This window comes from Astatotilapia calliptera, chromosome 9, assembly GCF_900246225.1.
Source record: "Astatotilapia calliptera chromosome 9, fAstCal1.2, whole genome shotgun sequence".
NCBI lineage: Eukaryota > Metazoa > Chordata > Actinopteri > Cichliformes > Cichlidae > Astatotilapia > Astatotilapia calliptera.
Window position 1 is genome coordinate 935,970 of NC_039310.1, and position 60,948 is coordinate 996,917.

General features: G+C 43.1%; 3 protein-coding genes across 3 annotated transcripts; 1 reads left to right on the forward strand and 2 right to left on the reverse strand.

Moving 5' to 3' along the window:
* Positions 1–14,294: 14,294 nt before the first annotated feature.
* Positions 14,295–15,330, reverse strand: LOC113029840 (gastrula zinc finger protein XlCGF8.2DB-like; the record flags this gene model as incomplete). The annotated part of the gene is made up of 2 exons (XM_026180871.1): positions 14,576–15,330; positions 14,295–14,407 (listed from the first exon to the last, which is right to left on the reverse strand). Coding segments are annotated over exons 1-2 (861 nt in total), but the record flags the coding sequence as incomplete, so codon positions are not given.
* An 18,095-nt stretch (positions 15,331–33,425) lies between these two features.
* On the reverse strand, positions 33,426–35,958 carry LOC113029841 (uncharacterized). Its single transcript, XM_026180872.1, has 2 exons — positions 35,489–35,958; positions 33,426–35,121 (listed from the first exon to the last, which is right to left on the reverse strand). The coding sequence occupies exon 2, from the start codon at positions 34,773–34,775 to the stop codon at positions 33,426–33,428; it is 1,350 nt and encodes a 449-aa protein (XP_026036657.1). The 5' UTR covers positions 34,776–35,121; positions 35,489–35,958.
* A 22,077-nt stretch (positions 35,959–58,035) lies between these two features.
* LOC113028705 (gastrula zinc finger protein XlCGF26.1-like) lies at positions 58,036–60,481 on the forward strand. Its single transcript, XM_026179088.1, is given in 4 exon segments — positions 58,036–58,439; positions 58,860–59,869; positions 59,871–59,895; positions 60,259–60,481. Coding segments are annotated over 4 exon segments (1,482 nt in total). The 5' UTR covers positions 58,036–58,079; the 3' UTR covers positions 60,346–60,481.
* Positions 60,482–60,948: the final 467 nt, after the last annotated feature.

Sequence of the window (60,948 nt, forward strand, 5' to 3'; positions counted from 1 at the left end):
ATGGCAGACAAGAGAAGTGCAGATTTGGGTAGGAAATTTATAGTTTAGTGATATGTTGTTGTAAGGGGGTTATGTTTTATGCTGAATTGAAGTATGTTACAGAGCATAAGGGGGGGATTTTTGTGTGCAAATTGTGTGGTTTTAATGAGACTTTTGGTGTATTGAGGAGGTGAAATTATGTGGTGGCAAGACTTGTGTGTTTAAGGTTGTTGTGGTGATGGGTTGATTCTGTCAGTTAGGTTGTTGTTGTTGTTATTTTTGTTTTTAATAGAGGGAGTTTTAGGAAACATGGACATGTCTGGGAGGGGCCCATTATTTTGTAACAGTGCACTTAAGGAAAACCTGTCAGGTGATTTTGTTTTGTTTTTATGAGCTAACAATCAGCTCTATTTTTCATTTCTGTTTTAAGCAGGCCTGCAACAGTGAATAACGGCGCTGAAAATTCTCGGGAAGAGCAAATATAAGGCGGCTTTCCAGATTACAATTGGCTGAGGAGAAAGCTACCTGTGGGGACTATTCAGGTCGTAAGTCCCTGTAAAAAGGATTTTATGCGAGTCAATCCAGTCCAAAAGCATAAAGAAATATTTTCCTATGGAAAATAAAAAATGACTGAGCTCATTTTGCTGAAGGTGGAGTATCTGATCGTGCGGGAAGCTCCACTATCAGCAAATACATGGTGTGACTGCATGTGAGTGAATGTGTGACTGAATGTGAGTGAGGATGAATTAATGTGGACAAACAATTTGTTTTTACCAGAGAAAATTTCTGTTTTGTTTTGTTGACTGGGGTTGGATTATGGGATTATAGTATATTGTTGGGAGAATGCCAAATGCTAAAGGGGAAATATTTTTTGATGTAACTCAGTTATCATTAATTGAAGAAACACATGACCGATAACTGTTCTGTTTTAAGTTTATTTTTATGACATAGATTGGATCATGAGTGGGGAAAACTGAGCATTTTAAGTTTTGTATAGTATCTTGACACATGAAATGTATCAAGATAAAGGGGGGTTTAGGGTTTAATAATTTAATTGTTTAATAATTTAGGATCATTTTAGGACCTTTTGGGTTTTTGATCATTTGGATATGGTAAAACTGAAACTGTTATTTTTAAGTTAAGGTTAAAGGATTAAAAGTGAACTTGTCACGGTTTGCGAGGCAAGCCGTGTGGAGTTGTAGAAAAGGACCCAAAAGGCGGCAGCTCTGGTGCAGGTGAATATTTATTTACAACGGTGGGCACAAAACAGCACTGGTGGAAAAACAACCTAAACTGGGTAAGCTAATAACACAAACCAGAAACGAGGATGCAGGGAGGTCCGGGGAAATACACACAGAGAACACAGGGAGATTACACACAGGTGGGGAACACAGGTGACACTGATAAACATAACGAGACAGGGCAGGAGTGAACACAACATTACGCATACTGACGAGAGACTGTCAAAGTAAAACAGGAAGTACACAGAGGTTCAGACAGGAGGAGAGAGAGCAAGGGGAGAACACAGACATAACAGGCTGGGGGAAACATGGAATAAACACAAAGAGAGACGAGAGCTCATAAATACACAGAGGGGCACAAGGGGGTAAGAGTCACAAAGGGAAAAAACACTTAGGGAACACCACAATAGGACACCTGAGAAAACCTGGCCTAAATAAGGAGCGAAAATACAAGGAACCAAGAATACTGGGCCAACATGGCCCAGGACCATGACAGAACTGAATCCTGTTTAGAAGATACAATGCCGGTTTTTCAAAGCTGTGAATAAATCTTAGAGGGAAAATTAGTGAGGGTTGAAGGAGTAGAACAGGTTTGATTTTTTGATCTTTAGAAGAAGTGGTTATAATGTAGGCGTACACATACAGATATTACATAGGTTTATTTTTAGGATAAAGGGGGAGCTTCTACGTAGAAATGATTTTTATACATATTGCATTTTGTGCTTTTAAAGGAGTTGTGGCTCAAATTTGTCTCTGGAGGGTCACGAGCCTTTGGCTAGCGCTATGATTAGCCAATCTACTGTGAGGATAATATGAGTTCATGAAGGATTGCACACGCTTACAGACACAGAGTTAAGAAACACACATGACAGTATTGATTCCAGGCAAAAGGCCTTAAATTCATTTAGCTTTTAACTGAACTTAAAGAAGGACCAAAGAGGAAGGAAAGCATATATTTTGGTTAAGTCTGATAAACTAGAATTAGGAGGTATTGTTACATTAAAGGGAGCAAATGAAATAAAAAAGGCTATACCAAAAACAGGTGATAACATAGGAAATGTGAGGTTTTAAAATGAAGTTAGTGTTAACACATAGGAGTTGTTTCAAGGCAGCATTTAGCTATGATGAAATGTATACAGGAGTAATTGCTTATATGCTTAAACTTAATTGATTAAAGTGGTTGTTTTCTTTTGGAGTAGAGGAACTTGCAGCAGCGACAATTTGTGCACAGGATGTTGATGATCAGATAAGGGAAAGTAGAGCGAGCAACTGGACGTGAAAGCAGGGCTTAAAGAGTTTAAAGTGATGAGGAACGTTGAAGAATATACATAAATACAAGTCAATAAGTTAAGAGCATAATTAGGATCATGCTTTTGATTAAAGAGTCCCAAAAAGGATAAGTTAGGGAGATGCAAGAAAAGGTGTTTTGTTTCCTTTGCAGAAGATCTCGGCGACCACAGGAGGGGCGAGGATCCTGGAGATCTCGAGGCCTGCTGAACCACAATGTATTGCGACCTCTGGTGTTCCAGAGGTCGTGAGAGGGAGTGTGGAGCAGGGAAATTATTTTACTGCTATTGTTAAATAATTGTCATCATTACCATTGCATTAATAATATAATCTGGAGTTTATATTGCATTCAGGGGTTAAACAGTGTCTCTTTCAGAAAGACTGAGTTGCAGGCTGACAGGAAGTTGTATGCAGAAGTGAAAGCAGATAGTTATTTTGAGCCGCAGGCTAAGACGAGGCTTTAACAATGTAACAGATAGCTTTAAGAAGGCCTTAAGCAGTTATGACTATTTTATACACAATGCATATCTGTGCTTATTAAAGAGTTGGAGCTCGGTCAATTAATTGGGGGTCGGAAGCTTTGTTCGGCGCGATGTTCGGACAATCTATTGTGCAAGTGACTTGGAGCCATAGAAGGAATTGCAATACATGCTTACAAAACACTTATATATCAGATCATTTTATATTAAGGTTTTAGTAGAGGTTCTTGGTTAAAACATTTATTTAGTAGAAGACATACACATAGTCTCAGTGAGCTTCTGGTCTGGTAAAAGGTCAGAAGTGCAACAGGTGAATTGAGAAAGAGCATTTGAGGACGAGACACAGACAGTAGGTGAAGAGGTGACACAAAGAGCATGTGAGGTCGTGACACACACACATAGAGTTAAATTTATTCAGAGGAACCGTTTCTTGGTGTCTCGGCAAGAAAGAGGAACAATTCATTTTAAGATAAGAACGGAAAGTACCAAGCCATGAAAATAGAAGATGGTTTTCTGGGTGAAAAGTCATGATGATGTTGATCTGATCCATGTATAAAATGTACCGGTGACGCATGAAGGGGCGTCAGTAAATAAACCCTGATGCTATAAAATATCTGTACATGCTTTGATTAAGTCGAGGACTACTGGCTGTCTGCGTACAGAGTGTCTTCCCACGCGTGTATTCATTAAAATCATTGTTTGACCAAAGATCCTCTGGACCATGGGTGGTGTGTACTCTCCTTCCTCAACTTTGAATCTTAACAGAGTGTAGAGTAGTTTATGTTTATGGTGTGGGAAATGAGTTAAAAAGCAGAGTGGCTTTGGGGACGAAGGTGGCTCTCCTCCTCTCAGTCCTGCAGGAAATGCAGCGGAGGCGTCGCCCAGAGGGGAGCCACTGAAATGCTGGGTGAAGAATGTGAGACATCAACAATTATGTTATGATAAATTACGTAATAACTACAACAGAAGACTGACCTTTGTGGGGATGCTTGGAGCTTGGGTCCATTAGTATTTTCTTTTACATGCTTCCTTTAGCTGCATTATTCAGTCTTTTAGTGACCTGTCTTATCATTTCTATGCTGATGACATTCAGCTGTATATGTCCTTTAAGCCTAATCAACTGGATACGCTGTCCATCCTAGTCCAGTGCTCAACCCAGGTTTCTGATTGGCTTTCTAACAATTACATTGTTTTAAACATGAACAAGACAGAGACCATGATCATAGCATCTCCTGATCTATATTCTAAAATCATTCAGGTTCTTGGCCCTTTCTGTTTTTCTGCTGAGCCAAATATTTGAAATCTTGGAGTAATATTTGACTCTTCTTTGGGCCTTGACTCACACGTAAAGTCTCTGTCTCGTTCCTGTTTCTTTCATTTAAGGAATATTTCTAAACTGCGACATATGGTCTCCTTAGCTGAACTGGAAAAAATTGGCCATGCATTTGTGTCATTGCGTTTAGACTATTGTAATTCCCTGTTTACCAGCTTGGATAAATCATCTCTGTACAAAATGCAGCAGCCAGACTACTAACTCGCTCTTGCAAGCGAGTTCACATCACTCGTATTTTATGTTCTTTACATTGGCTCCCAATAGATTTTAGAATTCCCTTTAAAATTATTGTTTTAACGTACAGAGCAGTACATGGCCAGGCACCAGATTATTTATCCAAGCTTCTCACAAAATACACTGCTGCTCGTTGTCTCCGCTCACAGGCTCAGAGTTTGTTGGTTGCTCCCCGAACACGACTGAAGATGAAAGGGGGCGGAGCCTTTCAGTCTGTGGCACCAACGCTGTGGAACAGTCTACCTCCACAACTACGTTTGGTTGACTCTGTGGAATCCTTTGAAAAGCAGTTAAAAACTTTACTGTTTAAACAAGCTTTCTGTTGACCAATGCTTTTTACATTCTTAATTTACATTTAACCTGTCACGGTTTGCGGGGCAAGCCGTGTGGAGATGTAGAAAAGGACCCAAAAGGCGGCAGCTCTGGTGCAGGTGAGTGTTTATTGACAGGGGTGTAAGTACAAACAGCGGTGGCGACAAAACATGAAACCGGAAACCTAAACTGGGTAAACTAATAAGACAAACCAGAATGAGGATGCAGGGAGGTCCGGAGAAATACATACGGGGAGACGCAGGGAGACCGAGGGGAAACAACACAGACGAACCAGCAATTACCATGACAGAAGACACAACTTAAATACACTCAGAGAACACAGGGAGATTACACACAGGTGGGGAACACAGGTGACACTGATAAACATAACGAGACAGGGCAGGAGTGAACACAACATGACGCATACTGACGAGAGACTGTCAAAGTAAAACAGGAAGTACACAGAGGTTCAGACAGGAGGAGAGAGAGCACGGGGAGAACACAGACATAACAGGCTGGGGGAAACATGGAATAAACACAAAGAGAGACGAGAGCTCATAAATACACAGAGGGGCACAAAGGGGGTAAGAGTCACAAAGGGAAAACACTTAGGGAACACCACAACAGGACACCTCAGAAAACATGGCCTAAATAAGGAGCGAAAATACAAGGAAACAAGAATACTGGGCCAACATGGCCCAGGACCATGACAGTACCCCCCCCCCCCCCCCCCCTCAAAGGCTGGCTCCAGACAGCCCAACAAGAAAAACAGCCAGAAAAAACAGAAAACAACCCGACCAGGGTGGGCGGCAGGGGTCCAGGACGGAGGGCTCGAGGCAAAACAAAACAGGAGCACCAGAAGGCCAAAAGACAAAAAGGAAAAACAAAACACGAGACCCAACCCAAGAAAACCAATGAAACGAAACACACCACAGCCCAAGAAAAACGGAGTCCAAAACAGAAAGGTCCAGGGGGCCGGCAGCACAGGAGTCCAAAACAGAAGAGTTCAGGGGGCCAACCGTGCGGACGGCAACGGCGGCGACGTGGATACAGTTCGTGAGGCCGGCCGTGCGGACGGCAACGGCGGCCACTCAGGCGAAGGCGGTCCGGGGGCCGGCCGTGCGGAAGGCAACGGCGGCCACTCAGGCGATGGCGGTCCGGGGACCGGCCGTGCGGAAGGCAACGGCGGCCACTCAGGCGATGGCGGTCCGGGGGCCGACCGTGCGGAAGGCAGCGGCGGCGACGAAGGAGACCACGGAGCAGTTCAGGGGACCGACCCCGACGGCGGTGACGTCCAGCAGGTGGCCCAGAAAATGGCCGGCGATATCGAGGTGCAGAACGAGGCTTGGGCGGCGGCTTAACAGCCGCAGGACCAGGCGTAGCAGAAGCAGAGGCCGGACCAGGCGTAGCAGAAGCAGAGGCCGGACCAGGCGTAGCAGAAGCAGAGGCCGGACCAGACGAGGATGAAGACTCTGATGAGGCCGGACCAGACGAGGATGAAGACTCTGATGAAGCTGGACCAGGCGACGACGAGGCGGCCGCAGGTGGCGGCTGGACAGGCTCCTCGGACCCTCCAGCGGAGACAGGCGGCTGAACGGGCCCCTCGGACCCTCCAGCGGAGACAGGCGGCTGAACGGGCCCCTCGGACCCTCCAGCCGACGAGGCATGAGGCTGGTGTGGTTCTCCGGAACCACCAGCTGACGAGGAAGGCTGCTGGACGGGCTCCTCGGGCCCCCCAGCTGAAACAGGAGACAAAGGCCGGAGCGGTCCCTTGGACCCTTCAGCGGAAACAGGAAACAAAGACCGGAGCGGTCCGTCGGACCCTCCAGCAGAGACACGAGACGAAGGCTGGAGCGGTCCCTCGGATCCTCCAGCGGAGACACGAGACGAAGGCTGGACGGGCCCCTTGGACCCTCCAGCAGAAGCCATCACAAAGCCAGCAGGCATGGAGTCCACTGGCAGACATGAAGGAAATGGGTGCTGTGCTGAGCACTGGCCCTGCTCACTTGAGGGAAGATGAACAACTTTAATAATTGACCAACGCGTTTCGGCTTGTGGCCTTCATCAGGGTCATAGTAAAACATTGTAAAAATTGCTTAAATAAAAGACAGGAAACAGAAAAAACTTCAAATTAACCAGTCAAAACTTCATAGATAGGTCAGCTGACATATAATAGGTAGGTATTGGTTAATTGGCTCACGCCCAAGTAAATACCAGACTAGATCATTACTGATGAGGAGGAGGGGGGTCACATAACCCCCATATGTCTGAAAATAACACATGCATGAAATGCATAAGGAGGATGCTATAAATATACACACGGGTTTAAAAAAAAAAGGGGGGGGTCTTTAATGGTAAAAGCACGTTTGAATTAGAAAACAAGACTACAGGAAGGAATAAAATCTCCAACTACATACTAAACGAAAAAATGTTTGGCTGCCCAGACAAAACCCTCTTGGGGTCCAGATTTGGACCAGAGTCAGGGGATTGGGGATCCCTGTAGTAGGGTCTACCTTACCATGTAAAGTACTTGAAGGAGACTGTTGTTATGATTGAAATAAAACCCAACTGAAAAACTAAACACACTAACACTTTGTCACAAATTCAGCAGAGAGAAGTCCCTCGCTGTGCACACAGAGCCGAGAAAAGAGACGCTCATGTCTGTTCATTTCTGCTCTGTTTGATGAAAACTGTGTTACTGAGGAACAATGAGAGGACTCGCCTCTGAACACTCAGCGTGAGGAGTTGACACTGCAATAACAATCACACATCAACATACAGAAGATTGTTTCAGTGTTAGGTTTAGTGAAATTTGAGGTTAATGGTGTGCCTCAGACTTTGTAATTCCTGTGTGTATGACTTATTTAAACATTCTCCTAAATGCAAAACAACGTTTACCTTTTAAGACTAAATAAATCTGAAAGCTTTTCCATCCTAAAAGAGTACAGCAATGTGTAGTTTATGATGTTCTAAAAGTTTCAGCAGCTTTTTGAATTTGTCACATGTGTGGAAAGGTATGAGTGAGTCTTTGTATCGTACTGTGAGTGATGCTCGTCAGCACACAAACCCAGAGTTTCTCTACAGGAACACAGAGAGAGTTATTCCCTGTACTGTAAGGACACATTCAGCATTGTGCAGTAAATCCAGATCACCGAGTTAAACGATTACATGGATGTGAGTGTGATCATCAGAGCAGCACTGATCAGTGTCAGGTTATAATGACCAAGATGTACACAAACACTAAGTTTGATATTAAAATGTGTGAAGTGTAAATTCAGCCAAAGCCTTTAACTGGGCTGTGAAAAAATACAAAATAACAGTATTTAATGCTGAGGTGGTGTCAGCTGTATAATATAATTCTGCATCCATCCTAGTAAGAAGGAAAGGAACCACTGTATGTGTTTGTTCTTCACATGCCGTTAACTGAGAATGAAGTCATTTGGATGAGTTTTTCTTGTATTTTGTTCATCTCACATCTCTTATTCGCTTCCATATGAGGGGTTAGTGATGCCCAAATTTGTCGATGGGGTGTTTGTCGATGGGGTGAAGCAGGGCAGGCAATGAGCGGCTGGCATCTGACAATGTTAGTACCACATGATGTGCATATAAAGTTATGATGGGTTTCACAGTTACTAATTGCAACGGCTAGTGGCTCCATAGCTAAAGCAAAGTGCAGGGGGGACCGCAGACCCAAATGTAAATGGAGTCGTTTTCCATATGAGTGTAGCAATAGCTCTGGCCTTGGATGTGAAAGGGGAAGTCTTGCAGACTTTATGAAAAATTCCACGACACCTTCATGATGGAAAATGGCTGAAAATAAAAATGGCTTTCATTTTAGCCAGCTTCTCATTTTACAAACAGTCTCCACTGAAATGCAGCCAGATGCTGCTCCTTTTCTCTCATTCTTCAATTGTTCTCGAAACTCTTTTTCTCTCTCTATTGATCTGTGTACCTGGTTTGTACCACTTCACTCGCTGTGTTTAGAGCATCTCCTCCCTTTCTCCTTTCAATTAATCATATGAAGCTAGGTTGTCTTAGTATGTGATTTGCTGCATGGTGAGCCGTCAAACTGAAGTCTAAAGTCTGCCTGCATGAATTTTCAGCAGAACTGAGAGAGATTATTTGGCTCCCCCCGACAGAAGCCTGTTCATCTCATTCGAACTCTGCTCATTACATTGTGTTAGCATGTTAGTAATTTTACTGGATGGAAAAGCAGCTCTGAGTGATTATTTAGATTTGAATCACAGTTTTTTTAGTGATAGTATTTGAGAATTATATTACTCTTGTCGTATCATTAATTTAGTATTATTATTAGAGATGGCACAATACCACTTTTTATGTCCGATACCGATAACCATATCATAAATGATGATAAATTTGGAAATCTGCTGATACCGATATAAATCCAATATAGCGTATTTTATAATGAATAAACATTTTTTTATATCTTGCTGCATTTTGTACAAGTTGCTACTCAAAGTTTTAAAAAAAACAAGCAAAACTAACTATTCTGTTATACCTTTATGCAAAAAATACACTACACCCAAAATATTTCATAGTTCAGCAATACTGATCAATCTATTAAACTTAAACCTGCACCATCCTCCGTATTCTGTTTTTTTATTCAGTTTTTAGTGGCTATATTAAGCAACCTAACTAATAGGGTTGCAAATACCCAGGAAAAAAAAGGGGAACCATCCTCCCCACCCTCAACCTCATAATGCTTAACTGACGTAATTGTCTTTAATTTAATGCACATGTAAAAAAAAAAAAATTATGCACAGAAATCAGTACTTTTTCTACAATAATTACATAGATTCAACATCTTTCTTCAACAGAATTGTAGACTACATAGATGGTATCTTTCCAAAGGAAAAAGTACTATAGCTTACTAGGGTATATTAGACTTAATAGTTACTATATACAGTAATGGACTTCTATACATTGTACATCAGATAAAAACTTTGGTTGTAAGATCCAGATATGTATTTAATAAAAGCTACACATGAGAATAAGAAAGAAAAGTATGTCTTTGTACCGCCTTTTCCCTGTTCATGCCCTATCGGCCCCCCTGGCTACACTTTGCTAGATCTGCCCCTGCACAGTTACCAGCCATCAGAAAAGCTGATCAGCTGATCATTGATCAGCTCCATGATTGACACGTAGTGCTCCGACGTGCTAAGGTTTTGAGCTCGGTTTCGCCGTGTCGCAAGTTTTGTGAGGTGCTTTTGTGATATTTAATGGATCGGATTACATTTTTTATTTCTCTCCGATATCCGATCTAGTAATTTAGGTCAGTATCTCTCTAATTATTATAATACTTTTGTTACTATTATAGTTTTTGTAGCACATTAAACTGAGCTAAGTGTTATAATGTAAGCAATAAAAGATAACTGGACGTTGGCAAAGATGCTCTTTATTTCAGGCGATGTTCAGGATTAAAATGGTGGTGGGAAAGACTTTCATTGTGACCTTTGTGGAAAAACTTTCAGTCATCAAAAGACCCTAAAAATACATCAACATAGACACACTGCAGACAAAATGAACTACTGCAAAGAATGTGAGAAAGGCTTCCCCAGACCAAAGGACTTAAAACAGCATGAACTCATTCACAGTGGGGTTAAAAAGCATGTCTGTGATCAGTGTGGGTCATCCTTCACCACTGCAAGTCAGCTCAAAAGACACAAACATGTCCACACAGGAGAGAAACCATACAGGTTTAGACACTGTGACAAAAGCTTCTCACAAACAAGACCAAACGACACATCTGTCTCCTCCCCGTCTGAGCTCGCCACAATATGTTTGGCTATACCCTCTATTTTTGGTAATTCCACGCATTAAGAGGCCCTAATGCCCGTGTCTCAATCTCGCGTCTCATAATGAAGTGAAGAAATATTTTTAAAAATAATTTGAAGGCAATAAGAGAGTGTTACAAGCATAGTGCTAAAGAATGTAGCCTCATGGGCAGTGTAGTCCGTGCTGCAGGGAGAATGGACTGCCATACCCGTGATGTGTCTGTGAGCGAGGAGGGAGAAAAAGGAGAAAAGTACGAGTTGTCATAGAGCAGAAACAGGAGCTGGAAGCATGTAAATACAATAATAATCACTGCAGCCAAAAGCCCAGTTGTAAGTACGTTATTAAGACTCGACTGTACGCTGTGTTCGTGTTTTCCTCTGAAACAATAAGTTCCGTTGGAGCAGCCTTTCAATGCCTCTCTCTGTCTCTGGATAGCAAACTTGACCCAGACAACAAAGTTCTGTAATCTGTAGTGGAATACATTTTAAAAGTAACCTTCCCAACACTGTTAATAGACCTCTCTGCATTGAATCATACTTGTTATTAATCTCTGTCTGTCTTTTCTCCTGTCTTCCTTCTCTCACCCCAACCGGTTGTGCCAGATGGCCGCCACTTCCTGGTTATTTGAGAGTTCTGCTTTCCTGTTAAAAGGGAGATTTTCCTGCCGTTTTCATCAGATTCCACCACACTGCATTTTTGCAGGAAATGCAACTTTTTATATTTTTTATTTAACATTTAATTAACAATATATATATTTGGATTTAAACTAGAACAAGACTTGGTATTATTTAAATGGTATGCTTATGTCTCTGACATTACCCCCAAAAAACTGGACTCATGTCTTAAAAGTTGGTCTGCTAAAGGATTGCCTATATTTGATAGCTTGATTAAAGATGGAAATTTTATTAGTGTTGATACATTGAAACAAAAATACAATCTGGAAAGACAGGATTTATGACGATATTTGTTAATAAGACACTATATAAAGAGGACAATTAGAGTGGTGTCGGACACTAATGTAGATTTGATAGCAATGCTCAAAAAGGCATATAGTGGTGACGTCAACAAAAAACACATTTCCTGTTTGTATACGTTCTTTACAAATAAGATGGGAGAAGGAGGGAGGTGTGTGCATAACACAGGATGAACTGAAATGCACTAGCTCACAAAGATGGAGGGAATTTGGATGGAAATTTTGATTAGGTTCTTTATCACCTCTTACCAAAAGACTCATTATGATGGGAACCCCCATATGCTGGAGAAAATATGGACACAGACGAGTACATCTCTGACATTTGCAGGCAGAATTTTAAACCTTGGGTGAAACGTGCTCAATGCAGTTCTTAAGCATGCATGCAAATGTTCATTAGTCAGCTGTGAGCGAGTTTTCCCCATTCATCTTTAAATGCCAGATTTTCACTTCAGGAAGCACACAGCCCTACTCCACTGACGACTTGCTGTTGGCCAACACCCTCAATGACTTTTACTGCTGGTTTGATGAGACATCGAGCAGCTTTCACACCTCAAACGAGACACTTTGGTCACTCATCCTCCCACCTTCCCCACTCCCCCCACAACAGAGCCATCAACGCTATCAAAGACTTCACCCACAGGAGCCCCCTTCTCACTTCACACCTATGAGGATTTCACACCACCTTCTCCCACTACAACCCTTCATATTCATGAAGCAGAAGTGAGGACGCAGTTTAACCCTTTAGACCTACTAAATAACCAATTTAATTCAATTCAATTGTAAGGTCTTTATATCAAGCTCTGCTGTGTTCAAGCTATTAATTACTGCGCGCAGGAGAGCCAAAACACACATCAAACATTAAAGTTCAGTTATCCCAGCTTTAACCTTGGGATGCCTCAGCTTCTCCTTTATATCCCCCACACTCAACTCTCTGCATCAGGAAGCTCCTGGCACTGGTCACCCTGGGAGTTTCGTCCTTCTACGCCCCAACAGTTAGCAGATAACATAGTGAAGCATCGCCAAGCAGTTTTCACAAGGTCAAGCTGACACAAAATTTGACTCTGACTTTAAACACTGGTCACTTCAGGTGTTGCTCTGATATACAGGAAATGACATCACGGCTCAAACTCTTTGTCAGTAAACCATTTCTTTATTTAACATGTAAAATTTTGGTTTAACTGTTGCAAGATTTCATTACACAAACAAGCTGAAAAAAAACTGCAGAACACCTGGATCAATGCATTCAATAAAAATATAACAGGAAACAGATTTCTTAATCAAACTGCTGGAACAAAGCTAACCACTCAACACAAACACTACATTAGAACAGTTTAGAAAGCTTAAAATGTAACGAGAGGCACATTTTCATTCATAGGTGTCTAATCAGATCTTTACAGAAGACTCCACCTGAACTCTGTGAAGCATGATCTCAAGGGTTTAAGTCTGACCCTGAAACCAGAAGAGGATCTTTCTGTCTCTTCAGATTCACTGTGATCCAGAGATGGGAGTGATTTCAGTCCTGCATCACGCTGATGTTTGCACAGAGGAGATAATTTAGTAAATGTTTTTGAACATTGGTAACAGTAAAACAGTTCCTTCATAATCATTATGCAAATTTTTACTCTGTGAATGGTACTCATGGCCATTGACCAGTGGTTGTTGATCAATGGTCATAAGAATTTGCATATTAATGATGAAGAAACTGACCTCACAGCCCATTGGTTCATTCATTGGGCTGGTTTCAGTCGTTATGCAAATGTACTGTTTACAAGATTAACTTAAAAGCGGGAATCAAGATGTAACAGTTTATTTGTAACATGGAATCGTTTGTGAGTGGAGTATGAACTGAGATTACTCAAACTCTTTCACAGATGAAGTTATCTTTCATGTGTCTGCGTTCATGCTTAGTATGATCACATGATTGCGAAAAGGTTTTGTCACAGTGTCTGCACTTGTATGGTTTCTCTCATGTGTGGACTCGTTTATGCTTTTCAAGCTGACGTGCACTGATGAAGGATGACCTACACTGATCGCAGACATGCTTTTTAACGCAACTGTGAGTGAGTTCATATTGTTTGAAGTGCTTTGAAGTGGTGAAGCCTGTCCTGCATTCTTTACAGTAGTTCATTTCGTCTCCAGTGTGTCTACGTTGATGTATTTTCAGAGTCCTTCAATGACTTCATGTTTTTCCACAAAGGTCACAACAAAAGTCTTTCCCATAGCGATGACAGGGTTGAGAACTTGATCCATCTGTGTTGCTCTGCTTCTAAACAAAGACACAAAGACAGTGTAAGTCAGTCCGTCAACATTTTTATCCTGAACGTCGCCTGAAATAAAGAGCATCTCTGCCAAAGTCCAACTACATTTTATTGATTACATTATCACACTCAGCTCAATTTAATGTGCTATAAAAACGATAAGAGTAAAAACATTAAATTAATACTAGTTTAATGCTACAATAACAGTAATACAATTCGCAAACACTATCCCTAAAAACCTGTGATCAGAGTCTGACTAATCATTCAGAGCTGCCTTTCCATGCAGTAGAATTGCTAACATGCTAACACAATTTGATGAGCAGAGTTGTTTCAAACAGTCGGGCTGACAAGATAAACATAAAAATACATACCTCACAGTAACTGCACTTGTAGAGTCTTTCTGGTGTGGATCTGTTGGTGTCGTCTCAGAGAATGTGGAGATTTAAAAGTCTTCTCACACAGGTCACATTTATAAGGGCTCTCCTCAGAGTGGGTAAACATGTGACATCGTAACTCTGTGTTTGTAGCAAAGTGTTTGCCACACTGATCACAACTGTACACATCATGTCTGGTGTGAATGCGTAGGTGTGTATTTCGCCTCCCTATCCGGCTGAAAGTTTTTCCACAAATGTCACAGCTGTATGCCTTAATTCCAGAGTGGGTAACTAGATGACTCTGTAAGCTGCTACTGTGAGTAAAAGCTCTGCCACACTGATCACAGCTGTACGCTTTAACTCCACTGTGGATCAGTTGGTGTGTTTTTAAGTTTCCAGAGTGGGTAAAACACTTTCCACACTCGTCACAGCTGAATGGTTTCTCTCCACTGTGGATGAGTTGGTGTATTTTTAAGCTTCCAGACTTGCTAAAAGACTTTCCACACTCGTCACAGCTGAATGGTCTCTCTCCAGTGTGGATCAGTTGGTGTGCTTTTAAGTTTCCAGAGTGGGTAAAAGACTTTCCACACTCATCACAGCTGAACGGTCTCTCTCCAGTGTAGATCAGTTGGTGTGCTTTTAAGCTTCCAGAGTGGGTAAAAGACTTTCCACACTCATCACAGCTGAATGGTCTCTCTCCAGTGTGGATCAGTTGGTGTGTTTTTAAGCTTCCAGAGTGGGTAAAAGACTTTCCACACTCATCACAGCTGAACGGTCTCTCTCCAGTGTGGATCAGTTGGTGTGCTTTTAAGTTTCCAGAGTGGGTAAAAGACTTTCCACACTCATCACAGCTGAATGGTCTCTCTCCAGTGTGGATCAGTTGGTGTGCTTTTAAGTTTCCAGAGTGGGTAAAAGACTTTCCACACTCATCACAGCTGTACGCTTTAAGTCCACTGTGGATGAGATGGTGTCTTTTTAGGGCTTTCTTCGAGGAAAAAGACTTTCCACACTCGTCACAGCTGAACGGTCTCTCTCTGGTGTGAATGACCTGATGCATTTTTAGGGAAGCTTTCACAGTAAAATCTTTCCCAAACTCGTCACAGTATTTTTTTCTTCCACTTCTTTCTTCAACGAATTTGTCGGGCTCCTGAGAGCGCTGACTTCTCGATCCACGTTGGTCCTGCAGTGACAGAGATACAAACAGAGGCAGTGAGTTGTGGGAAATACATTATTCTAACCGGCCTTTTATTAGTGGTATTTTGTGACCTTTTATTAAATAAGTAGTTATACTTATTTTCATACACACATTGCAAATGTGCTCATGAGAGTTGGCATTCAGTCTTTTGAGGGTCAATGCAAACACACTTACAGACACAGATAAATAATAGACTTGTTTCTAGGGCAAAGGTGAGAGACATTTGGCCTCCAAAGTGCCTGTACGCCTGCTCAGAGAGATTAGCACAGGATATATATATATATATATATATATATATATATATATATATATAGTGATCAGTGAGATGCTTGGCTACAAGTTGAACAGCCACAAGGGGTAGTACCCTCCATGGAGAAGGAGGCTAGAGGGTAAGATCAAAGTAGCACGGAGCGAGTTTAGCCAACTAACGGAGTTGCAGAAAGGTGCAACAAAGAAGGTGCATAAGAAATACAGCAAGCTGTCCATACCTGAGGCCTTGGAAACTGCCAAGCAAAGACTCACAGCCTTGGCCAGCCGCTTGAGGAGGTACACCAGAGAGATAGAGGGCAGGAGAATAAACCAGCTGTTCTCCACAGAACCAGCAAAGGTGTACTCTCAGTGGCAAGGGAACAATAATAATAAGAGAACAGCACCCCAAAGGCTAGAGACGGAGCAATACTGGAAGAGCATATGGGAGAAGGACGCAACCCATAACGGCAATGCTCAGTGGCTATTGGATCTGAGGGCAGACCACAGCGACCTCCCTGAACAGGGTCCAGTAACCATCACAGTGGCAGATATCCAAGAAAGGGTCCCCAGTATGAAGAGTTGGACAGCACCAGGGCCCGACATGGTTCACGCCTACTGGCTGAAGAAGCTGACTGCACTCCACGAGCGTCTGGCAGCACAAATGAACCAGCTGCTAGTTAACGAGAGACACTCGGAATGGCTAACCGAAGGTCGGACGGTCCTGATCCCCAAGGACCCCAAGAAGGGACTGGTCCCCTCCAACTACCGACCAATAACCTGCCTCAGTACTACATGGAAGCTCCTGTCAGGCATTATATCGGCTAAGGTGAACAGGCACATGGGTCAATACATGAGTGGGACACAGAAAGGAATTGGCAAGAATACCAGAGGCGCAAAACACCAGCTACTGGTAGACAGAACAGTCAGCCGAGACTGCAAGACCAGACTGACCAACCTGTGCACTGCCTGGATTGATTACAATCAATCAATCAATCAATCAATCAATCAATCAATCAATCAATCAATCAATCAATCAATCAATCAATCAATCTTTATTTATAAAGCACTTTTCATACAAAAAATGTAGCACAAAGTGCTTTACATAGTTAAAAGCAGCCCACCCCACCCTCCAACTCACTCCCCACACTCTCATTAACATAAATGATGTGAATACACACATATCTCCCCCACCCCCACCCCCCCACCCACCCACACACACACACACACACATGCACACTTAAAGAGTAAAAATTGGGCTGGGTTCACATGAGCCAAGTGAGGAAACACTATAACAGGGAGCCGTCTGCACCGGGAGCCGGTCACAGACCGCAGCCTCCAGGCTGGGCACACAGCAGGAGGGAGGCAAAGGAGGCCCCCAGCCAGGCTGAGAGGACCCCCAGCGACCCAGCAGCCACGGTCGATCACAGCCCCGGTGCAGAGAGCCCCCTCCGAGGAAACACTGGAGATATGCCACAATAGGCTATATACAGGGTAAAATGATAAAATAAATAAGAACGGGATACAATATAAATATACATATAAATAGAGTAAGAAGATTAAAAAATGAATAAGAATAAAATCAATAAATATTAGGTAAAGCCTAAATTAATAATAAAATAACAGGATAGAATAAATAAGCATAAAATAAATAAACGCTAAGTAAAAGCTAAATGAAAACGGTGGGTCTTGAGCCTGTTCTTAAAAACATGTACGTTCTCTGCGGCCCTGAGCTCCTCCGGCAGGCTGTTCCACAGACGAGGACCATACCACTGAAAAGCTGCCTCTCCGTGAGTATGTGTCCTGACTTTAGGGACAATCAAAAGGCCAATACCAGAGGACCTCAGGGTCCGCGAGGGTTCATATGGTAAAAGCAGATCTGAGAGATAAGAAGGCCCAAGACCATTAAGACATTTAAAAACCAATAAAAGAACTTTAAAATTGATCCTGAAACACACGGGGAGCCAATGCAGCGATTCTAAAACCGGTGTAATGTGGGCCCGCCCTCTGGTCTTCGTCAGCACGCGACCTGCCGAGTTGTAAAGTTGAAATATTCTTCTTAGGAAGACCAGAGAGCAAGAAGGCCTATGACTCAATGCCCCACAGCTGGATACTGGAATGCCTAGAATTGTACAAGATCAATGGGACCCTAAGAGCCTTCATCAGGAACTCAATGGGGATGTGGCGTACAACACTAGAGGCCAACTCCAAGCCCATAGCACAAGTCACCATCAGGTGCGGGATCTACCAAGGAGATGCTCTGTCCCCACTGCTGTTCTGCATAGGCCTGAACCCCCTCAGTGAGATCATTAACAAGACTGGCTACGGATACCGACTACGGAACGGAGCAGTTGTCAGCCACCTCCTGTACATGGATGACATCAAGCTGTATGCCAAGAGTGAACGAGACATCGATTCACTGATCCACACTACCAGGCTATACAGAAATGACATTGGAATGTCGTTCGGACTGGGGAAGTGTAGTCGGATGGTAACAAAGAGAGGGAAGGTAGTCAGAACTGAGGGGATTGAACTACCAGAAGGCAACATTGCAGACATAGAGGACAGTTACAAGTACCTGGGGATCCCTCAGGCGAATGGGAACCATGAAGAGGCCGCTAGAAAAGCTGCAACCACCAAGTACCTGCAGAGGGTCAGGCAAGTCCTGAGGAGTCAGCTGAATGGTAAGAACAAGATCCGGGCCATCAACACGTACGCCCTGCCCGTGATCAGGTACCCTGCTGGGGTAATAGGCTGGCCAAAGGAGGAGATAGAAGCCACTGACATAAAGACAAGAAAGCTCCTTACCATGCATGGAGGGTTTCACCCCAAGTCCAGCACCCTGAGGCTGTACGCTAAGCGGAAGGAAGGGGGCCGGGGACTGGTGAGTGTCAGCACCACAGTCCAGGATGAGACAACGAACATCCAAGAATACATTGGGAAGATGGCCCCAACTGACCGAGTGCTCAGTGAATACCTCAGGCAGCAGAAACCCAAGAAAGAGGAGGGAGACGAGGAACCATCATGGAAGGACAGGCCCCTGCACGGTATGTACCACCGGCAGATAGAGGAGGTGGCTGATATCCAGAAATCCTACCAAAATCCTACCATAGTGGTGGTAGACAAACAGAAGAAGACGGCCGTAGTGATCGATGTAGCGGTTCCCAATGACAGCAATATCAGGAAGAAGGAACACGAGAAGCTGGAGAAATACCAAGGGCTCAGAGAAGAGCTCGAGAGGATGTGGAGGGTGAAGGTAACGGTGGTCCCCGTGGTAATCGGAGCATTAGGTGCGGTGACTCCCAAGCTAGGCGAGTGGCTCCAGCAGATCCCGGGAATAACATCGGAGATCTCTGTCCAGAAGAGCGCAGTCCTGGGAACAGCTAAGATACTGCGCAGGACCCTCAAGCTCCCAGGCCTCTGGTAGAGGACCTGAGCTTGAAGGATAAACCGCCCGCAGGGGCGTGCTGGGTGTTTTTTCTTTTATACATACATATATATATACACATATATATACATATACACATACATATACATATATATACATACACATATATACAAACACACACACACACAGCTTCAAACGACGTGTCGTCTATTAAATTAGTCGTTGACGATTTTGATTGTTGACGTAATCGAGACTAGTTGACTAATCGTGGCAGCCCTAAGATATATATATCAATATTTTTCAATACACGTGTCCATATTTATGTCTCCAGATTGTTTGTATAGTGAGCGTTTAAGACTGTACTCTTGGTACAGTTTTTATTTTTGCTGCTTTTGTCTTACACTGTCAAATAAACACAGATTTGCAGCGCTTGTATGTGTATGCAAAAGCAAATGTGCCAGGCCTCAAAGACAATGGATGCTTTGCACAACAAAAGCAGGATGTGAATCGAGCATATGACCTGTACAAATCTCAGCAGGGGTGATTACAGTTTTTTCTGATTGCTTAAACCCTAACTGTGATTCCTGTAGCACAATCTCTAAAACTATTCAGACTTATAGCAAAACCACTCACTGAGTTTGCAAAACTAAAAGCACAAAAACTGCTTTGCACTCAGTTTGCAATTTTGTAACACACACTTTGCAAAACTGTAGGCACAATTCACTGCACAACACTCAATTACCAAATTTCCAACACACTCCTAGCAAAAGTATACACATGTATGGCTATCATTAACACTAATTTGCCAACTGTCTGGCACACTTTCACATGTGAAAACTTTTTTAGATAATTAGTTCACTTTGCAATCAGCCTAAGCACTATAATACAGGTAAGCTGTGTGTGCGGAGTACAATGGAGGGAGCAGAAAGAGTGAGAAGTAGAGGAGGCCGAGGAAGAGGACGTGGAGGTGAAGAAGTAGGATGAAGAGGACGACAAGGACAAGGAGGAGCGGAGAGGAAGGGTAGGAAGAGTAAGAAATAGAATTGCTGATAACATCAGAGCTACAATAGTGGACCATGTAATCAACCGTGGAATGACCCTGAGGGTCGGTTAGTACAGTCACTTTGCACAAAGATTTGTAGCACTGCCATATGCCAATGAGAAACACACCAATACCATTGATGTAAAAATACTGAAATTGTTACTTTACAGAATTGCTAGATGACCAGATGCTGGGGGCAGAGGAAGCATGTTCACTGCAGACCAAGTAACCCATATAGTCATTATGGCGATTGCAAATAATCCTATACTTGGAAATAAACACTTGTGTTTGTTTTGATGTGTTTGAATAAACACCAGTACTTGAAGTTTGGATCCCTCTATGCTTATGGATCTATGACAGAAGTATGAGCTCAAACTGACATAGCCTACCTTGTGCAAGCAAAAGCCAGATGTGTTTTGTATTCATACCATCAGTGTGCAGTTGGCGCATTGTGTGCTTAGTAGATGATGGCTTGTGTGTACTGTTTGATACGGAAACACCATTTTTACGAAGGTGTGAAGAGTTAATCTAGCTGTGTTTGCTTTTGCAAGAGAACTACAATGTTTTGATTACTGGGTGACAGGTTTTCTTATTTGTGTGAAGAGTTTTGCAAAATTAGCCAATAGTTACAAAAAATGTGCTTAAGCATACAGAAAAAACTGTAACACCTCGGGACTTTCACCAGAAAATAAAAAAGTCAGTAATTCTAGTAGGTGTTGGGTTCAGGGGATTTCTGCAAATTTGCGCAGGGTTAGTAAATCTAGTGTTGAAGTTAGCTCGGTGCTTACCTTTAGATGAGCCCACAAACCGAGAGAAACTCCGTGATGAAGCTGGAACTCTTTCCAAACACAGGAAACAGATCAGGGAGCAGAGACCCACGTGGTTCACGCTGATCTCAGCTACGATCCAGGAGACAAGGATGGGCGGATCGATGCAGATATCGATCCAGACGTTGGTAGTGGTTTTTGATCGATACGTTAGTTTGTTTCTCTCCTGTAGATTCACTTCTTTACTCGCTGTGGATGAAAAAACAGCTCTGTCTGTGTGAACACCTCTTCTTATGCGGCAGACGCACTTTGCTCCGCCCCCTTCTTCCTGCCCTGCTGGGATTTGTTACTGTGCCGTCACATGACTCAGATGTGCTCAGAAGACGCATTTGGACTGCAGAGAGTGAGAAAGAGGAGCAACATGTGGAGATATTTTATGACTGTAATTTAAAATGCTGGAGAACAGATGGAAGGCGTGTCAAGCCACAGGGGACCACAACAAGCTGTAGAGTTCAGCTTATTTTTTCACACCTCAGTTAAATGCTTTGACTGAAGTCTCACTGCACACACTCAAACTTAGTGTTTGTGTACACCTTGGTGATTATAACCTGACACTGATCAGTGCTGCTCTGACGATCACACTCACATCCATGTAATCATTTAACTGGGCTGATCTGGATTTACTGCACAATGCTGAATGTGTCCTTACAGTACAGAGAATAACTCTCTCTGTGTTCCTGTAGAGAAAGAAAGAAAGACTCACTCATGCTTTTCCACACATGTGACAAATTCAAAAAGCTAAACTACACATTGTTGTACTCTTTTAGGATGGAACAGCTTTCAGATTTATTTACTCTTAAAAGGATAAAATATGTTTTTAAGAATTTTGCATTCAAGACGAGAATGTTTAAATAAGTCATGTAAATGAGAATTTCAAAGTTGGTGGCTGCAGTATATACAAATTGGTGTATCTCAAAAATAAAACTATGAAGACACTCAAAATTAATTTGGAAACTGTTTTATGCAACTTTTTTACATTTCCAATTTTGAGGGATGAACCTCTGAAATTTCTTTAACTAGAAATTTGTGTAAAAATAAACATTTGGGATATAATGGTTGTATTGATGTATAGCAACTTGAAATACTCCCAGAAATGGCACTACAACATGTAAAAATATAACGATAAGCTCAGGCAGACTTGGTTCTGTGGTAGGTCTAAAGGGTTAAACTGCTTCCTCACATCTGCTTCATGAATATGAAGGGTTGTAGTGGGAGAAGGTGGTGTGAAATCCTCATAGCTGTGGAGTGAGGGGGGAGCTCCTGTGGGTGAAGTCTTTGATGGTGGTGATGGCTCTGTGCTGGTGGGAGTGGGGAGGTGGGGGGGATGATGGACCAAAGTGTCTCTATTGTTGGGGAAGGTGGAGGTGTCAAGGCTGCTTGATGTCTCGTCAAACCAGCAGTAAAAGTCGTTGAGGGTGTTGGCCAGCAGCAGGTCGTCAGTGGAGTGGGGCTGTGTGCTTATATCCTTACTCTCATTTCCCTTAGCGTATCTGTAACATGCAACTTCTGTCGGTGCTGTGCTACTGGAAACTGAATTTCCCAGAGGAACCGACCCGAGGGATTACAGTTTTTTCTGATTGCTTAAGCACATTTTTTGTAACTATTGGCTATACAGAAAAAACTGTAATAAAGGTCCATCCATCCATCGGACATTTGCACACATGCTTACAGTTTTTTCTGAATGCTTAAACCCTAACTGTGATTCCTGTAGCACAATCTCTAAAACTATTCAGACTTATAGCAAAACCACTCACTGAGTTTGCAAAACTAAAAGCACAAAAACTGCTTTGCACTCAGTTTGCAATTTTGTAACACACACTTTGCAAAACTGTAGGCACAATTCACTGCACAACACTCAATTACCAAATTTCCAACACACTCCTAGCAAAAGTATACACATGTATGGCTATCATTAACACTAATTTGCCAACTGTCTGGCACACTTTCACATGTGAAAACTTTTTTAGATAATTAGTTCACTTTGCAATCAGCCTAAGCACTATAATACAGGTAAGCTGTGTGTGCGGAGTACAATGGAGGGAGCAGAAAGAGTGAGAAGTAGAGGAGGCCGAGGAGGAGGACGTGGAGGTGAAGAAGTAGGATGAAGAGGACGACAAGGACAAGGAGGACCAAGAGGAGGACAAGGAGGGGGGAGAGGAGGATGAGGAGGGGGGAGAGGAGGATGAGGAGGGGGGATAGGAAGGGTAAGAAGAGTAAGAAATAGAATTACTGATGACATCAGAGCTACAATAGTGGACCATGTAATCAACCGTGGAATGACCCTGAAGGTAGCTGGCCAACGGGTCCAGCCTAACTCGAGCCGCTACACTGTAGCAAGTATCATAAGGACATCTTGAAATGAGAATCGGTGAGTACAGTCACTTCGCACAAAGATTTGTAGCACTGCCATATGCCAATGAGAAACACACCAATACCATCGATGTAAAAATACTGAAATTGTTACTTTACAGAATTGCTAGATGACCAGATGCTGGGGGCAGAGGAAGCATGTTCACTGCAGACCAAGTAACCCATATAGTCATTATGGCGATTGCAAATAATCCTATACTTGTGCTTTTAGTTTTGCAAACTCAGTGAGTGGTTTTGCTATAAGTCTGAATAGTTTTAGAGATTGTGCTACAGGAATCACAGTTAGGGTTTAAGCATTCAGAAAAACTGTAAATCTAAAAATGCAGTTTAACCAGCCACAGCTGATTCTCATTGTAGATGAACATCTACACAGGTGTTACTCCTTCAATTTCATTACAAAAGGAGACAACTGCTGAATAGGTTTGTTTTGTGATGTGAACATGGACCCAGCCAGAAATGGAGAAGTGGCTGAAAGATGAAGAAGAGTGGCTGGGAGGGGGCGAGGAATACGTATGCGTGGTGGAAGAAGAATAAGAGGAAGATCAAGAGCTGTAGTCTCAGATGAGATCAGAGCTACTGTAATTGATCATGTAGTAAATCATGGTCACTCAATGAGAGAGGCTGGTCAGAGAGTGCAGCCAAATCTGCAACGCTCTACAGTGGCATCTATTGTTAGAGTTTTTCGGCAAACCAACAGGTAACTTGTATTCTGCAAGGGCATTTGCACATTTCAGAAGTAAATAAGTTTTTGTGTAATTGTTGTTGCATTTCTGCTTAGGACTCAACGGTTACCTCACACAGGAGGGAGAGGACGGATGTTCACTGATGTGCAGGAAACTGCCATTGTTGATATGGTCATCAGAAACAATGGGATAAAACTCACTGAAATTAGACACAGAGTCTTGGCAGACGTTACTGAAGGAAACTGTTTCCAGGGCCTACTCCGTGGATCGGCTTCCTCCGAGGCGTGGACGTCTATCAGCAGAGAATGTACCTTCACCTATCAGCAGAGAATGTCCCTTAGTCTGTAACACAGTCAAATATATTCTCAAGTAATATTCAAGCATGCCATTCAGCGTGTTAGTACGAGCAGCTCGGGAGCAGCTTGGGAGAACAAGAAAACAGAGACTGCTTTAGATTGTCTTCCCAAAGTGACTCAACTTTATTCACAAGTACAACAGTTTATATAGAGGGTAAAATTCATGAGACAGCAGATTATCAGTTTAAACCAGTACAGACCAAGATAAGGCAGCGTCTTCCTGCCCTTGGGTGAAGAAGCATCCTTTGTGTAGTGTATCAGTTCAGGTACAATTGTGATTATCTCAGCGACATATTTTCAAGGCACAAAACGAAGAGTTCTTACATTAGTGAAATCTGAAACAAACCATTTGGCCTTCAACAGGCGTCTAAAAGATTAAGAAACTAATGTAGCTGAGGGAGTGATCTCTGTGGTATTTCAACCTTGTACCAGCCTGTGATTCTCACACATCAATTCTTGGGTCAAAGAGAAAAACACTGAAACAAAGGGGCCTTATTGAATGACAGAGTTTTCCTGCATAATGTCACTATAAAACAATATCCAGTAAATGCTCCCATGGTACTAAAATACCTAACAGTTCCACTCTTTTTTTATTATTATTTTTTTTTAAAAAATAATAACTCAAATAGAAAGGAAAAATCACAAATGTAATAACATAATATAAAAAGCAAATCATAAAATGTAATAGTTCACAACCTAATGTTCAATATACACATCAGGAACATCATTGGTAACATCTGGCACATCCTCAGGATCAATTTGTGCTAATTGCAAATACATTGAAGTAGCTGTACTAGTAGCTATATGGGTTATCATTGAGAATGTGGCTTGCAGAAATGTGAACAGGGTTGCACTTTACAATACGAAATAGTAAATAAAAATCCTAAGGTTAATGCAGTAGATATGATTAATAACCTAAATATATAAAAAAGACAGTTCTTTAGTCGTCTCCTGGCCTGGTCCCAGGTTCGAGAGACCTAAGCGTCGTGTGATGACAATGGGCATTTCATTTTCTCCATTATCAGGATGAAACGAGTCTATCTTTATCAGGTTAGACATTGTGTGGTACTCTAGGCTTTCTGTTCCTGCTGGATGTTCGAGTACCTTGTTGTTGTTCAGGCGGGGGATCAAAGGGCTTTCTGAGTCTTGGCTCTTTCAGGCGTTGTGTGTTAATCAGTGATTGTGTGTGTGTAGGTGGATTGAATCCGGGCGCTGGCTCGCCGGAGACGTCATCTACTTGATCCGACGCCTTAGGTGGTTTGGTGGGGCTGGTCTTAACCCTGCTGGCATGAATCCACTGAGGTTGTCCGTCTGTTAGGATGCTGGTTCTCGTCACTGCAAGTACAGTCTGGGGGCTGGAACACGCGGCCTCCCCGAGTGCCCTTGGTTTTAGCGACTGTACCAATACCGCATCTCCTGGTTTCCACGGATGGGTTGGATCTATGGAAGGGAGAGGCTGAGAGAGACAAACTTTCTGATAGTTATTATTCAGTGTTTCTACCAGGTTATGAACATAGTCAGACAATGCAGTGTCTATGTCCCCTTCCAATAGCGGTGCCCCTCTGGAGGCTGACCATGGTGTTGGAAACGGTCTTCCCATGATTATTTCAAATGGAGATAATTTGGTTGCTGCGGATGGAGTCATTCTAATCTCGCAGAGGATTTGAGGAAGTAGTTTGATCCAGGTCATTCCTGTTTCTATCATTGCTTTAGTCAGGCGGTTTTTTATGGTCCTATTCATTCTTCCTACAACTCCTGAACTCTGAGGATGGTATGGCACATGATATTTCCAGTCTATTGCTAGAGTTTTAGCACACTTTTGAATTACTTCTGATGTGAATGAAGGTCCTCTATCACTGTTAATTTGGTGAGGTATTCCAAATCTGGGTATTAGTTCATTGCACAACTTTTGACAGACTACTTCTGCAGTTTCTTTTGATGTTGGGTAAGCTTCTACCCATTTACTAAATTGGTCCACTATTACCAGTAAGTACTTGATGCTTCCTTGTGCTGGCATGTGTGTAAAATCAATTTGTAATGTATGAAATGGGAAATCTGGTTGTGGTAAATGCTGATGTTTTGCTTTTGGTTTTCCTACATTAGTTCGTGCACATGTTAGACAGGTTGCTAATATGCGTTTTACTGCGTGTGATGTTTTCTTGATTACAAATCTTGATTTTATTGCTCCTATTACCCCTCTTTGTCCGACATGACTCACACCGTGAAAATGGCGGACAAGGATTGGCAGTAGTGAAGATGGGAGGGCAATCAAACCCTCAAGGTTTTTGTATAAGCCGTCTCTGTTATCTAAGGTACAATCATTACTCTCCCAGTAAGTGTAATCTAAGGCAGAGGCTTGCTCTTGTATGAATTTTAGGTCAACATTTGTTTCTAAATAGTCTGGGAGCGTGACAAGTGGCAGCTGTAAAGGCAAAGATAATACTTCCCTTCTGGGTGGTTGCTGTGAGGCAGCAGCTGCTTTCGCGGTTACGTCTGCAAGAGCATTTCCCACTGCTTCGTCTGTGTCAGCCGTGCTGTGCCCCTTCGTTTTAACAACTGCAATTGCCGATGGCAGCTGTATAGCCTGCAAAAGTCTTTGAACAAGGTCAGAATTAGCGATCGGTTTTCCATCAGCAGATCTAAATCCTCTTTGTCTCCACAATGTGCCAAAGTCATGCACCACACCGAATGCATAACGGCTATCAGTGTAAATTGTTACCCGCTTATCCACATGTAACTCACAGGCGCGTATTAAAGCCATGAGCTCTGCTTTTTGTGCTGAGTGAAATGGTAATGAGTGAGCCTCTAGTATGATGTCAGGCAATGTCACCACCGAATAGCCACAAAGAAATAAGTTGTCATTTGGTTTTGAACAGGACCCGTCCACATAAACAATGACTGAGTCTGGGATTGGTGTCTGCTCTAAGTCTGGGCGTGGTGCTGTGGATTCCTGTATACGTGTCATACAATCATGATTGTCAGGGTCGTCTGAACCATCCTGTCGGTCAGAAGAACACAGCATACGAATAAGTAAGTGTGCTGGCGAATTGGGTGTGCTGCTTGCTTTTATAGTGAGATTTGCTGTTGAAGTTAGTGTAGCTTCATAACCTGAGCGACGTTGTGCGGTCATGTGTTGTGTAGTTATGTTTGCTAGTGTAGCAGATGTGAAATGGTCGACTGCGTTGTGACAACAGACACGGACTGGCTGGAAACAGGGTTTATTCCTATAAAACAGAGTGCAGCAGCAAAATCAGTGTCACACACAGCGGCAGCAGGCTTCTCCTCACCCAGTGTGGAGTCCGTACAGCTCTGCTTGCATCATATAAAAGAAAATACAACTTATCAAAATAATAATTTTCACAACCGCCACTTCAAAATCAAATATTACAGTGGGGTAAAACAGAGACAATTATGGAATCACTAACAATAACGTATAACATTCAAATTCCCATTAAAATAGGTCAATTGCATAATACATATTCAAACAACTTTTTAACTCTTCCCAACATGGCTGAAGATACTGCTCAGAGCACAGCTTCGGGACATGAGCTCATTATACACATAAAACAAAAACTACACATTTACACATACCTATAAAACAGAGTGCAGCAGCAAAATCAGTGTCACACACAGCGGCAGCAGGCTTCTCCTCACCCTGTTTAACACAAGTCAGTTCCACACAAACGGATGATACAACAGATAAAGCGCAGTTCCAAATATCATTTTTCTCACTCAAAGCGATTGAAAACACTTTGAGAGCTTTTAACCCTAGGAGCCAATACTTAACAAAGACAAATACACCGAATTTATATGGATAATTTAGTACAGGGAGAAGAGCTACAGAAAGCGTGCCTCACCAGTGTGGAGTCCGTACAGCTCTGGCTAGGAAACCCCACACCCGCAATGTGGCCGCAGGTGGCGTTACACTGATTAATGTCCCACTTCAACAATAACACACGAAACCTTAGTTCCACAAAAATAAAGTTCACACAATAAAAAAAAGTATAACCTATGTACAATACAGTTTTGAGAATGTTCACAATTCGTACATTATATCTCAGCTACATACTCCCCCCTGAACTTCTCAAAACCCGTTAGGTAAGGGTGAGCAACTGAGCGTCACATATAACAATTCGTAACTGTCAGTGATCTGGAAATTCACTACCCGGTGATACGTGCAACAAATATGTTTCCCAACTCATGGGGAAAGTAAACAGAAGAAAGTTGGCCAGGCCCCCTAATGTTTACTCGCAAGAGAAAGTGCCTTATACACTATTCTGAACAAACAACACGGTAACAGCTACTATATGATGAATAGTACTCTGAGCTGAAGACAATCTCAAAATAGGTGTTAACATCTGACATGAAAATCACCCAACATATAAAACAAGTAGCCCTCACAGAAACAAGTTCTTGGCAAAGCTGCTCACTACATTGCCTGTTTGTAGGTTTCTTTGCTTCATAGTCTGGATTAACCTATTCACAGGCTTCACTATTCGACCCACTCTCGTCCTGATCTGGCCTGCTGCATTACTTGGGGGTACACCACCATGTTTCACGAGGCTCCCAACCTCGCTGACTGGCTGACTTTCAGAGTAACTGATACTTGGTAGTGTTCCCTCCTCAACTGGGGTAGTGCAAGCCCTGCTGTTGTTGTCATCATCTACTTCAGGGTAAGCAGCTACTTCACTACTGGCACTGTCACTGTCCTGATGCTCCTCATCATCCAACTGCGCACAGACACTGTCTCCAATACTGTCACACTCTTGGGGTCCTCTAGGAGCCGGGACACAGTCATCCGTCATCTGAGCCACCCAACGGGCTGTGCGTTCAGTACAATCGTCCTCAGGATCAGCGACAGGGGATTCTCCATCAGATTGACTCTGCTCCTGGCCGAGTTCTGATTCACTGGCAAAAGACATCTCTGGTTCGCCCTCGGACTCTATGGGCAGGAAATTAGCCTGCAAAAGCAAGTTCCTATGGACAACTTTCTCCTGTCCACTCTTGACGTTCCTGATGCGATACGTGTGGCATGTGGGGTTCTTGGAGATCACAGTGTAGATGGTCGACTCCCACCTATCAGCTAACTTCCTACGACCCCGTTCGCCCTTGTTTGCCAAAAGGACACGATCTCCTTCCTCAATGTCAACACCTTTCTGCTTTTTGTTGTACAGGTCTGCTTGACGCTGCTGACTAGCTCCGGTGTTAGTCTGGGCCAATGCGAGTGCTTCTCTGAGGTCATCTCTCATCCTTTTTACATAACTGTCATAGTCTGTTACATCATTGTCCCTTGCAACATTGTGAAACATGACATCCACTGGTAACCTGGGGATACGCCCGTACATTAGGAAGAACGGTGCGTAACCAGTGGACTCATGAGCAGTGCAGTTGTAGACAAAGGTCAATGTCTGCAACATCTGAGGCCACTTGTGCTTCTCCCTCGGAGGTAGGGCTCTGATCATATTTCCCAAGGTCCTGTTAAACCTTTCGGTGTGACCGTTACCCATAGGGTGGTAAGGTGTCGTTCTTGACTTCTGCACCCCGGCCACTTGCAGCAGCTCTTGGATCAACTCACTCTCAAAATTGGCGCCCTGGTCTGAATGGATCCTTTGAGGGAAGCCATAGACACAGAAATATCTGTCCCACAACTGGCGCGCAACTTGTTTTGCCGTCTGATCTGAGCACTGGAAAGCATGGGCCATCTTGGTGAAATGGTCAGTCACTACTAGAACATCCACACTCTTGCCCCTGTGATCCTCTGCGGACCAGAAGTCTATGCAGACGAGCTCAAGAGGACCGGTAGTTTTAATGCTTTCGAGAGGAGCCCTCCCCTCAGGCTCGAGTGTTTTGCTGACAACACAACGTTTACAGCACTTGACATGCTCGCGAATGTCATGCTCCATGTTGATCCAGAAAAATCTCTGCCTGGCTAGGTACAGAGTTCTGCTTTGGCCCTGATGGCCAGCATCATCATGGACACCTGACAGGACTTGACTGATTAATGTGGATGGGGTCACGTACTGATGGCGCTTTTTGCCAGTGAGCAGGTCTTTGCTCACTCTGTACAGGATACCATCCAACACTTTCAACTTTTCCCACTGTTTCATCGTCTTTTGCGCTCTGTGCGACAGGTGAGCTCTTTCTCTACGTGATGGACGCCGACCACGTACGACGAACGGAATGACTTGAGACAGTGTCACATCTGCTCTCTGCTCCTCCTGTAGCTCCTGGAGCGAGAAGGCAGACAAGGTGTTCTGGCCTAGTGAGGGAAACCGATCTAGCTCTTGAGTCAACCAGGAGATTGCTCTCTGTTTTGAGCCTTGGTCCCACTCAGCGTGGCCTGCGAAGACTGCGGAAACTTCATCATTAGTCAGGGAACAACACCCTAGGCTCTCTGCAGGGGCCAAACACTCAACACTTTGGTGGTTGGCACTGAGCCTGAATGCATCCTGAACCGAGATTTCTTTGACCTGTTGCGACTCCTCTAACAGGGTTGCATAGGGTTCAGTCATGAGTCTCTGACTAACACGGTTGTGAACGAATGGCTGCCTGCTCAGTGCATCTGCAACGACATTTTTACTGCCAGGAATGTACTTGATGCTGAAGTCGTAGGGGGACAGCTTTGACACCCACCTCTGTTCACATGCATCAAGCTTGGGCTTCGTGAGAATATATGTTAGGGGGTTATTGTCTGTCCAGACGGTAAAGCTATGCCCCTTCAACCAGTGGCTGAATTTGTCACAGACAGACCACTTTAGCGCCAGAAACTCAAGGCGATGGGCGGGATAGTTTCTCTGTGCACGGGCGAGGGCCTTGCTGGCAAATGCAACGGGACGTGCTTTACTCTCGCCCTCTTGGACTTGTGACAGCACAGCACCCAAGCCGTCCTGTGAAGCGTCTGTCGACAAGATAAATGGTTTGTTGAAATCAGGGTGAGCAAGCACAACGGAGTCAAGGAGTGCAGCCTTCAAGCGTTCAAACGAGTCAACATGCTCCTTCTTCCAATCACTTGGGCTGAGCCTCCGGAAAGAAGCAGCACCTCGGGCATTTACTTTCTTTCCTTTAGGAGCGGCAGTCAGGGTAAAAAGGGGTCTGGCAATCTTAGAACAGTCCTGTATGAAGTGTTGGTAATACATCACCATACCCAGAAACGACTTTATCTTCTTCTGGGATGGCGTAACCCCGTCCTCCATCATGAGATCAGCCTCTGAGATAGCGGTGATCGCCTTAACCTTGTCAGGATCGGTCGAAACCCCGCCTTCAGTCACAACATGGCCCAGAAATCTCACACTCCTTCGGAGCAGATGACATTTTTTGGGGGCCAGCTTCAGTCCATGGGCACGTAGTCTGCTAAACACAATCTCCAACCTCCTGAGAGCCTCTGCTTCATTGGGTGCATAAACAAGCAGGTCGTCCAGGTAGCACAGCAGGGTTAGGAAATTCTGGTCGCCAAATATGCCCATCATGAGACGCATGAAGCTCGCCGGGCTGTTGCACAGGCCTTGGGGGAGTCTGTTAAACTCGTAGAGCCCCATTGGTGTTGTGAAGGCCGTTAGCTTTTTGTCCTCCTCTGCCATCTCAATATTGTAGAAGCCAGAGGTGAGATCCATGGCACTGAAAATTGCGTTACCTCCCAGGGCTGCCAGACAGTCTGACTGGTGGGGCAAGGGATGGGCATCCTTGACTGTGCGCGCGTTCAACCAGCGGTAGTCCACGCATATTCTGAGATCTCCATTCTTCTTCCACACCAGTACCAGTGGGGACGCCCACTCACTGTTGGATTTGCGGATCAGCTCTCGCTCCTCCATCTCTGTGAGCACCTGTCGCAACTTGTGGTACTGCCCTGGAGGGACGCGCCGATAGGGAAGTCTGAACGGCCTGTCGTCAGACAGATGGATGCGATGGACAAAATCCTTTGCCAGTCCACAGTCCAGCTTACCCTTGGAAAAGACATCCTCATACCTGTGGATCAGTTGCAGTACCTGAGCCTTCCAGTGGTCTGAGACTTCACAAGAGTCGAGGTCTAGGTCCTCCAACCCCATCTTCTGCAAGCTGTCACGCAGGCTAGGGCAGGAGGGAGGGCTACTCTGTGCGTCGCTACACACTGTCTGGCTCTGGACCCTAAGGGTCTCACTTGGGTTTTGGTCAGAAGCCACTTCGAGATCTTCAACAGCTACACAAGCGGAAGCATCTGCTACCTTAGCGTTTCGTCTCAATGTGATAGGCTTATCACATGTGTTCAGGATTCGAACAGGGACCCACCTATCGCCACTCATAGAAACCACAGTTCTACAGACAATGACACCTTTTTTATGAGTTTGCGATTTTGGTGGTTCAACCAGAATGGCGCTGCCCTCGGAAAGGGGTGATGACGCTGGCAGTCTGCCCCATACAAGGTGCTCTTGCTTGGGGAGTAGAGTCACTGCCTGAGCTAGTTTGACAGTGCCAATGACATCTGGCATTTTGTCACCCCTCCACCGGTTAATGCCAGACAGCATATTCAGAAACTGCACTATTTCAGGCGCTTCTGCTGATTCGGGTTTGCTCAGGACTTGCCAGAAATGGGGGGACAGCCTGAAGTGTCTGAGGAGGTGTTTGATAACATTTGTCCCTAAAATCAACTGATCTTTCTGACCGGGGACCACTAGGGCAGGCACTCTGAACGTACAATCATACACTTCCATTTTCAACTCGCATATACTCTTGGGTTTAACCTGAACTCCACCACAGCCCACTAGCACAATGTCGGTACGAGTGTCGCTTAATTCCAATGCGACCCCAGCGCTCTTTAACTCTCGCTCCGCCTCTTCGCTCAAGGTACACGCCATGGAACCTGTATCAAGAAGGGCCTGCAAAGAGACTTTGTCATTCACCAATGCATTCGTGTAAAATAGGCTGTCTGCCTCATCAAGTCTTACTATATTCTGGGAAAGTACAACAGTACCAGGTGGGGCACACTTCAGGCTTTCTTTGTATACAGTCTGTATGTCATCACTGGGATTGAGGGTTTCACACTCTTCGCTCACACTGTCCCCTCTCAAGTGCAAGCACCCTAGTTTCCCTGGGGATTATTTTGCTGGGTAATGGGTTCAGCTGCTCTGGGGCAGTCTTTCCTCTGATGCCCAACCTCCAGGCAACCTAGACATCTCCTCTCTCTCATGCAGTGAGTGCGCGTGGAATGTGAGCTATTGCCACAAACCTGGCACGAAGGGAACCTGGCTGAGGCTAGAGGCTGTGGTCTAATTACGGGGTGGACAGGCTGGTTGGAGCGCTCTAACACCCTCTCCAGCATACTGAGCACGCGGTCTAGAGCACTTGGGTCTGAAGCAGCAGCTCCAGCAGCCTTACCCGGGCTGTCCTGGGAACATTTTACTGTACCTACTTGGGCATGGTTTAGTTCAAACTCAGGCGACTCGCTTGTGGTTGTCGCAGTGGCCACGAGGAGGGGATGGGGTCTGGCAGAGCCCAGGCTCTTCTTTTTTGCATGACACTCTCTTTGGTGTTCATCAATGGCTTCCTGAACCTCCATTACTGTCCATTTACTGATGGGCTTACATTTGAAAACACAGGCGAGGCTGGGATCAGGACAATTTCTGATAAACATCATGGCTATCTCTGCCTCCATGTTCTCCATTTTGCCTCCCTGACGCTGTAAATGCTTGTCAGCTGCCTCAGCAGCGATATTAAGCCTCACCCAATAGTCTACTGGGGTCTCTTTTGCAACTGCTTGGGTGGCATAGAAGTCAGCCAGTGGTTGACAGGAGCCAGGACTATCACTAAAATAACGCCTGAGTATGGCATAGATGGTCTCAGGGTTGGTCACTACACCAGAACATGAGTTACTTTTCAAACCCACCTTAACAATGTTTTTAGCTCTGCCGAGGAGGTGGTTTAAGACTTCATCCACCTGCACGGCTCTAGACAACCCTCTCTTCTCTAAGTACACTTCCATCATGTCTATCCACTCATGAACAGAGTACTTATCCGCATCATCACCTCTGTACATAGGTGGGTCTTTGATATCTTGTCGGACCACTAAGTTCACTTTGGAGAGGTCGAGAGTGGTGTCAGGGCTCTTAACTTTGGGGGACTCGGCTGGAGCTGTCTGGTTTGGACCAAGTGGGACTTGACTGGATAGTAGCCGGCTAGCGATTGATTCACCTATCTGGGTTCCCAATTCACCAATGAGCTCACGTAGCTCTTTGTGTGTGCTGTCGTCGCTCAAAGCAGGGGTTGAGGACTGGCGCTCATGAGCTTTATTTCGAATAATGTCATCTGACTCTGCTGGCTCATCACGCGACATTATAGACCTGTCTCTCACTTCATCTGCCCCAGACAGTCTCCAACCTCTCCCAGCGACTGGCGTGAAAAGGTTAAAGGAGTCTTGGCCCCTACCAGCCATGTTGCTTACAGGAGGTTAGCAATAACTACAAAGGGGATCAGAAACAAAAGGAATACAAAAATACCTATCACTCAGAAAAATACAACACAAGTAAACACGGCTCAGTTAGACTCTAACAGGTGTAACTGGGAGAAATGCCTACAAACAGAACACTGGAAATTTTTTGCTGACCCACAGAATAATTTTACTTATATTACAGGTGTCGGAAGTGTTCAGCTCAACCTCAGCGATCGGCAGCGGCTAATCAGATGCATCCGGGTCACGGCACCACTTTTATGTAGCAGATGTGAAATGGTCGACTGCGTTGTGACAACAGACACGGACTGGCTGGAAACAGGGTTTATTCCTATAAAACAGAGTGCAGCAGCAAAATCAGTGTCACACACAGCGGCAGCAGGCTTCTCCTCACCCAGTGTGGAGTCCGTACAGCTCTGCTTGCATCATATAAAAGAAAATACAACTTATCAAAATAATAATTTTCACAACCGCCACTTCAAAATCAAATATTACAGTGGGGTAAAACAGAGACAATTATGGAATCACTAACAATAACGTATAACATTCAAATTCCCATTAAAATAGGTCAATTGCATAATACATATTCAAACAACTTTTTAACTCTTCCCAACATGGCTGAAGATACTGCTCAGAGCACAGCTTCGGGACATGAGCTCATTATACACATAAAACAAAAACTACACATTTACACATACCTATAAAACAGAGTGCAGCAGCAAAATCAGTGTCACACACAGCGGCAGCAGGCTTCTCCTCACCCTGTTTAACACAAGTCAGTTCCACACAAACGGATGATACAACAGATAAAGCGCAGTTCCAAATATCATTTTTCTCACTCAAAGCGATTGAAAACACTTTGAGAGCTTTTAACCCTAGGAGCCAATACTTAACAAAGACAAATACACCGAATTTATATGGATAATTTAGTACAGGGAGAAGAGCTACAGAAAGCGTGCCTCACCAGTGTGGAGTCCGTACAGCTCTGGCTAGGAAACCCCACACCCGCAATGTGGCCGCAGGTGGCGTTACACTGATTAATGTCCCACTTCAACAATAACACACGAAACCTTAGTTCCACAAAAATAAAGTTCACACAATAAAAAAAAGTATAACCTATGTACAATACAGTTTTGAGAATGTTCACAATTCGTACATTATATCTCAGCTACACTAGAATGGTCGTGACCTGGTGATTGGTGTGTAGAATAGTGTCATGTGAGAGTGTGAGCTTCTCGCAGTCCCTTATCATGATAGAGCAAGCTGCTACTGCTCTCAGGCAGGCCGGCATCCCCTGAACTACTGCTGGCAGCACCTTTGAGTAGAAGGCTACTGGACGGTAGCCACAGCCATGCTCTTGGGCCAATACACCTGCACAGGTTGTGCCGTTCTCTGTGACGTACAGGTGGAACGGTAAGTGGTAGTCAGGCAGACCCAAACAAGGGGCGGAGGTCAGCGCTCCCTGTAATGCATTGAAAGAGGCAGTCATTTCTGTGGACCACAGTATTCGAGGAGGCTTGTCTTTTTTGCAGCATTCACGCAGAATGTGGTCATGAAAAGAACAGTCTGGTATCCACTGTCTGCAATAGTTCACCATGCCTAGGAAAGACAGCATTTCTTTCTGTGTAGTGGGCTTAGGGACAGAGGTCACAGCTTTGACCCTGTCTGTAGTCATAGAACGTTGTCCGTGAGACAGTGTAAATCCCAAATATTGAACAGAAGTCTGACAGTACTGCATTTTCTTTGCTGACGCTTTGTGGCCAGTCTGTTGGAGGTGCTGGAGTAGCATGTGTGTGGCAGTTTGACATAGTTTTTCACTTTCAGCACAGAGGAGGAGATCATCTACATACTGGATCAGAGTACAGCCCTCTGGAGGAATGAAGCACCACTGAGAAAGCAGCAGAGCTGTCTATCATGCCTTGGGGCAAACGAGTCCAAGTGTACTGCTTATTTCTATGTGTGAATGCAAATAACGGCTGTGTGTCTTCATGCACAGGTACTGAGAAAAAGGCGGAGCACAAATCCACCACAGTAAAATGTGTAGCTGTTGCTGGAATAGATGTCAGTATGCTGGGAACATCTGGAACCAGAGGTGGCAGAGGAATGTTGACTGCATTAACTTGCCTTAAGTCTTGTGTGAAACGCCATACGCCAGGTTTGTTAGGCTTTGGCACAGGATTGACAGGAGTGTGGGCTTTATTACTCCTGTAGTCAATAAATCTCCTATCATGACATCTAGGGCTGCGGCTTTTTCGGCAGAAATGGGATGTTGCTTGACATATACTGGCTTGTTGTGTTTTAATAGGTGTACGTGATAAAGTGTACAGTCAATAAATCCTATATCATTCTCACTTTTTGACCATAATGTCATGTTTTGATATTCAGCTGGCAATGTGACAGCAGAGATAGTACAGTGTATGGGGTAGGGTTAGATCTGTGTGTCGACATGGTGCAGTGATGTCATAGCCTATGTCTGAGTTATGTGACAAAACCACTGTTTGGCCTTCACTGGTGTGAGCAGTTATCATGTTGTTGAACAGTGTGAGAGAAACAAATATGTGGCTTCCAGGCATGGGGCTACCTGGTAACGGTGTTTGCACATGTTTTTGACACAGAGTGTGACGTGGGGTACCAGTCAGATGGATATTGAGTTCATTCTCCGCTGAGGCGTCCAGCTGACACAGAGGCTGTTCCTTCTCCATGATGTCGGTGCATAGGGCAGAGAAAACATAGCTGTTATCAGTATCTGCAAACATTTCACCCTTTGTGTTAAATGAAATACACAAGTTCATTTTTGCCATTAAATCTCTGCCTAATAGATTCACAGGCGAGTTTGGAATAATTATGAATGGATGATATGTAATTTCGTCTGGTTTTGGGCCCCAGCGTGTTTTTAGAGAATGAGTTTTGGGGCATTGCACTAGAGTTCCGTTTATTCCCATGGTGTTGATGCACACAGAGGAAACAGGCCCACTATAGAATTTTCCAGACAGTGAACTTTTAGTGGCTCCACTGTCAACTAAAAAGGAATAAATCTTTTCACCTATTTCTATATCTAACGTGGGCAAGCTTTCTGTGTTACGGGACAATTGCAAATGCAGCATCGTGTGTAGTGCTTCACACTGTCCCTCATCATCACCTGGGCCTCCCTATTGTTGGTCCAGTCTTTCGTTATCATATGGGTGGGGATTAAAATGTGGATTATAAGGTTGCTGCCTAAGTGCAAAGGGGCCATTATTTTGATGTGATTCCTGTCTGCGTTGCCAGTTACCTTGTCTGTAAGAGCTCTGCTTACGCCTAGTGGCAGGAGCTGGTCCTGTGTTTTGTGGTTGAGATCTACCTGCTGCTGATTTGCATTCCGTCCTCCAGTGTCCTATTATTCCACAATAAAAACATACGTCTCCACTCCTATCTCTCCTTCTGAAATCTCCCTGCTGCGCTTGTTGAGGGGACGGGGCCCCTGCATACATCATTTTTTCACTTTCCTCTGAGCCTTCAACATCAAAGTTCAACATCATCTTAACACTTTTAGCCTTCGTGCTGTTGGGGAAAAGATCTGCACCAGCTTTTGTTTTGACAAGTGTGATAAAGTTCTTTATTTTCATGTCATAGAGATTATCAGTGGCAGTCAGCTTCAATAGTTGTGAACATTCTGGATGAATATTGTTTAAGAATGTTGTTATGAAAATCTGATCATTTCCTCCTTCAGGCATGCATGCCTCATTAGTCCAGCAGTGTGTGAAACGTTTCATAAACACTAGAATGGATTCATCTGGCTTTTGCTTACACATGGTTACTGCATTTAAATCAATTTTATCTCTAGACATTGTGAGCAGAAATTTCTTTAGATTTTGAAAAAAGGCTGTGATTTTGTCATCATTTATCCACAAAAACGAGGTGGTGTTGGCTGCTTGGTCATTTTTAGGGTCTAGTTCCTCTACTTCTTCAATAAGCTGAGATTCAGTCACACCTGGGATTCGTTGACATAATATATATCTATAGTCAGGCCCACCCAAGTGGTGGTATCTGGTACTTCTCTGTAATGCAGAAACAAAGGCTGTAGGATTTTGTAGAGGATCGGGAAGTTCTTTAATGGTTGCTGCTAACTCTGAAATTTTAGGGGGTTGAATGCAACACATGTCCCCTATTATCATGAACGGGAGGGAGGTGCTGACGTCATTAAATTGTGATCCCTGCTTTTCTTTATAACGGGTGTTTTTGTGGGGGCCCTCTTGAGTTTTTTCCTCTTTTTTCTGCTTTAAGTAGTTCCTTATTAAATTTCTGGTGTTAGTTATTGTTTTTGGCACAGTTAAACCATTCGCTACTAGTGTGGCGCTGAACATGATTATCTATGACAGAAACGGCTTCCTGCAGTTCAGCTTCCGTACGTTCAGTTAAAGGATCTTTCATGATTTCCTCACACTCTGTCATTAACTGTTTTGTTTGCTTTTTATGTTCCTGTAACTCTCTTTCTCGTTCAGTGTATTCTCGTTCCTGTCTTTGATCTAAGTTAAACCAGTCATCTTCTTCTGATTTAGGTGTCATTTCAGTGCCTTCCTCACTCTTTTGGGATTCTGCTGTTAAATCAGGATATACGCGCTGATGACGTGCAGCCGCCGCAGCAGCTATTAATTCTGTTTTTTCATCATAAGGCGGCGGAGCCGTAGGTTGAACGGATGGGCATATAAGGCTAGTTTTTTCTGCAGTGGATTTACTAGAGCCTACACTGGCTTGATTTAAAGCATTTACGTCTGGCTCGGGTCCTTTTTTCCATAGTGGTAGCATGCGATTGGTCACATCACGACATTCTATCATATATTTTTTACAGGACTTTTTAATCAGTCTACTTTTCTTATCACAAATAGTATTTAACATTTCTACTGACCTGTTTTCTGGCGATAATCGTTCGGGATAGGGCTCCGGAAATACATTAGGATGCATTAAAGTTATAGTTCTTAAGTTCGAGACGAAATCAGTCACGTAAGCACTTCCGCATGTTCTGGATACGTAATCATGGAAGTCTTCATTGATTCGCGAGCGTGGGTTAAACGTAACCGGAAGTGGGAGTCGTACTGAGCCGCTATTTGTGATTTTATATTTTATTTTTTTCGGTTTTACAGTTAATTTTGAGTTTTTATCGGACCCGTCTAAGGTCTTTGAATTATTCTGACCCATGGTCAGTGATTTCCAGAGGGGTTTAGACGCTTTGAAGGATTTAAGTTAGTTTCTATTTTTGCTGTGGCACACCTGAGGTTACTTGATTTTTTGCTAGCAATTTTATGTTTTTAGTGAGCAACTTCTCACTTTTTAACGAGCAACTTCTCGTTTTATGACCCCAGGCAACTTCCTGTGTCCTTTCTGCTGGTGAGCAACTTCTTAGTTTATGACAGCAGGCAACTTCCTGTGTCCTTTCTGCTTTTATTTACAAAACAACAGGCAACTTCCTGTGTTTCTATGTGGGCCACTAAAGAAGGCTCCTCAGTGTATCCCACTTGTTACTATGTGGGCCACTGAAGAAGGCCTCGTCAGCGTATCCCGTTTCTATGTGGATCACTGAGAAAGGCATAACACAGTCTTATAAAATAAAAGACGAGTGCCTACCTTCGTCAGGATCCCACTTCTCGACACCAAAATTGAAGGAAACTGTTTCCAGGGCCTACTCCGTGGATCGGCTTCCTCCGAGGCGTGGACGTCTATCAGCAGAGAATGTACCTTCACCTATCAGCAGAGAATGTCCCTTAGTCTGTAACACAGTCAAATATATTCTCAAGTAATATTCAAGCATGCCATTCAGCGTGTTAGTACGAGCAGCTCGGGAGCAGCTTGGGAGAACAAGAAAACAGAGACTGCTTTAGATTGTCTTCCCAAAGTGACTCAACTTTATTCACAAGTACAACAGTTTATATAGAGGGTAAAATTCATGAGACAGCAGATTATCAGTTTAAACCAGTACAGACCAAGATAAGGCAGCGTCTTCCTGCCCTTGGGTGAAGAAGCATCCTTTGTGTAGTGTATCAGTTCAGCTACAATTGTGATTAACTCAGCGACATATTTTCAAGGCACAAAACGAAGAGTTCTTACATTAGTGAAATCTGAAACAAACCATTTGGCCTTCAACAGGCGTCTAAAAGATTAAGAAACTAATGTAGCTGAGGGAGTGATCTCTGTGGTATTTCAACCTTGTACCAGCCTGTGATTCTCACACATCAATTCTTGGGTCAAAGAGAAAAACACTGAAACAAAGGGGCCTTATTGAATGACAGAGTTTTCCTGCATAATGTCACTATAAAACAATATCCAGTAAATGCTCCCATGGTACTAAAATACCTAACAGTTACTTTCGCAAATATTCACAGTGTAAGCGTAACAACAATTTCTAGAGTCCTGAAAAACATCAGGTCAGGATGAAACAGTTGCACACTGTGCCTTTTGAGAGGAACTCTGAACATGTCAAGCAACTCAGGAACCAGTATGTCCAGGTAAGATCACAATAAAATACAGATCTGTTTTTGAACAAAACCAAACACACAAAGACAATTTTTACAAATTTACTACTGTAACAGCTTATGTTGCCTTGTGGATTTATGTTAGAGAGTCATGGAGATTGAAGGCAGGCAAACACACCACATTTTCATCTTTGAGGATGAGGCAGGTTTCAACTTGGCCAAAGCATGGCGACGAGGGAGGAATGTGATTGGGAAGAGAGCCACAGTGAATGTCCCGGGCCAGAGGGGTGCCAACATCACAATGTGTGCAGCAACATCCACTGATGGACTGCTGCTACACAGACCACTGATTGGGCCATACAACACGGAACGGCTCCTTGCGTTCCTGCATGACCTCTATGGAAGGGTTGTGCTAGGTGAGGAAAGGGATGCGGAGAGAAGGAATCAGCCAACATTTATAATTGTATGGGACAATGTGGCATTTCATCACTCCCGTGCAGTCACCGAGTGGTTTGCAGCCCATCCCAGAATGGAGTCTCTTTTCCTCCCACCTTACTCTCCATTCCTCAACCCCATAGAGGAATTCTTTTCCTCATGGCGGTGGAAGGTTTACGACCATCATCCACATGATCAGATGTCCCTCCTGGATGCAATGGATGCTGGATGCCTGGAGATATCAGCAGAAGATTGCCAGGGATGGATCAGGCATGCCAGAAGATTCTTTCCTAGGTGTATTGCCCTAGATGACATAAGATGTGATGTGGATGAGAACCTGTGGCCAAATAGAGAAGACAGAGTAGAATAGCATTACTATTGTATGTGTATCAGTGGATGGTGTGTATACAAATTCTTGTACTTTGGGATTACTTAGTGCAGAAAAATAAAAATACATAAACAAATATTAACGAATTCTGCATGATGTCTGATTCATTCCAGTAACATATATTGAAATTATAAACAGAGATGTGTCCTTGTTTTACACAAGAAAACACTGTGTAATGCTACATGTTGTTAGTGTTTTTTAGGTCATTGTTTTGTGGGTGACAAAGTGTGTTTGTCGGCTGTCAACCTTTGCTAGTGTTCTGGAAGAATGAGTTTATTTGAGACCTGAATGAAGTGTTTTGGTAGTTGTAGTGCATTTTGAAGGTGAAATGAACTGCTTTGCCAAGCTGAAGGTCAGTGAGGAGAAGAGTTTTGCAAAAGTGACCTAAGTATTGAGAAATGTGTCCTAGCGGCTATAAAAATAAAATAAATTAAAAAAAAAACTGTAATACAAAGGATTGGAGTCTGTTTTGGATTTTCACTTGTTGTTGGCTTTAATATGAACAGTCACATAAAATTCATTCAAATTTTTTTGCCTTTGCTTCAATTAAGAAGTTTCTTTAAATCTACAACAGCTTCCTTTTCAAAAAGTTTACTGACATAGTAAGGTAGTAGCAAGGGAACTCAGTAAGTATGAGCAACAGTAGCTTAGGGACACTTTCTCCAATAAAGAGGATTTCATCATCTGCAGTTCGTAAAAAGTGCCGTATTAAAAACAATTCAGCAGACCCTCAGAGTGCGGATACAAACTGTTTTCAGCTGTAGAGGTAGAGGTACGCTTCATGTACTTATCAACATACAGTTCAGAGGCTTGCATTAGAGAGCATTGGTGCTTGGGCATTGTCAGAGATTTACAGTTAACAAACAGTCAGGTGAATAAACAACAATGAGACACTTGTGTAGGTTAACGTGCTGCACGGGTGAAAAGCTCAGAGCAAATCACACCGAACTGCAGTATTCGTTTATTTTTATAGGTTACATCGTCAATATGCAAATATAATCACATTTCCTGTCACGCAGGTCCTGATGTCTGTCTGCATGCAAGCTGTGTGTGTGTGTCACAGAGTATGTGTGTTGCAGGTCAATTTCTAAGAATAATATAATGCAAGTCAACTTCTGCGGATATGTATTTCTGTGCTGGTCTCTTGTCAGTGTCACAGGGTCAGCTTCCTGTTTTAACAGAAAACTGTGTCTGGTGAAATATGTATAACATAACTTTTGAAGCATAAGCAAATAAAACAATAAAAACTCCCTGACATTCCCTCCTGTTGTTACCGTATTTCACCACTTCAATCATACTTTATTATCAGCCAACAATCACTTGCTTTCAACACTTTCAATTGTAGCATCATTCAGTATGTGTGAGTGTGTGTGTTCCTATACTAAATCTTCTTGTGGCAGTCCAACATAGGTGATCACTGTGGCCTGTACCATTTTGTCAATCATTGATCTGATACAGGGTAGAATGCATGTAGAGAACATGCAAAGCAATAAAAGAAAAACTCCTATCAAGACAAGTCCTTTGATCATGAGGGTCTTCCAGCTGCCGCTCAGCAGCCAGGTCAGCCAGTCCTCTGTGTTCATGACATAGTCTTGTTGCTGTGCATTACTCAGTTGTCGTAACTTCTCCAGGGCGGTGGTCATGGTCAAGGAATGCACGTTATCTGGAATATAGGTGCAGCAATTGATGTTGAATAAGACACAGAGGCCCCCTCTCTCAGCGAGAATCATGTCCAGGGCGACTCTGTGTTGCATGACCACTATTCTGATCGCGTCGATTTCCTCATTCTGAGCCTTGCTTATCCATGTTGAGCTATTCAGGAAAAGTCCAAATCTGTAGTCAAGAGTCTCGATTCTCAGCATGTTTTTTCCATTCCCGATCCATGGGAAAAGTGAGTGCAGGACTTTCTGTCCGGTGGTCCACAACTTGAACTCCGCTGGCACATCACTGCCCCAGATTGGATCATGAGGTTGCACGTCATCAGTGCTCCTCTTGCGTCTTGGTCGGTCCTGATGGAATATTCTGAATGTGTGGTCTGACACTAAAATTGGGGCGCAGAGTCCGGTGCTGTTGGGTGGGATGGTGAAGTATGTCTTTGAGCCACATGCCCAAGCTGTACCCTGCACCCAATATGTGCCATTCAGGAAGCTTATCCGTGCCTTTCTGTCCTGCGGCATCCGGAAAGTCTGGGAGCAGTTTTGGTTCATCCCCAGCTTTCTGTTGCCGTATGCGAAGGTGAAACACATTGGATGTTGTATTCCTGGTTCCCTCCTGACGTTGAAAGATTTTCCCTTGTCATTGGTCGCATTCAGGTGTACTCAGTATCGGTCATCACAGCTGTAGTTCCAGTCTGAGATCTCTGGTGTACAGAAGAGTAGCTCATTAGGTTTATAGTTGATCAGTGTTCCATTACATCGTCGCAGGTCGATTTTTGTGACTTGTCTTTTTAACTCCAACTTGAAGGCGAAGATGTCTTCGGGGGAACATGTTCCACTGGTGGCCTTGTAGAATATACATAGGGCTTCGGAAAGGCTGGGTGATTTTCCATATAGGGTGGCTTGCATTGCTGTTGTTGGGAGGTGAGAATAGACGTAGCAGCCAGTGTGGTTGTCTTCTGTATGTACTCGGTTGTAGACGTACCGGTACCAGGCATTGTTCAGCCAGGGGTGGTTGTGCTCTTTATCCCTATCCTTTAGGTGTAAGTTGTTATATGACCATTTTTATCTGCAGGTGGTGCTGTGGGTCCTCGTCTTTCCAGGTGAGTATCAGTAGGCTCTCTAGGAGCGCAATGCCAGTCATTATGAGGACAAGGTTCTTCATGATGACCAGGCACACCCGGGCTCCAGGTGAGTAGACCACTGGCGAGAAGACAAAAGGGCGGGATATACCCAAACAGCCCTTTCCTCCACCAGGGAACACCTAGGAGTCGGGGGAACCGGCGTCTATGCTTGTGTTGTCACTCACTTTTTTGCAGTGGCTTTGGTGGATCCAAGATGGTCTTTCTGCTATTTTGGGCCTTCCCACCTTGGTGAACTCCAATTTTTCCTCTGGAGCACTTTAATCAGGATCCAATCACCTGGTTGCAACCTGCAAGATACTGGAGAGATATTACTCGGCAGTTTATTGTTTAAGACAATCTCTTTATTCTCAAATAATTTAGTCATCCACTCTGCTAGGGTGGTTTCTCTTATAGACTTATTAATAGGCTCACTAGTGAGAGGAAGCGGAAATTGCCTCCCGTGAACAATTTCAAAGGGTGTGAGCTTTTGCGAACCCTGGGTTAGTCGCATCCACATCTTCACCAGGCCCAAACACTCAGGCCTTTGTCTGATTTTATCAGAGTAGGAATAAAATGGTTGCATAAACATTTTGCTACTGAGATTGCATCTGCTCTTTTTACTGGATAGATTTCTGGCCATTTTGAGAACACATCCACAATTACTAGAGCGTATTTTGATGTTTGACATTCGTTCAGTTCAATAAAATCCATGTGGATTGTGTGAAATGGGTGCGGTGGTGTTGGGAAAAAGCCTCTTTTAGGCCTGAGGTTTCCCTGTGCAATATGTTTCTGGCAAATCATGCATGTTCTGATAAACTCTTGTGCTGAAGCTTCAAAATTTTGAGTATAGAAGTGTTTGGGGAGGATACTCATCATTCCACCCCTTGACAAATGCTTTAAGCTATTTGTCACTAATGCTGCTGTCTTGTGTAGCAATTTTGTAGCCGTGCTCCACACTTTAACCATTTCTTTTGCTCCTCTATAGGAGCGGCTTCCTATTCATTTTGAAGTACATCAAGTGGTATTAGCTGTAAAGTTTCAGACATTAAAGTTCATATTGGTTGCCGTGCGGCCTTCTTTGCGGCTTGGCCTGCGAAGTTATTGCCTTCAGTAATTTCTGAATTATCTTTTTTGGTGTGCAACGCATATTGACTGTCAGTGTGAATATATATATATCTTGATCTTTGCGCATCATGCACGTATGATAGCCGTTAGTTATTCACTCTGTGCTGAAAAAGAGGAAGCTAAAGGTTTCGCTTCTAAAACAGTAGGCTGCAGTGTACTAAAAATGTCTGGTCGGGGTTTCATTTTTTTCAGTTAGCTTCAGCATACAGCTGTGTTCGGCACCATCTACTTCCGCAGGAAGGAGAGTGCTTGTCACAGTCAGGCAAGGCTAAAACTGTGCTTGTTTGCAGGGCAAGTTTTAAGTCAATAAATGCTTTGTCTGCCTCTGGTGTCCATTCTATTTCATCTTTCAGAGCTAAGTGTTTGCCACAGATCAAGTTTTGCAAAGGTTGGGCAGTGCATATTCAGGTATCCAACGTCTGCAAAAGTTGCAAAGACCTAAATAACTCATCATTTGTTGTTTGGCGACAGGCTTAGAAGCGTATTGTACAGCTACTTTTCTGCTGTCTAACAGCTGTCTGCCTTGTCCTGTCAGTCTGTGGCCAAGGTACGTGACCTCTTTGCTCTAAGGTCATGTACTAGCCGATATTTCCCAGTGTTTGCTTTTTTTTTTTTTAACTGGGAAAATCAGAGTATTACATGTTGCTTCAGTTGTTTTTATTAAAAGGTCTATTGTTAAAATACTGCACGCTTTTTCTTCTCTATAGATGCAACATTACATTTTCACTTAAGGCATGTTTAAATAATTTCTTGTTTCTCAAAGAATTCACACATTTCACTCATCTTACATATTTCAACTTTGAAGTTAAAGTTTTCTTATTCCATCTCTCTCTCTATATATATATATTTAAACTTTGAATTGCTCACAGTTTACAGCTCTAAAACTGGGCATTTGTAAATCATGTACGTGAATTTGCATATGTTGCTTTTGCAGTGTTTCAGACCCCTTAAGCAGTCAGTTTTCTTTCCCAAATTTGCTAACCTATGGGTTTCTTCCGACCGCTGCACGTGGAGAATTAATCCAGGTCTGTTTTGCTCCTGAAGAAACACAACTAAGACATTTTCATTATGATCCTGAGTACTTAAACTACCCGTTTCCCTCTCTCTGGTCAGAAATACCAACTCATGTTATGTTATGTTATGTGTATAAGTGTAAGCAGGTCTTCATTTCTTTTCCTATGCATGTTAATGTTCAGTGAGTGTAAGCTGCTTTCTTCATTGCCTCTGCATGTTATAATCAGGTGTAATTCATGCATCTTTTCACTGATTTTTTTAATTCAAAACCATCCCACTTCTGATTCTTTCCAAAAATAATCTCACATGTAACACTTTGTGTATGTGTGTTTTCTATTCATTGATAGACTGCTCCCTGTGCTGTCCCCTATGCAGCTTCCGCTCGGAAACAAATAAATAAAAACGTTTAACTCGCTCATTAGCTTAGTAGTGTCCACATATTTAAATCAGCTTCTCAATCTTGTAGCTTTAGCTGTTATCTACAGGGTTTGGCTTATTAGTTGTCATTATAAATGTGCTCTACATCTCAGTAATATTTATCTAGGCTAAATGACAAGTTTTCAAGCAGGTTAAGTGCCTCTATGCACCTAATTGGTTTAGATATTGCCTTTATTTTCTTCATCTCATATGTCATTATACTGAGTTTGAGCAAACCTTAAACTTGATGCAGACTACTTCATAACAATTATCCATCTCACATCATACTGACTAGGATACTTCTTGTCATTAATATTATATTTTTATTAATATTATCATCTTTTTCTTTCTATATAATGACAACAGTATATTACAACATTTTATCAGTGTAAATCACTATACTACTACTGAGCCAATTTAATAGTTTAGGATCATCTTTTCCAAAGGAGAAACCTTTGGAATGCAAGCATGCTGATCCACACAGGTATGCACACATGGGTATTCACAGACGCGGACTAAAGCTTTCTTGGCTGCTGCCTCAAAGCACACTGTGCGCTGTCTATCTTGCGTGCTGCACAATATCGTTTATTATTTAGTAAATATTGATATCTATGACTAGCTAGTTTATTGTGATGGTGCTTTGTTTTCTCTATTATTATGTTGCTCTTTGTTGTTTGCTGTCTCCTCTGTTTGGTTTTTTTTGTTTGGTTTTTTTTTTCTCCATACAGGTGACCCAGGAGTTCTTTTTTTTTTTCTCTCTCTTCCCCCCCCTTCTCACCGTCTCTTCTCCCCTTTGGTTTTCTTTCTTTCTCTCCCCCTCTTTCTCTCATTCATTCCCCCTGTCCTATTTATTAAAAAAAAAAAAAAAAAAAAAAATGACAAAGGATGAACTGAAGCTCTGCCATCACGTAATGTCGCATACTGCTGTTTCTGATGTCATTTAAAAAAACAAACAAACAAAAAAAAAAAAACAATTATCCATCTCACATCATACTGACTAGGATACTTCTTGTCATTAATATTATATTTTTATTAATATTATCATCTTTTTCTTTCTATATAATGACAACAGTATACTACAACATTTTATCAGTGTAAATCACTATACTACTACTGAGCCAATTTAATAGTTAGGATCATCTTACTCAGCAAACAGATAATTTAGAATTCATCCAATCCGTACAAATTTGCTTTTTCTCTGAACAGGTTTGTGCCTACTTTTTAGACTGGTCTTCTGTTTGCCTCATCTCAGATCCAATCTTCAGTCACATTCATTCTCTCTGTTTCATGTTGAACCAAGTAATTTATTATTATTTTTATTTTTATATTTTATTTTGTATCCATCAAGGGCTCTGGGTGGGCTGCAGTCCCACCCGTCATCCAGGCTGGAGACATTTACCTTTCCACACACTTTCCTTGGCTGAACAATGAGACAGCCTTAATCTACCTTATGCATCTCTCTTTTTTATAGAAAAGGTTTTCATGTGAATGATTTCCTTTTATTTATTTTATACAATCTGGGCATGATCGTCATGCCAACTATATTTCATTGTTCAGTTCTGTTTGTAAGGTTCCTCTTAAAATAGTTACTGCAGAGGGACTGCAAACCATTTAGTTTCGTTTTGTAGAAGGTTTGATTACAATGTATTTTATTGAGTTAAATATACAGTCAGACCCGTGAAGCTGTCACTGGCACGAAGGACGAGATAAGTTATCAACAACAGGCTTCTACTTTCAAGCTATTCTTGAAAGCGGTTGTCGATTTTACGTGATGACGCACAACTTTTTCCTCATTCAGCCAGTACATGAGCTATCAACGGTAAACAATTCAGTGGAGTAGTTCAGACACCTTAATGTGCTGTTAAATCAACTTACTCCACCAACAAAACAATGAAAACAGTTTATGCGCGCAATTTCTATCCTATGTTAGTTGACACTTTCCGTACACTTATTTACTTTCCAGTAAAGTTAGACTTCCAGCCTTTTTTAACTGCAAAACGAGTGTCTATTACACTACCAGTTTCGTCTTACAGGCGAGTCCCTCATTCAGACTACCAGCTTTTTTTTTTAACTGCGAAACGAGTGTCTATTACACTGCCAGTTTCGTCTTACAAGCGAGTCTTAAAACTGCCAGTCCCCGTAGGACGAGTTTTCTTGGAACAGTGTCACCCTAAACACCGATAATTTTATGCAAGGTGTGTCAAATGTGGAATAATCACCTGGCTTCGCTGTTGCCGGTCTGTCGGGCATCTCTTTTCAAGCCCCAGCGCCGTGGGCGTGTATGACGTCGGCCAGGACCCGAATTTTAGCGTCCCTGGACTTTCAACCCTTCCTGGAGGGCGCTCTGCAGAGACTTCGACGCAGGCTTGTCACGGCGTCGGGACTTGAGGAAGGATACCACTGTGAAATGGAGCATAATATTATCATTAATACCAGTCCATTAACGGCTTCGAAGGACCAATTAAATGTCAGAGATTTACAGTTAACAAACAGTCAGGTGAATAAACAACAATTAGACACTTGTGTAGGTTAACGTGCTGCACGGGTGAAAAGCTCAGAGCAAATCACACCGAACTGCAGTATTCGTTTATTTTTATAGGTTACATCGTCAATATGCAAATATAATCACATTTCCTGTCACGCAGGTCCTGATGTCTGTCTGCATGCAAGCTGTGTGTGTGTGTGTGTCACAGAGTATGTGTGTTGCAGGTCAATTTCTAAGAATAATATAATGCAAGTCAACTTCTGCGGATATGTATTTCTGTGCTGGTCTCTTGTCAGTGTCACAGGGTCAGCTTCCTGTTTTAACAGAAAACTGTGTCTGGTGAAATATGTATAACATAACTTTTGAAGCATAAGCAAATAAAACAATAAAAACTCCCTGACAGGCATCTTTTATTTAGCATGGTTATACCATTGTGAATGTAGCTATATAAACATGCTCAAGAGTCTATCATATGTTTGACATGCAACTAAAAATTCGAAAATATGTTTTTAAATCATTAACTTTGCAAATTTAGAGGAATTGTTTTCGGACAACATGTGTGTCACATTTTAAACAGGGTTTGAATGATCAGCACTGACATACAGACATTTATGCGCTGGGTATAACAGACATGCTTAGCAAGCAGCTGTGTTGCAGTTGACTGGGATGAGCTGTTTGACATCCGTAGCATGTTTCCTGTAGAAAGGCGTTTAGCGCCAACATCACCAGGTGGTTGGTTGCAAGCTTGATGTCGATAATAGTTTCCTCACACAGACCTGATCCTGTAGGATCCTGCACAACTGTGGGGGGGGGGGGGGGGGGGGGGGTGGTGGGGTCTGGATTGGCAACCATGGTGGTGGGGAGTCTGGCGAGTCTGAGAGGTCCCATGCTTGCATGTCTCCCTCTGAAAAATGAGAACAATAAAAAAAAGTACAGCTATATTACTACTGGCTTTCTATCCGGCTTAAAGTTTTTCCACACAGCTGTATGCTTTAATTCTAGAGTGGGTAACTAGATGACTCTGTAAGCTCTTACTGTGAGTAAAATCTCTGCCACACTGATCACATGTACGCTTTAACTGGTGTGTTTTTAAGTTTGAAGTCTGCGTAAAAGACTGACTTTCCCAAGCTTTGAGCGCTGACTTCTCGGTCCACATTGGTCCTCCAGTGACAGAGATACAAACAGGCAGTCGTGAAATGCAGTCGTGGAACAAACTGAACCTTCGAACGTCCTCAATTAACACTAGTTGTAAACCCCAGGCTGGTGATGTGAAGTTCATGAACAAGTTTGCTCTACAAGCCGATTCTTTGTAGCGAACGAGACAAACTGGCTTCTGCCACAAGGAGATAAATAATCTCCCCTACCCCACCCACTTCAACACCTTCAGCCCCCACCACCTCCACCATGTAAACAGACTCTTTAACATACAGAATCCAACAAAGCAGCTGAACCAGACTCAGTGTCTCCATCATAAACCATACAGTGGATCACAACATGAAGCAGTTTAAGACGACTGTTGCTGTGAACTTTCACTATAGAAAGAAAACTGAACAGAACATCTGAATTCCCTCGATGGGCCTTTCAACAGTTTTAACCAGCTTTCCTTCCTGGCTTTGACTGCAGCTGTGTTTGACACAGGAAGACATTATTACATTCTTCATGATTATACTTTATTCTTTTTGGGGGAGGAGCAGCTTTAAACCTTCACGTGATTCAAGTCAATCCAACAAATCAATCTGAACGATCACAGGTGAGAAAAACTTCTGTAGACAAAATAAAATAAAACCCAACATTCAATCCACAACATGATTAAAAACATGATTCTCCCAAATTACCAAGAGCTGCACATTAACCACCACAATATATTGTCTTGATGCATTCTCAATCATCCAGGAAAATAAATCTCCAAAAGTTGATTGTGTTCATCTGGACGTAGCGTTTTGTGGGAGAACGTCGTCACTCATCCAGGTGACTTCTTCAGTCTCAGCTGACTGCAGGTTTCAATCTTATAAACAGGACATTTGCATAATGACTGAAACCAGCCCACTGAAGGAACGATGGGCTGGAAGGTCAGTTCCTTAATCATAATTATGGTCAAAGGAGCTTGCAAAGAAAAGCGTCTGGACTTCTTCAGTTAAAGAAGTCCAGACGCTTTTCTTTGCAAGCTCCTTTGACTACGATGACCTGGATGAATGAGAACCTTCGCAGACAATCATAATTGTGCAAATTCTCATGACCATTGATCAACAACCACTGACCAAAACCCACTTTGGGTTTGGGTTTTGGTCTTGGCTCCCCGAGAAGCCTGCAGTTAATCCAAAATGCTGCAGTACTGACAGGGCTTAGTTGTTGTTCCTAGGGTATTTAAAAGTAGAATGGGAGGCAGAGCCTTGAGTTTTCAGGTCCCTCTTCTGTGGAACCAGTTTCCAGTGGGATTGGTGAGGCAGATACTCTCTACTCTACGCTACCTCTACTTTGAAGATTAGGCTTCAAACTTTCCCTTTTACTAAAACATATAGTTAGGGCTGGACCAGGTGACCCTGAATTTTCCCTTATTTATGCTGCAATAGGTGTAGGCTGCTGGGGGATTCCCATGATGTGTTGAGTATTTCTTCCTCAGTCAGCTTTCTCACTCACTATGTGTTAACAGACCTCTCTGCATTCAATCATACTTGTTATTAATCTCCGTCTGTCTTCCACAGCATATCTTTATCCTGTTTTCCTTCTTTCACCCCAACCGTCTGTGGGGTGAAAGAAGAACCTGAACCTGGTTCTGTCGGAGATTTCTGATTTCTTCCTGTTAAAAGCGAGATTTTCCTTCCCATTGTCACCAAAGGGATTGTTGGGTTTTGTATGTATTATTGCAGGGCAGGGGGTCCACTACCTATCCAATCTGGAGCCCCTAACCCTAAGGGTACATCTTTCACCATCTTACAATGCTGGGATTGCAGCCATTCCCCAACTCTCTGTGAAGGGTACTCGTTGAATTTGATCAATGGTCATGATTTGCATATTAATGATGAAGAAACTGACCTTACAGCCCATTGTTCATTCAGTGGGTTGTTTTCAGTGTGCAAATGTACTGTTTACTGAGAAGTCACTTGGAACACTGAAAACGCCAAAACGAATCAATTATTTTGGTACAAACAATTGACCACAAAAAAGACTCAATATTCAGGAAAACTCAGAAGTGCTTTAAACTGTGCAATAAATATTTATGACAAACTCAAAACAATGTAACTTAAAACATACTGCAAAACAGTGCTGGCTCTCATTTCAGTGGGAGAAATTTTCATGGACATGTGCAGCTAGAATTTTACTTTGGAGGAAATGGGGTCAATGAAATTTTTAAGCATGTGCGCAAATGTCCGATGGATGGATGGACCTTTATTAATCCCTCGGCTCGGTTCCTCCGGGAAATTCAGTTTCCAGTAGCACAGCACCGACAGAAGTTGCATGTTACAGATACGCTAAGGGAAATGAGAGTAAGGATATAAGCACACAGCCCCACTCCACTGACGACCTGCTGCTGGCCAACACCCTCAACGACCTTTACTGCTGGTTTGATGAGACGTCAAGCAGCCTTGACACCTCCACCTTCCCCAACAATAGAGACACTTTGGTCCATCATCCCCCCCACCTCCCCACTCCCACCAGCACAGAGCCATCACCACCATCAAAGACTTCACCCACAGGAGCTCCCCCCTCACTCCACAGCTATGAGGATTTCACACCACCTTCTCCTACTACAACCCTTCATATTCATGAAGCAGATGTGAGGAAGCAGTTTAACCCTTTAGACCTACCACAGAACCAAGTCTGCCTGAGCTTATCGTTATATTTTTACATGTTGTAGTGCCATTTCTGGGAGTATTTCAAGTTGCTATACATCAATACAACCATTATATCCCAAATGTTTATTTTTACACAAATTTCTAGTTAAAGAAATTTCAGAGGTTCATCCCTCAAAATTGGAAATGTAAAAAAGTTGCATAAAACAGTTTCCAAATTAATTTTGAGTGTCTTCATAGTTTTATTTTTGAGATACACCAATTTGTATATACTGCAGCCACCAACTTTGAAATTCTCATTTACATGACTTATTTAAACATTCTCGTCTTGAATGCAAAATTCTTAAAAACATATTTTATCCTTTTAAGAGTAAATAAATCTGAAAGCTGTTCCATCCTAAAAGAGGACAACAATGTGTAGTTTAGCTTTTTGAATTTGTCACATGTGTGGAAAAGCATGAGTGAGTCTTTCTTTCTTTCTCTACAGGAACACAGAGAGAGTTATTCCCTGTACTGTAAGGACACATTCAGCATTGTGCAGTAACTCCAGATCAGCCCAGTTAAATGATTACATGGATGTGAGTGTGATCGTCAGAGCAGCACTGATCAGTGTCAGGTTATAATGACCAAGGTGTACACAAACACTAAGTTTGAGTGTGTGCAGTGAGACTTCAGTCAAAGCATTTAACTGAGGTGTGAAAAAATAAGCTGAACTCTACAGCTTGTTGTGGTCCCCTGTGGCTTGACACGCCTTCCATCTGTTCTCCAGCATTTTAAATTACAGTCATAAAATATCTCCACATGTTGCTCCTCTTTCTCACTCTCTGCAGTCCAAATGCGTCTTCTGAGCGCATCTGAGTCACGTGACGGCACAGTAACAAATCCCAGCAGGGCAGGAAGAAGGGGGCGGAGCAAAGTGCGTCTGCCGCATAAGAAGAGGTGCTCACACAGACAGAGCTGCTTTTTCATCCACAGCGATTAAAGAAGTAAATCTACAGGAGAGAAACAAACTAACGTATCGATCAACAACCACTACCAACATCTGGATAAATATCTGCATCGATCCGCCCAACCTTGTCTCCTGGATCGTAGCTGAGATCAGCGTGAACCACGTGGGTCTCTGCTCCCTGATCTGTTTCCTGTGTTTGGAAAGAGTTCCAGCTTCATCACGGAGTTTCTCTCGGTTTGTGGGCTCATCTAAAGGTAAGCACCGAGCTAACTTCAACACTTGATTTACTAACCCTGCGCAAATTTGCAGAAATCCCCTGAACCCAACACCTACTAGAATTACTGACTTTTTTATTTTCTGGTGAAAGTCCCGAGGTGTTAATCACCCCTGCTGAGATTTGTACAGGTCATATGCTCGATTCACATCCTGCTTTTGTTGAGCAAAGCACCCATTGTCTTTGAGGCCTGGCACATTTGCTTTTGCACACACATACAAACTGTCACGGCTGGCGGAGGGAGCCGTGTGGTGTGGAGGAAAAGGAGGACCCAAGATGCAGCAAACTGATGATATGAGTGACGTTTATTCACAGAGGTGGAACGAAACACCATAGAACGCAGATGAATGCAGAGATACAGAGGAATGCAGAGATACACGGAGGAACGCAGATAACGCAGTGATACATGGATGAACGCAGACGAGCCGACAACAAACACAGACCGACACCCACTATATATACACACACACGGTAATCGGGTGATCGCACACAGGAGGGAAGAACAGCTGATCTGAATACACATAATGACTGGAGGACACAAGCTGAACACAATGACACAGATACAGACCTTCAGAATGGAACAGGAAATCCAGAACACGAGCCTTCAAAGTAAAACAGGAAACACAGACTGATTTACAACACTACACGGGGACATGAACAGAGCACCAAGGACAGACACAGGTAGGGCTGACAATACACCAAACTTCAGGTTAACCCCTAAACAAATCAGAATAAACACAAAACGCTGGGTCAACGACCCAGGACCATGACACAAACGCTGCAAATCTGTGTTTATTTGACAGTGTAAGACAAAAGCAGCAAAAATAAAAACTGTTCCAAGAGTACAGTCTTAAAGGCTCACTATACAAACAATCTGGAGACATAAATATGGACACGTGTATTGAAAAATATTGATATATATATATTAGGGCTGCCACGATTAGTCAACTAGTCACGATTACGTCAACAATCAAAATCGTCAACGACTAATTTAATAGTCGATACGTCGTTTGAAGCTATTTAAGATCCCAAAAGACGCAGGAATAAGCAGTAGGTTTAAAGATTGTAATAACGGACTGAAACAGAAGATGGCAGCACTGCATGTACAAGGATGCCAGCTGCCATAAAACCCAGAAGAAGAAGAAGCAGCTTGCTGTACCTAGCTGTGTCCAAGTTCAGCAACCGCATCTTCCTGTGCCCGCATAAAAAAAAGTGTACATGTATGTATGTATGTGTGTGTATATATGTGTGTGTGTGTGTTTGTATATATATATATACACACACACACACACACACAAATGCATGTAGATATGTTGAAACGGGTGGGGTAAGGGGGGGTTATTTATCTTCTCGTGACAGAAGCCAGTTTGTCTCGTTCACTACAAAGAATGGACTCTTAGAGCAAACTTGTTCATGAACTTCACATCACTACCAGCCTCGGGTTTACAACTAGTGTTAATGGAGGGAGTTTGAAGGTTCAGTTTGTTTCACGACTGCATTTCACACTGTCCCGATCCTTTTATTTGAGTTCGAGAAAAAACAACCAACACTCCAGAGAAGTCCAGTCAAACAATGATTTATTGATTACACGTACGCGGGAGAGGTCTGCAGCGTCACTCACTTACAGAGGTCTTAACTAGGAAGCACACATCACACTACTTTTGTATATTAAAGTCCAGCGTCACAATACGTAAGCAGACATAATATGCGTCAGTTACAGTTAGAAACAGTTAGACACATTTCCTTTTTTAACTCTCTTGACTTGTATAACACTTCCTCACCGTCTCACACTATAGATGTGTCACAAAACGTCGGCTGCATCCTCCGGAGGCCGCATTTGAAGGCCGATTACGTCACAGCCAGGCGACGAAGGCTGTCCCAATTCGTCGACTCCTTCAAATGCGGCCGACAAATGCGTCCTTCATTTCCCCGAATTTGAAGGATGTGTCGGGTGTGTCCTTCGTGGCCCACCATATCCCAGAATTCATAGCGCGGGACAGCCAAATTTCAGCTGCCAACAATGGCGGCCGCTGCTAAGTTTTAAAATTTGTCTTATTACTCTTATTACTCAACTTTTAACATATTTTCAGGCGAGATTGTAGCTGTGTAAAATACAAATATCTGCTCGGTTTATCAAGACATCGCATATTTGCAAAAATGTGCCAACGTTTTTGGAGACGTCTGTTACCCACCAGCTCGATAGCAAGCCGGGGGTTCAATGGTCACTTCAGCCGGCGAGAGCAGCGGACTCCTGGCTTCATCGTTTTCAGACCCCCGCTTTTTCGCTACTCAAGTTAAACATGATATATAAGTCACTTGGACAACTTAAAAATGTAATTGTTTGCCTTTTTTCATTGTTTTATTTGTTCCAGAGTAAATCGGTTTGGCTGAGATCAAAGTTATTAGATTATTAGAGTAAATAAAACTTTATTAATCCATCGGGTGGGTTCCTCCGGGATTTTCACACAGCTGAATAAACGTTAAACAGAAAACTGATTAAACAGAAGTGTGAGACGGTCGAGAATTTATGCCAGTGTCCTGTTATATTTTAGATAGCAAGGAGCAGACGGCCGAGTTTATTAAACTCCACCAAGACAGCGGTGACGCAAATTTGAAGGCTAGACTATCCCATTTCGCAACCTCGCACTTCCGGCCTTCTCGGTCTTTGAAGGACCCGGCCCACGTAGACCGCGAAGGCCGGGGTCCTCCGAAGGATGCAGCCGACGTTTTGGGACACAGCTTCTGTGTTTCCTGCTTTTTTTTCTCCTGTGACATCCTGTGCTAATCTCACTGAGCAGGCGTACAGGCACTTTGCAGGCCAAATGTCTCTCACCTTTGCCCTAGAAACAACTCTAATATTTATCTGTGTCTGTAAGTGTGTTTGCATTGACCCTCAAAAGACTGAATGCCAACTCTCATGAGCACATTTGCAATGTGTGTATGAAAATAAGTGTAACTACTTATTTAATAAAAGGTCACAAAATACCACTAATAAAAGGCCGGTTAGAATAATGTATTTCCCACAACTCACTGCCTCTGTTTGTATCTCTGTCACTGCAGGACCAACGTGGATCGAGAAGTCAGCGCTCTCAGGAGCCCGACAAATTCGTTGAAGAAAGAAGTGGAAGAAAAAAATACAACTGTGACAAGTTTGGGAAAGATTTTACTGTGAAAGCTTCCCTAAAAATGCATCAGGTCATCCACACTGGAGAGAGACCGTTCAGCTGTGACGAGTGTGGAAAGTCTTTTACCCAATCTGGACACTTAAAAAGACACCAACTGATCCACACTGGAGAGAGACCGTTCAGCTGTGGAGACTGTGGAAAGTCTTTTACCCACTCTGGAAGCTTAAAAACACACCAACTGATCCACACTGGAGAGAGACCGTTCAGCTGTGGAGACTGTGGAAAGTCTTTTACCCACTCTGGAAACTTAAAAAAACACCAACTGATCCACACTGGAGAGAGACCATTCAGCTGTGATGAGTGTGGAAAGTCTTTTACCCAGTCTGGAAGCTTAAAAACACACCAACTGATCCACGGTGGAGTTAAAGCGTACAGCTGTGAAGAGTGTGGGAAGGATTTTCTTAAGAAGGATTCACTACAAATCCATCAGGTCATCCACACTGGAGAGAGACCGTTCAGCTGTGACTTGTGTGGAAAGTCTTTTTCCTGGAAGAAAGCCCTAAAAAGTCACCATCTCATTCACAGTGGACTTAAAGCGTACAGCTGTGATCAGTGTGGCAGAGCTTTTACTCGCAGTAGCAGCTTACGGAGTCATCTAGTTACCCACTCTGGAATTAAGGCATACAGCTGTGACTTTTGTGGAAAAACTTTCAGCCATGTAGGGTACAGAAATATTCACCTACGCATTCACACCAGACATGATGTGTACAGCTGTGAGCAGTGTGGCAAACAGTTTGCTACAAACAGAAAGTTACGATGTCACATGTTTACCCACTCTGAGGAGAGACCTTATAAATGTGACCTGTGTGAGAAGACTTTTAAATCTCCACATTCTCTGAAAGCACACCAACAGATCCACAGTGGAGAGAGACTGTTCAGCTGTGATGAGTGTGGAAAGTCTTTCACCTTATCTGGAAGCTTAAAAAAACACCAACTGATCCACACTGGAGCGAGACCATTCAGCTGTGATGAGTGTGGAAAGTCTTTTACCCACTCTGGAAACTTAAAAACACACCAACTGATCCACACTGGAGAGAGACCGTTCAGCTGTGACGAGTGTGGAAAGTCTTTTACCAAATCTGAAAGCTTAAAAACACACCAACTGATCCACACTGGAGAGAGACCATTCAGCTGTGATGAGTGTGGAAAGTCTTTTACCCAATCTGGAAGCTTAAAAACACACCAACTGATCCACACTGGAGAGAGACCGTTCAGCTGTGATGAGTGTGGAAAGTCTTTTACCCAGTCTGGAAGCTTAAAAACACACCAACTCATCCACACTGGAGAGAGACCGTTCAGCTGTGATGAGTGTGGAAAGTCTTTTACCAAGTCTGGAAGCTTAAAAACACACCAACTGATCCACAGTGGAGAGAAACCATTCAGCTGTGACGAGTGTGGAAAGTCTTTTACCCAACCTGGAAACTTAAAAACACACCAACTCATCCACAGTGGACTTAAAGCGTACAGCTGTGATCAGTGTGGCAGAGCTTTTACTCACAGTAGCAGCTTACGGAGTCATCTAGTTACCCACTCTGGAATTAAGGCATACAGCTGTGACATTTGTGGAAAAACTTTCAGCCGGATAGGGAGGCGAAATACACACCTACGCATTCACACCAGACATGATGTGTACAGTTGTGATCAGTGTGGCAAACACTTTGCTACAAACAGAGAGTTACGATGTCACATGTTTACCCACTCTGAGGAGAGCCCTTATAAATGTGACCTGTGTGAGAAGACTTTTAAATCTCCACATTCTCTGAGACGACACCAACAGATCCACACCAGAAAGACTCTACAAGTGCAGTTACTGTGAGGTATGTATTTTTATGTTTATCTTGTCAGCCCGACTGTTTGAAACAACTCTGCTCATCAAATTGTGTTAGCATGTTAGCAATTCTACTGCATGGAAAGGCAGCTCTGAATGATTATTCAGACTCTGATCACAGGTTTTTAGGGATAGTGTTTGAGAATTGTATTACTGTTATTGTAGCATTAAACTAGTATTGATTTAATGTTTTTACTCTTATCGTTTTTATAGCACATTAAATTGAGCTGAGTGTGATAATGTAAGCAGTAAAATGTAATTGGACTTTGGCAGAGATGCTCTTTATTTCAGGCGACGTTCAGGATAAAAATGTTGACGGACTGACTTACACTGTCTTTGTGTCTTTGTTTAGAAGCAGAGCAACACAGATGGATCAAGTTCTCAACCCTGTCATCGCTGTGGGAAAGACTTTTGTTGTGACCTTTGTGGAAAAACATGAAGTCATTGAAGGACTCTGAAAATACATCAACGTAGACACACTGGAGACGAAATGAACTACTGTAAACAATGCAGGAGAGGCTTCACCACTTCAAAACACTTCAAACAATATGAACTCATTCACAGTGGGGTTAAAAAGCATGTCTGCGATCAGTGTGGGTCATCCTTCATCAGTGCACGTCAGCTTGAAAAGCATAAACGAGTCCACACTTGAGAGAAACCATACAAGTGCAGACACTGTGACAAAACCTTTTCCCAATCATGTGATCATACTAAGCATGAACGCAGACACATGAAAGAGAACTTCATCTGTGAAAGAGTTTGAGTAATCTCAGTTCATACTCCACTCACAAACGATTCCATGTTACAAATAAACTGTTACGTCTTGATTCCCGCTTTTAAGTTAATCTTGTAAACAGTACATTTGCATAACGAATGAAACCGGCCCAATGAGTGAACAATGGGCTGTGAGGTCAGTTTCTTCATCATTAATATGCAAATTCTTATGACCATTGATCAACAACCACTGGTCAATGGCCATGAGTACCATTCACAGAGTAAAAATTTGCATAATGATTATGAAGGAACTGTTTTACTGTTACCA

Coding starts and splice junctions, on each gene's coding strand:
- LOC113029841 (XM_026180872.1), bottom strand. CDS start 34,775: ATGGCTGGTAGGGGCCAAGACTCCTTTAACCTTTTCACGCCAGTCGCT.